The sequence below is a fragment of the Chenopodium album genome, chromosome 12, assembly GCF_948465745.1.
Source record: "Chenopodium album chromosome 12, dcCheAlbu1.1, whole genome shotgun sequence".
NCBI classification, from domain to species: domain Eukaryota; kingdom Viridiplantae; phylum Streptophyta; class Magnoliopsida; order Caryophyllales; family Amaranthaceae; genus Chenopodium; species Chenopodium album.
Window position 1 is genome coordinate 8,314,763 of NC_137845.1, and position 55,064 is coordinate 8,369,826.

A 55,064-nucleotide genomic window follows, 5' to 3' on the forward strand; every position below is an offset into this window, starting at 1 on the left:
AATCAATTAACACAATACCATTTTTTTTTTTTTTTATTTTTTTTTTTTTTGAGATTTTTACATAATTTTACTTTGGTCATTTCATAGATTGATAGCGATTTATATTTACAATAAAATTTTTTTTTAGCAAAATTAATTTAAATTGTTAAAATCAAGCAAAGAGAAAAGACCATTAGAGATGCCAAAAAAAATTCAATATAATCATAGGCATGTTAAGTGAAATTACTCCATATGATATCCTTTATTGGTTATGATATTATGGGTGGATGATATCCTCTATTGACTATATGATATCATTTATGATTGTGTCTATGATATTGTTTACTGGTTGGATGATATCCTCTATTAGCTACTTATATTGATAACATCCGGTCATGATATCATATAGCCAATAAATGATATCACATCCAGCCATGAGATCATATAGCCAATAGATGATATAATCCAGTTAATAGAGGATATCATCCACCCAATAGAGGATATCAAAAATCCTCTAGACTGACGAAACATTTCATCAATCTGGACTGACGCAATACCTTCTCTTTAAATTATCGCAACAATTCAATTTGATAGTCCTCAATCTCTTTGTTCTTAATTTAGCCTTGAAGCTCTTTTTATTAACCCCTTTGCATATTGTATTTCTTAACTGAACTAATAAATCAACGGTATGTTATTGACTTGCAGTATTTGGTACACCCCCCCCCCCCCCCCCCCACGTCTCTAAATAAGTTGGACATTGGACTTTTTCCATTATTACATAGTAATGTATTAGGCTTAACCATAATTTTTTACTACATAATAAATACACTTTTTATCATAAAATATGTAGTTACATATTAACATAACGTTTCATAATATAAATTTTAAAATAATTTTCATTAATAATTAATTATATAAACATAAAATCAAACTAGTGCATTGACAAGCGTGCAAAGTTGAGTGTGTCAGTTATTTTGACTCAGAGGGCATAATACTTTTTTCATTAAGTTTTAAGGTTTTTTTCGATTCTTATAATACGAGGGTGTTTGGAAATCATTGTCGCAATTGAAGATCAATAATAATTAAATTTCACATAATAATATTCTTAATTATTACAATAATAATTGTACCCTAATTACTTGATTCTAAGTACGTAAAAGTAGTAGTGGTTTATAGGTGGTTTCATCCTCAAAACCTAAAAATTCAAGATGACTCAAAATTGACCTAAGACCATCTCCAATGGTGAGACTCAAGTGAGTATTTTTAGGAGAGAGAGAGTATTTTTTGCAATGTATACCAATAAGTTGGTATCTAAACTTAGCAACTCCAAAAGAAAGTTGCTAAGTTTAGATACTCAATTTTGAATCTCATTTGACAAAAAATGTGAACCCTTGTCAATATTCTAATATATTTTGTAATTCATTTAAGCTTTACCTTTTTATTTTTGTTTTTTAATCTTACAATATTTGATATTAAAAAAAGAAATGGATTTAGTGGGTCATAAATTAAAAGTGATATTTGTATACTTTAGAGAGTTTCACCATTGAGAAATTAGACTTCACATGAGTTGGTAAATTGAGAAGTGGGTGTGATATCACCATTGGAGGTTAAAAACAACTCATTTTGTATTTCAATACTCAAACTAGAGTCTCATCATTGGAGATGGTCTAATATTACAAAACAACTAAGGGCTTGTTAAGGACTTGTCAGCTTCTTCACTACTTTTACTAGTTTATTTGGTTTTGTCTTTTCGTGTAGTCCTTTGTCAAAAAAAAAGGGCTTGTTCCGCAATAGATCTAAGCTGCACCCTTTTACACCTATTTTAGATGCAACACCACCCCACAAGCCAAATTTCAACGCGCCCCATTAAAAAAGGCCCAAACCAAAATGTGCCCACCTAAAAACTAAACATATTTTAAGAATACAGCCTACTCAACCATCACTTTCAACAGATATTATTTTTTAAATATAATTTTTTTAAAAAAACGTCACTCTTAAATTTAAATTTCTGAAATTTGTTTACTCCTCACTTTGATTTTCTCTCTCTAACAACCAAACACAATTCACTCTCTCTCTTCAAAAACAACCATGAATATTTGAGATGAGATGAAAAATCAAACGAATTCTCCCCAAAAAAGGCAACTTTATGTAAATTTCACTTAACTTTGTTGAATTTATATGATTATCACTTAATTTTGTTTGAATATTATTCGATACTCTGTTGTTCGAAATTTTTTATTGGAATTATCAAAAAAATTAGTGAAATCAAACAGATAACTTATGTTCACATTTTGAAATGCACATGTTCATATTTTGAATACTTATGTTCACTTTCTAAAATACATATGTTCATATTTTTTATGCATATGTTCACTTTTTTAAATGCTTATGTTCATATTTTGAATCCTTTTGTAAACTTTTCTGAAATGCTTATGTAAACTTTCTGAAATGCATATATTCACTTTCTAAATCCATATATTCATATATTTTTTTATGTATATGTTCACCTTCTGAAATGCTTAATTATGTTCGTACGCATTCAAAAATGAACCAATGCATATGTTCATATTTTGAATGCGTATGTTCATTTTCTAAAAAAATATATGTTCATATTTTTAATACTTATAATGCGTATGTTTCATAATCAATTTATTTTTTATTTCTTCAATTTAATTAAAGGCCGTAAATTCAATTCATATGAATACATGTTCACAAACCTAATCAAATTGATCAAAATTCATTACAAAATCACCACAAAAAATCGAAATTCATACATAGATCAAATTGATAGAAATTAAACTATATACAATTACAATTGAATAAAACCTAAAAAAAAAACCTAATCACAATCAACAAAACAAAACACTAACCTGGAATTAAAACTAATTCCATAGTAAGTAACAAAATCAATCGAAAAAGTGAAATAAAAGAGGAAAATAAAGAAAACAGAGGAGAGAGAAAATGAAGAACGGAAGAGGAAAATTAAAGGTGAATAAAATTTTGATGAAAATTATTATCGAAATTTTGGTTAAAATTATTATAGGAAAGAAAAGTGAAGAGAAAAGTAGTACAATCAACTTGTGTTCATCACCTATTACAAATTGGCAAATACCCAAAAATTGTATATCAATCACAAATTTAGAAAATATAACCAATTAAACCAAATTACAAATCAATAACATAAACTAACTTATATCAACAATCTTTTCAAGATTCCAATTAAATCCATCACGAATCAACGAAAATATAAAAAATGGAGAAGAGAGAAAATTTTAATGGAAGAAGATAATGTCAAACACAGTGGAGAGAGAAAATTTCAACCAAAATTAAGAATTAAGTAAAGAATTTGGAAAAAAAGAGAAAAATTTATGTGAAAATGAAGAAATAAGGAAAGAAATAAAATAGGAATAAGATTGAAGGAAGGAGATGAAGTAATATATACCAATACTCCAGTAGTACATAGTATATATGTGTTTGGTGTATAAAATGGGGTATTTGATGAGTGGTGCAACTACCTTAGATGCACGCACAAAGGTGCATCTAAGAATATGCCGTTTGTTTCGATTTACTGAAAGCAACTGAATTGAAATGATTGGGGCTTAACTAAACTGAACTGAACTGAACTGAACAGAGTTGAAATGAATTGTTTGTGAGAGAAGGAAATTAAGAACTGAACTGAAATGAATTGTTTGGAGTTAAACTGAACTGAAATTAAGCTAAACAAAACAAGCCCTAAATAATTCAACATCATTCTAAGTAAGGAGTGATTCAAATTCAATCCGAACACTTAATTTGCCTAAAACTACCAAAAAATACATCATAATACAATTTAAGATCGAAATACCCAATTAACCCAAACAAGAATAGACTTTACCGGATACGACATGAACCCGACTCGACCTGACTTAACTCTACCCGACGGCCGACCAAAACAATCGGTTCCCCCAAATCCCCAATTGCTCTAATACAAGTCCTACAAAAAGTCATTAGTTTCCGTGGGCTTATCCACAACACTACTAGCATCATCTCATCAAAAAGCCCACAACTTCAAAACCCTAATCACCGTCAAAACAAATAACCCCTAATTTTCTCTCTCATCCATTCTATCTCATCTCCACCCCCATTTCAATTTCTAGGGTTTCTGCCTTCTCCTCCAACAATCTGCAAAAATGGTGAACATCCCAAAAGTGAAGAAAACCTACTGCAAGAACAAGGAATGCAAGAAACACACAACCCACAAAGTTACCCAGTACAAGAAGGGCAAGGACAGCTTAGCAGCGCAAGGTAAGCGTCGTTACGATCGCAAGCAATCTGGTTATGGAGGTCAGACTAAGCCTGTTTTCCACAAGAAGGCTAAGACTACCAAGAAGATTGTTCTCAGGCTTCAATGTCAGACTTGTAAGCACATCTCTCAACACTCCATTAAGCGTTGCAAGCACTTTGAGATTGGTGGTGATAAGAAGGGCAAGGGTACTACCCTGTTTTAGATCTATCATTTTCTCTCTCCTCGCTTTTGTCTTGCGAAAGTTGGAGGTTTAATTTTAATGGGTTTTAGTTTTTTTTTTGGTAATTTTCGTTTTTTTGTTTGCAATTTTGTTGGAGATTTTGGTTTTGTATGGATTTATTTCGTGAAATCAATCAGTTTGAACTCTTTATAATTTATTGATTATTGCCTCTTTGATTGTTTTTGTTGTTATTATTATTATATTTTAGATGAAAAATCTCGATATTTGAGGTTGTTTTGTTAATTTGTTGATATAATTTGTGTGGAAAAATTCATTTAGAGCTGCTTAAAATGAAAAAGATGGGTTCTTTTAGATAGTTCAGTGATTGAAGAGAAAGAGTGTTTTGAATGTCAGGGTACAATCACCTTAAATGCTTATTGTGCTGCTAGAATTCGAGTATTCGCGGTGTTTGATCCTCGGTTGCTTGATCTTTGTAGTGGTATTGCATTATGCTGAATATTGCTTATTGAGTGTATGATACCAGAAATATACTTAGGCAAGGTCATTATGTAGTCATTGAATCTCGTAGGACTGAAAATGATGCCTTGTCTGTGTATCTGTACCGCCATTGCTGGATCATAGAATGTTTGATTCTGCTTGGTGTGTCATCACTTTCACTGATTCGTGAATGAGATGATAATGCAAATAGTGATTTTCGAAGGTTATGGAGTAATGTTGTATTGAGTGAAGGATTAGATGGTGAGCCATACTGGTTTGAGATATCACTAGGGATTTCAAAGCCGGTACACAAAATACACTGAGGCACACAAATTAATTGCCAATTAAATCAGAAATGAACTTTCATATCATTATATATTGTAAAATTACAAATAATTAGAAAATTTTGATTTTTTTGCATTTTTATAAAATGACACATTAAGTGGACTAATCTAGTAGCTACTCAATCCATTTTTCTTCAAGTTGTTGTTTAAGTTGTGCTCGTATCTGCCAAGTGTTCATCAATGTTAGACTAGAGACCAAGACTGAGGCTACATTCACAAAGGTTTAAAGTCTATTAGATGTGCTCGAACCGATTTGTTTTTTCTATCGGCTGCCAATCAGTCATTGTAATGAAGGGGGCATAGCTTGCTGTGCGGCACTTATTTCATGAGAAGATTGGTGGTGGTGATGGCTGCTGTGTTCTGTACTGTGATGATGCCTTGCTGATGGATTATGTTTCTTAAGGGTTGACTTTGCATGATGAGCAGTAGAATGGTGGCTATGGGGTGGCTTAGCCTGATGATGTGTTTGTTCTTGGTGATGATGAGATAAAGGAGTATTGTGATGCGTTCCATGATATTGATGAGCAGGATGGGCATGATTTCGGTTATCATGATGAGGTGCTGTGGTGTGGGGTCTATGGACTGTTGGCCTGTGATATGGTGTTGTGCGACGGTGAGTTGCTGGAGGGTGACGTCCATGGTATATCGTTTGATGGCGAGCTGGTGGTAGGTGGTGCCTATGATATATTATTCCATGGCGATGGTAGGTCATGCCCCGATGGTGGGTTGGTTGTTCATGGCTGCGGTTTCTTCTTCTCAAGTGATGAGGTAGCGTATGATGGTTCCTTAAGAATGGCCTCCTGTGATGATGCAGGGCTGGATGGCCGTGGCCATGATGTCTTCTATGATGATGGTGTCTGTGGTGGTGATGGAATATTGGCGGGGGATAGATAGGTGGGAAAAAGGGGTGTGGATGCCAGGGACCCCATTGGTGATGAAATTGCCGGTGGGGATGTTCTGCAGAATGGTGATGTTCGGAAGAGTGGTGCCTATGATGATTTGGCTCCAAATGATGATGTTCGGGCGAGTGGTGCCTATGATGGACCGGCTCCCAATGATGATGTTCGGGCGAGTGGTGCCTATGATGGACTGGCTCCCAATGATGGTGTCTGGGAGAGTGGTGCCTATGGATTGGCTCCCAGTGATGATGTCTTGGTGAGTGGTGCCTATGGATAGGCGGCCAATGATGTTCTCTCATATGGTGATGGCGATGGTGATGTGGTCGCAAGAAGAACTTGTGCGGTGGTCTATGCTTGTGTGGTCTAAACTTGTGAGGCAGCTTAGGTTTGTGCGGGTGTGGCCTGAACTTATGTGGCATCTTATGACATGGATGGCACGGTGGAAGAATTATCCTCGGTGGCAAATGATAAGGTGGTAAGATAGTCTTGTGATGTGGCATAAAATGTGGCAGTAGAAAGAGTTCATGTGATGGCGGTGGGGATAGAATTAGGTGGTGGTATGGTGGCGGTGACATGGGCACACCTTCAGGTGGTGGAGACATCGTTTGTGGAGGAGGTGGCGGTGGTGGCAGTGGGAGTGGTGGTGGATAGTAGTTATCATTAGTAGACATGGTCACCGACGGAAAGGTGAGAAACACAAAAGCAACGAGTAGCGAAACTAGGAGGGATGCCATTGATGACTGATGAGAGAGATGACTAATGAGAAGAGCGAGAAATGAGAAAAGGTTAACTTGTCTTGGGTAAGTGTTGTTGGATCTCAATCTGTAGAAATGTCCTTAACTTTTAATCATGATTAGGGCAAAATACACGGCCCTTTTTTGGGTCAGCAATCTTTGTTGAAGTTACCCTTCAAATTAGGGTATTGCCTGTGTAAATTACTCTACCTATCAACTGGATTATAGTACTTGGGTGAAATATTGTAGTAACTTTTTGTCACAAGCTTGAAATGATAGATGAATCCCACCAAATATGACGGCTACTTGTTCACGTTTAAGTTTTTTTTTTTTTTAACTTTTTCATTTGGTAATTGCCTCAAATTTTGATTAATAATATGGCTTAAAAGTTAGTGGTTGATTACCAATAACCAAATTATGTTCAAATATCTGCTAAATAAAACGGCATTTGCTCTCAAAAGTGATCTTGTTTTTGGATAGTATAATTTCCACTTATCTACAATAATTGGGGAGGATAAATTAGGTAAATCTTTGTCTAAAATGTTACCTAATTTGTAACAATTTATATCTCCAAAAATTAATTACTCCCTCCATTTCATAATGTTAGTCCCATATGGAATCAATCACATAAAATAAGAAAAGAAATATATTTGGAATCAATATTAAAGTACAACATAATTCATAATTAGTTTACCTTATTTAACTTTTTAAATTTTTTATTAGGAAAGCACAAGTTATAATTGCATAATTTAAAATAAAGATTTCCTTACTTAGAGTAATGTCACCAATCCACAACTTATTATTTAAAAAAAAAATCAAGTTATAAATGAAATATATTCAATATGGGTATATCTTTTTTAAACGCCCAAAATAGTATATGAGACTAGCATTATAAAACGGAGGGAGTAATTCGGAAATGATAGAATAACGCTTACGAGTCCCTTTGATCTGCTTCTCGATTGGTGCGTAGTTGTTTTTCCTACATCTCTTGTTAATCTACATATTTTTAATTATTTGTCTTTTTAAACTTGTAGTATAAGGATCCGTTTTATTTGTCAATTTGGCATAAGCTAGGTCATGCAAGTCCACATGTCATGTCAATGGACTTTGTAATTAAGCGAGTCGTGTCTAGAATAAGAAAAGGATAAAGGCCTTATTTGATAAATGGCTTTTGCTTGGTTTGTTTTTATTTTTTTTAATTTTTATTTATTTTTGTTGGCTTTTGGTTTTTAGTTTTTCATCTTGGTCAAACAACCAAAAAACGTATTTGGTAAATGGCTTTTTTGTTGGCTAAAAACTCAATTTTTCGCCAAAAACAAAAGATTAGTCTTACTAGCTTTTTGGTATTGGCTTTTGGATTTTTACCATGAAAGCTACTTTCTTATTATTACTTTTAATTAACTAATAATTGATAATTAATAATTAGTAATTAGTAATTAATATTTAACAATTAGTAATAAATAATTAGAAATTAGAAATTAGTAATTAGTACTTAGTAATTGATAATTAGCAATTAGTAATTAATATTTAATAATTGATGATGAATAATTAATAATTGATAATAAAATTAATAATGAATAATTAATATTAATTATTTATAATTAATAATTAGTAATTACTGATAAATAGTAATTAATAATTTATTATTAATAATGAGTAATTAGTAATTATATATTAATTATTATAACTAATTATATTTATTAATAATGATACTTAACTATTAATAACTAATAATAATTAATAAATAGTTATCAATAACTAATAGTTAATAATTAACAACTATTAATTCTTAATTAGTAAAAAATATTATTATTATTATTATTATTATTATTATTATTATTATTATTATTTGCAATGTATATTACAAAGTTAATAAAATATTTCAATGCCTTTATAAGTCATTTTATATAAAACAACCAACAACCAACCTCCAACTTTACCAAACATATTTATTAACAGCTAATAGTCAAACAACCAACATAAAAAGCCAATACGAACAGCTGGTCAGCTCAGCCAAGAGAAACAACCAGCTGCCAACAACTAATTGCCAAACAAGGCCAAAGTTGTGTTATATAAAGCTTGTTTTTAACAAAAGCCATATATAAGCCGACTCGTTGTATTCCTATAGCATTTTGCCAAAATTTGAAAATGATGTTCATATAAGATTCATGACATAGTAGTGTGTTGGACATATTGTGCTAAGTTTGTGGCAATTTGTCAAGTCATTTTCATGTTGTGTCTAATTGACTCTTTTGTTAGCAGAATAAATTATTAGGAAATGAGATAATAATACTTATAAGTCCCTTAAAACTTGTTCCGCAATTGTTTTTTAATCGTTTTCCCACATTTCTTGTTGGCCTACATACTTTAATTATTTTTGCACTTTCGAAATAAAAAGTTATACTTTATGGATCCTCAAGTTGGGCACGGGCTAGGGTCATGCTAGTCTATGCGTCATGTCAGTGAACCTTTTACTTACGCAAGTCATGCCTAGATGGTCCAAAGGAAGTTGCGTCGTGCATAGTTCATTGTGAACTTTTTAAAATAGGAGTCATGCACAAGTTGGCTCATCGTGCTCCGATTATACTTTTGCCAGTTTGAAAATGAGGGAGTTGAAGAGTATAGACTGGGAAACATCTTCACCAAAATTTGCAACGATTAATATTGTACACTAATTTTCTTCAACAGAAACTTACATAATCAATCAGATTTAAGGTGTGTTTTGTGTTCACCTTTTAAAAAAGTTTCAAGGCTAACTAGTATCGATCTAATAAACATAAGATAAAAATCATTAATAATCAAGTCTAAATATAATCTAAAAAGTTAAATGTTGTAGATTAACAGCTTAAAACTAACATTAACATTGCCTAAACAAATAAAATAACCCAAATTGCACAACGCAACCCAATATTTGTAGAAATTGATATATATACTCGGATGTACCGTACACTCAGGGTCATTTGCTCATTTAATCAACAAAGGAGCAAATAATATTTTTACTTATTTATTAATTGAATGAGCAAATGACTCCAAGTGTACGGTACACCCGGGTGTACATAATAGACTCTCCAATATTTTTGTAAGCGTAATTTAAAAAATTTTGAGCTTTAGCAAGAAAAATGAAGGGGGTTGTTATTTGTCGCTCCCATTTTACCGGGTAACGCTCCCCTTTTTTCTTGAAATTCCAATTTTACCCCTAATATATAAATACGGTTTTTCCTTCCCAACCAACATTTCTCACTTCTTTACTTCTCTCTCTAACTTTCTTACTCTCAAACTCTCTTACTCTCTAACTCTCTAAAACAATTTTTTTTAAAAAAAAAAAAATTCCAAAATTGTTCTTCAATTTTTAAAAAAACAACAATCATCATAAACACAAAAGAAAATGGGTGATTCGAGGCGGATTAGGCTGAGATTCGGAGGGAGGACCTTCGGCGGCGATGGTGGAGACGAGGTATTTGTTTTTTTTTTTTATTTTCGGATCCAGGAACTTCCGCCCAAAAATTCCGGAAGTTCCATGGAGGATCCGCCTGGAATTTCCGGATCCTCCATGGAACATCCGGAAATTCTGGGCGGAAGTGTGACATCCGCCCAGAATTTCCGGATGTTCCATGGAGGATCCGGAAATTCCAGGCGGATCCTCCATGGAACTTCCGGAATTTTTGGGCGGAAGTTCCTTTTTTTTTTTTTTTTTTTTTTGGCCCGTTAATAAAATTGATAATTTTTTTTTTTTTTTCAGATTTTGGTTTTTTTTTTTGTTTTATTGAAGTGTTATGGTGATTATTGTTGATATTATTATTATTGTTGTTGTTATTATTGTGCTTATTATATTTTAAAAAATATGATAATTTTTATTATTTTGTTGATATTAGGTTTTTATTATTAATGTTAAGGTTATTGTTGTTGTTGTTAATTTGTTTTTTTTTTTTTTTTTGGATTTTGTTATTTTGAAGTGTTATGGTTAGTATTATTATTATTGTTGTTATTATTATTGTTGATATTATTATTATTATTATTATTATTATTATTATTATTATTATTATTATTATTATTGTTATTATTGTTATTATTATTATTATTATTATCATTATTATTATTATTATTATAATTATTATTAGTGTTATTATTTTTAAAAATATGATTAGTATTATTATTAAACTAATTTGATATTAGGGTTTTCATGGTTATTGTTGTTGTTTATTTTTTTTTTTTGTTGTTGTTGTTGTTGTTGTTGTTATAATAATATTATTATTAGTGTTATTAGTAGTACTATTATTAATATTTTTAATTATGATTAGTATTATAGTTGTTGATATTAGTGTTATTATTATTGTTATTATGGTTATTGTTGTTGTTGTTGTTGTTAGTTATTGTTGTTGTTAAGGTTATATTTGTTGTTGTTAATTTGTATTTGTTGTTGTTTTTGTTGTTGTTATTATTATTGTGGTTATTATGGTTATTGTTATTACTAAAATCGGATTATTTTTTAATTTTATGTAGATCGAGGGTTCTGGTGCTCGACATGCAATATCACGACGTCTGAATGCGTCTGTTAGGAGACAGACATCTCGATCTTCACCGGTTCAGCCCGAGCAGCAGCAATACGGGTCTACTAGTGGTTGGTCGAGAGGCCAACAGTCTGGTAGTAGTCGGCCCTTGTACTCTGCAACTGGAGCACCCATATCTGACGAGGAAGACGAATGTTCGGGTAGTCATGCTGGTGACCGGGATGAAGAACAGGACCCTCAGGATTTCCATATGGTATATAGGGGTCAGTTTGGGAGATTTGTTGGTAGTGGGTCGAGTCAGCCTACTTCCAGCTCTGCAGAGGCATGGTTAGTGCAGGAACCGATGCCGGGTGGGCCTGAGGATGGGTAAGTTATCCCTAGTTTTGGCGGTCACGTGGCACGGTATATCTGGATGGAGCAGGAGCGTAGTGTTTTGCGCTGTTTGAGTAGGACAAAGTTATGTTCTGACTTGTGTACTTGGCGAGGCCGTCAATCTGTGGAGGCCATTGCGGAGATTGATGCTAGTTGGTTGTCTCACTTGCCCGGCCTGATGTTTAAGAGACTTGATTGGCCGTTGATTTCTGCTTTTGTTGAGAGGTGGCAGCCAGATACGAACACCTTTCACATGCCATTTGGGGAGATTACGATCTTGCTGCACGACGTGTACAACATACTTGGGTTACGGGTTGCAGGCAATATGGTGTCCACTACTCCTAGCACGGACGTGTTACGGGACGAGTGCTCGGTCACCATGGATATGACTCCAGATGATCTGTCTGAGGTTTGAGGCACAAAGACCATTTGGCAGGGTAGTGGGGTGTTGACTGATAAGATTTTTGAGTCGACATTGGCGGTCGACCGGGATTTTAGTGAGCAGCTTGATGCATACTTGTGGTTAGTGCTTGGAGGTACACTGTTTGTAGACAAGAGTGGTAACCGTACGCATCCTTCCTTCCTCCACGAGCTATGTCACACGGATGTCCCTATTAACGAGTATGCTTGGGGAACAGCTGCACTGGCCTACTTGTATCGGCAACTGGGCACGGCATCACGGAAAGGTGCTGATTCGATTGCTGGTTGTCTCACGCTTCTGCAAGCGTGGATTTACGAGTACTTTCCGTGCTTTCGGCCACAGCAGGGTACCTTGACCCGGGACCTTCAAATGCCTCGTGCGTCTGCTTGGGATGTAGGAGCGGGATGTCCTAGCAAGAACCTGGAGCGCCTGTTAGCTTTTCGTACTAGGATTGATGCGCTTACCGACCGTGAGGTGAACTGGCTACCGTACGGAGCTGATCCTGCATTACGAGTGCCCCCCACTTTATTCATTGGCTGCATCCAGTACCGTAACATCATTGAGCCGTACATGCCTGATAGAGTGGTCCGCCAGCTTGGTTTCGTGCAAGGCATTCCCCGCGAGATCATCAGGCCAGAGAAGGCCAAGAGGCCGACTAACTTGAAGATGTATCGGGTAGACTTCCCGACTGAGATGACAGCTGTGATGTGGAACAGGTTTGTCCCTGGGGTATCTCAGAGTGTTGTTTTAGGTGCCCTACCCAGGCTTAGTGCTGCAGCTCCTTCGGTTGCGCCCGGTTACATGCAGTGGCTGTACAGGTTTTCTCACCCGCGGGTATCTCCAGGTCCAGGAGTTACAAGCAACCTGCCTGAGCGGACTAACACTGATTACGTAAGTATTAATTCTTAATATTATATTAACAATGACTTCTATTAATTTTTGTGTTATAATATGTTATTGTTTTATTTGCAGTGGATGGGTCGGTCCATGGAGATTCACCAAAGAGCACTAGCTGAGTATCCTGAAATGTCGAGTGAGACTCGAACAATGACTGAGCAACTTGTATTTGATTGGAAGTCAAAAATGGGACTTTAGATTATTTTGATTAGATGTTCTGTTAGTGATGGTTTTAATTATGTTATGAACTTATTTGTATTTTATTTTTAAAAATGTAATGTATAAACTGGACACTTATTTTATTTTATATTTGATGTTTTGTTGCATATCATGTTTGTTGCATATCATGTTAGATTAAAAGCAAATACAAATGTTCAAAGTTAGTGAATGTACATTACAAACTACCTAACTAATGCATCCCACATGTCCCTTCTCAATTGATATGCTTGATCCCATCCGTTGACACTATCCTCGTGGTGTTCCGTCCACCAACCGGCGATCGGCGGGAGTGGTGAATCAGGTACAAGGTCAAGACGGATAAAATGTGATCCACCAACTGTAGCAATCACAAACTCTCTAATGTTGGCTCTCAACTCTGCAATTGGTGGTGTTACCAAAATGAAGAATCTGGTTCGTCCAAAATTTCACAAATTTCTCCTTATGACAAAGCCATGTTCGGACATCTCCATCCTGAAGTCATTTCGGCAATTGTAAATGTGTCGGATGTTTGGATGATCATCAGGAAATTGCTCGGCAATAGTGGACATGATGTTACGGGGAGCAACCTTGGACTTTGTCATGTCCCGCACAACCTGTTTTGCACCCGGACTCAATCCGCTCACTTTACGGTGTCCCTCTGGGTACACAATCATTGGGTGGTTATGTTTCCCGGTGTGATCATTTTTCGCAATGATCTTCCAACTTTCGGTGCTGACATCATAATATATCTTGATGTAGAATGGACAACCATTAGCTTTGGTTTTGGTGTCCTTCCGTATCGCGTTCTCCAAATCTCTCGGCTTGCTCCTTCGTGACCGATCACATCGCAAATACCGATACGACCGACCATAAATGGTTTTGTTATAAGACGATTTCACCAATATAAATCCCAATTTTATGGAAACACCATCAGCCCATGTAACAGCATCGTCAAATGTAGGAAAAAACGTATCGGTGACAAAATTCCCACTATAATTCACACGGTCACCGTCTTCCTCAGATTCCATATCCTATACAAATTAAACAAAACATGCTTTATGTCAAAATAATAATAATAAAAACAATAATAATAATAATAAAAATAAATAAATAATAATAATAATAACAATAACAATAATAATAATAATAATAATAATAATATTAATATTAATATTAATATTAATATTAAAATTATATTTCTACTAATTAATAATAACAAAATCAACAACAACAACAACAATAAAAATAACAGCAACAACAACAATAATAATATCAACAACAACAACAATAATATCAACATATTAATAATAATAATAATATTAATAATAATAATAATTAAACATATTACTAATAATCATATTAATACAACAAAATTACATTAATTATCAAATACTAAATCACAACAATAATCACAAGACATATGTTGATAAACGTACTTAACAATTTAAAAAAAAAAAAAAAAAAAATTTTGGGACATCCGCCTAAAATTTCCGGATGTCCCTAGGTACATCCGCCTGAAATTTCCGGATGTACCATGGAACATCCGGATTTTTTAGGCGGATCCCAACTTCCGCTTGAAATTTCCGGATGTTCCATGGTACATCCGGAAATTTTAGGCGGATGTACCTAGGACATCCGGAAATTTTAGGCGGATGTCCTACTTACCGAAAATTAAAAAAAAAAATACTTACAGAATGATCCGACGCATTCTCCGGCGTACGTATGTTCCACTCGCCGTCCATGACCCAAGACCCGTCGGAAAATTTAACGATTTTTGAAAATAGAAATTTTAGGTGTTCGTGGGGACCGATTTGGTTGCAAGGTCGTGGGGACCGATTTTGGGAAGCTCGGGACAACAATGTCGTGAAGTAAGGGTACCGTTTCATGTATGGTGTCCAAATGGGGAACAAGTTCATTTTTATAACCCATATTGCATAAAGGGCATAGTGGTAATTTCAAGAAAAAAAGGGAGCATTACCTGGTAAAATGGGAGCGACAAATAGCAGTTGAGAAAATGAAGGCGGGATAGTAATTGGGTGTACAATATTTCAACAAGTTTGGTGAACAAGTTTCCCGCTCTATGCTCGTAAACTCCCTCATTTCCCCCTTTTCATTTTTGAGAATACACAGATTGAAGAGAGAGAAAGTGAGATAGATTTTGAAGAGAGATGTTTGGGAGGATTAGATCGTCGCCGTCACCAGTGGAATTGTTGGAATTAGAGCGTCTTCCTTCCAAGCTTCTCAAACACGATTCTCTCTCCATCTATGGTATCAACCCTTTTTTCCTTACAAAATTGATTTAGGGTTTTTAATTTGATGCTTCAACTTTACACTCAATTTGATTGATTTCAATTTTGTTGAAATTTTAAAAAATTTAAATTGACCAATTCAACTGCTGAAATTTTGTAATTTGATTGATTAAGAGGTTTTTCATTGAGCTTTTTGATGCAGAATCGACGCTTGTGAAGCTCAAGCAAGGGTCTCAGCGTAATCTTAGTCCGACAACTCAAGATTCTATGGAGTTTGAATCAAATTCGATTGTTTCCGAGGATTCTTCCAAGGTTTCGGGGTTGTGCGGCGAGCAAGGACTATTAATTGCCTGTAATACTGATAGTTCTTGTATGGGTGTTTCTTCGAGTCCTAATCAGGAACACAAGATAGGCAGAGAAATCTCGATACATTGCCTGTTTTCCAAGTATGCTACTTCTCGAAAAAAAGAAGGGGCAGCTGGTGGTAATGGTGGTTCTTCAGGGAGTATCTCTACTTGTTCGAGTGATTCTGAATCGACAGGTTGCTCAAGGCTCTAAGCTCGCAGAAGTCTGTAATCTCCTATACTCGACAGTGCTGTTTGGGAAGGGTGTACAATGACTGTAACAATAATTAGGGTTATTGTAATGTTTAATGGTGTTGGTTAATCTGATAAATATTGCCATTGTATTGTCTGATTCAACGTTGGAATTCTGAGCAATCAAAAGTGATAAACTTCACAAATTGTTACAATTGTAATGTGTGATAGAGTAATGAATAGTCAGCAATTTTATTACAGCAGCAACTTGTATTTGATTAGAAAACTTGTGATTGTCTTTATAGATGTAATACACAAATCTTATACTGTAGAAAAAAAAAATACATTTGTAGCACATGGCAGAATGAATGTTTTAGCCAGTGCAAACAAGGCCTCAAAACTTTGCAGCGCTCTATCAGTACAATTGCAAAATTGGGTCAATAGATCATTCCCTCAGCCACGGTGCTTGAGCAGGGGTCCATTGGCATATTTCACCTTCTTTAAACCACAGACCTGCAATGCGAGTATAAAGTCAGATACAAATATTCAATTCTTCGGCATTACAATTCTCCAAACCACCACCAGCCCAAAAAGTAGGTTGATAGACATTGCTATCCTTTCAGAAAAATGTCTTGCTGCAGAAATTCATCAACAGTTGCAGCAGAGTTATGTTGCTTTTATAGCTTCCTCGTCAAGTGAGAGTTTCTTAGACTCCTAATGTCACACACTTACACAGAGTAGGAAACACACCTTCATATATGTCATGTTGATCTCATCACTAAAAGTTTTTGGAGGATAGATTAATAAAGGCAATTTCAAGAAATCACCAATTCATGTTAAATCCTTACTCAGCAAGCAACTGTTCTTAGCAAAATTACAGGTAGTTTCCTACTTTCCTGATCTCTATATTCGAATAATACCAAATTGACCTCCAGTACTTGAGTTTCTATTCACTAGACAGAAAGTCAGAAATGTACCATCTTAAAATTGCCGGACACAAACTTCATTGAACCAACTTGCAGATTGTTATGTAACACATTGGTAATAAACCATAAATCATTTAGAGGGCCACAAATGCATCAAAAAAATAGGCTATATACAATGTCACGTAGTTAGAATTTTAGACCCATTAACCAAACATGACAACCATTAAGTAATTCAGAGAGAAAGCCTCAAGATGAGTAAGATTGAAGCATAGAAGTTCTAACCTATTTCACGCTTTCCATTGTCAGGGCTATCACTTCCATGAACCACATTCCTGCAAGTATTAGGTAGAGTTAAGAGCAGTACATTGCATTTTCTAACAAAGCATCATGAATCTGTCACTATAACAATTTAAGTTAAAAGACCGACCTTCCAGTTTGAACAGCAAGATCTCCCCTAATAGTTCCAGGTTCAGCTTGAAGAGGATCTGTGGCCCCTATTAGCTTGCGTGATGATGCAACAACTCCAACACCCTCCCAAGCCTAGAATTCATCAAACATAGCCTCAAATTTCTACTTATATCCCAACTCCAATATTGCATGTAAGAAGACCATAAAGGTTAATAAATCTTACCATACACACAACGGGACCAGAAGTGATGTATTCGATCAGCTTCTGATAAAACGACTTTGAACTTAAATCCTTGTAGTGCTCCTGTGGATATTAAGGCAAATAAGAACCCACCAAAACTCAACAAAGACAATATAAAAACCCATTCTTTCAGTGATCTCTAGTCAACTTCTTTGCCACCCTAAGGGTCCATCTAATCAAGAGGCCTGTATCCCCGATTCCAGTTACTCTTATGCAGTAGGAATGGATATTAGCCTTATTAGGATGATATCTTGTTTTCTCACAGTAATTGAATATATATTTTCCAATCAGTAAAATTAAACTTACCCCTTTATTTCGTCACATTCTAACAATTGAGCTTGAGCTTCATACAACCCAACATAATTTAATTATATATAATCAATTAAAACAAAAGTGTGTTTATTTTACTAGAAGAAACCTTAATTATTCTCAAGCTCACAATAAGCAACCAATTCTCATAAATTAGACATATTCATAACAAAAACATCGAATTAACCAGGCACAGAACACCTAAAGTCCTAATCTAGCAAACAATATCCCCAATTTATCAAAAGAAGCAAGAAAATTCTTAAAATAGAATTGACAATATTATATAATTATACCTCAGCTAATTCTTGGGGGCATTGATACATCTTCAACCCAATCAACTTAAAACCCTTCTTCTCAAATCTTGAAATAATCTCTCCAACCTAAACAAAATTGAATTTCATCAATCACCCATTTCAGCAAATCTTCAACCCAATAAAACCCATAATTTTTCTATTAATTAAAACAAACAGATTAAAAAAAATCAATCAAAATTAAAACATACAAGGCCACGCTGAACCCCATCTGGTTTAATCATAATGTAGGTCTCCTCAACTTGATTCTGCAATAACACCAAGAAAAAAAAAGAGAGGTGAAATTCAAAATAATTTATCCAAAAAAAAGTTAAAAAGTGGAATTTAATGAAGAAAAACAGACCATTGAAGCAACTAAGTGAGGAAGAAAGATGCGAGGTTTGAAGGAATTCTTTCGGAGAGGAGAGAGAGTTGAAAGAGGGCATTTTGTGGAAAACAGATGGGATTGTGAGTGAAATGCAGCTAACTTTTGGTGGTTGTTGCGGCGGAAGAGGAGGTTTTGGTGGTGGGTGGGTAGGGAGGAGTTTGGTAGTGATGAAATGCAATTGCAAGGACTGCTTAATCCACTTATTGTTTCCATTTTCTCTCTCTTCCTTCAACCAAAAACTAACAATGGTGAAGATGATGAGAATTTTTTTGGGTTTTGTGTGAAATTGTGGGTTGTGTTAGGAGTTTAGGATATGGGTTTTGTTTGCTCTTTTGAAGTCACAAATTCACTCGCAAAACCCTTGTTTAATAACATTGAAAATGTGGTTAATAGTGTAACTTGATCATTGGAGAGAAGAAAATTAAACTTTAAGAAAACGGAGGGGTTGGAAAACTAGTGTTTAAATTATAATCTACCTAATAGGTGTAATGAATTGTAAAATATGATGAATTTGATCACACTAATTTTCTTTCTCATCAACTCCACCCAACCAAAAATTTAAAAAGATAGTAGATAAATTAAATAATATGAAGTATGAGTTGAAAGAAGTAAACTAGTAGTATATCAGGCTGTAGATGCCTTACTCTCGACCTAATTGGATACTACCTTTGTCGTCCTCCTTTGTTTGCTCCATTGGGGTGAATTACCTTTTTAGTTTTTGGTTGAAAAAGACTTGATGAGAAAGAAAAATGGTGGGTGTTAGTGAAGTGGTTGTGAGAGAAAGAGTGTATTTCTTTTTTCTATAACTAAAAGTAATATGGAGCAAACTTAAAAGGACATACTAAAAAGAAAAATGAGGCAAACATAAAGGTAAAGAGTGAGTACAATACAGAAAATCTATGAACCTTTCCATTTTTCTCAATTATTACATTACTTGAAAGAACATATTCAATTATTCACATTGTACGGAATATAATTTATACTTCGGTTTCTCTTCCATTTTAATGATTTTATGATTTTTATCTAGCATCAATGGATCATCCTGCAGGATGAATCATGTACAACCTGATTGTATGAAAAATTCAATATATGTTAACCCAAAAATTTATAGCCCAATAAAGATGCCCATTGTTGTTAAAAATGTTGAACATGTGTTCACTTTCAGATTGTATCGGCACATGTATCAGCAGTATCACCTGCTAAGGTTTACAGAAAACATCTTAAATTATGCCAATAGGCAACAGAGTGGCTAGAATAATACAAGAGATATCAAAATGAGCCGCTTTTCGGTTCTTCTCTTCCTTTTTTCTGTAATAACTCAATAAAGAATGTTTACACAACAACAGAAAGGCATTAACAAGAAGAAGTGAGTGAACAGAGGAGGATGAGACAGTAGCTATTTGTATGTTCTCCAAATTTGCATCTGTCTCTAGCCCGACAATCGTTATTAGCTATCGCCTACGAAATGTTCTTCTGAACCAGCCGTGTCTTTGTGTTTTTTCCTTCATATCCTTGGCTGTACAACCACCAGAAATCATAGTCATGATTAATCATACAAGTAGATATCAAATCTAAAGGCATAAAGTAGCTGATATTCTGGTACAGTAATAGACTCAAGGGTTACCTTGAAGTCTACCAGAACGATATAAAGCTTCTTCTGCTATGGGTCGCCATTCTTCAGCACACGAAAAGTTCATGCCCATGCCAACACTTAGCCCTCTTAATAGATGAACAGTTCGAAGAACAGAAAACAGTTCTTCAGGAAAAGCCTTCAGATACAATCAAACAAGAGAGCAGAACTTTTAGGGGATTTAATTTGTGAAAAAATAAGAAAGAAAAGAGAGATGCAACGTTTATGATAAGAAAAAAAAAAAAGGATTGAAAAACATTTTGGACAAACAATTTAAGCACCAAAATTTAGCACCTCAACAGAAATCTTTTTAATAGAGGATCCCTCAGAGAAAGGTTGCAGCATTGTTACTCCAGGAGGTAGCTTTGTGTCAAACATTGTCTGTGCTAACTTCAACATCTCCTCTTGTTCATTTTCGCATTTACTCAAAGTGTTTATACCAAGCTCCCTAGAAACAGTCAAGAAATATGTCAAGGATAAGAATCAGAGCATCAGATTGATATGGAAGTTTTTCTAACCTAATGTCCGTATATATGGTTTTTAGATTAATTTCAATGAGATAGATTTGTACTTCCTATTTTTGAGAAAAAATAAACCCACGAAGCTCAGAGAAATCAATTAAAAGAATTGTCAGTTTGTAACCACCTATAGCTTTCGATTGCTCTTATAGGATCATTATCAGCCATAGCAAGCACTAGATTTGCATATCCAAGCCTCAGATTCTCTGGGAGGTCTTTTACTTGCCCATAGTCTAGCAATGCAACCTAAATAGTAGCCAAGTTCGATTAACATACGAACAATTCAAAATTAGTCAACATAAAGAGTTCAATGCTTGTAACTTTATAGGCAATTAACCTCTCACTCACCTCAGATGCTTTACATATCAGAATATTTCCAGGATGAGGATCTGCATGGAAAAATCCACTCTTTATTATCATCTGCCCATATGCCACAGCCAAGCTTTTGAGGATATTCCTGCATGCAAAGATGTTTGCACAAACCCAATATAGATCAAACCATGCTAAGTTTTATCGTGCTAACAAAGCTAGAAGTAAAAATTTTGTTGCATTTTCAAAGAGCATGAAAGAATAGAGAGTAAATGAATGTAAAGCTAAATGGATGTATAAACACAAATACACAATCCATTAGCAGTCACAAAGTCACTAGGAAACGGGAAAAATGAGATTGCATACTTCTAAGTGAAAAGTGGGCTTACTGCTTTGCTGCAACCGCAACCCTACCACTAGGGTTGAGGCCTCTTTTGGCCATTTCATCACCAAGTCTCAAAATTGGGATCCCATCAATGTAGTCCATCACCAATACCCTCCTGATTAAAAATAATAATAATAATAATAATAAATATATAAAAAAATCTTAATAGAAATGCTTTAGCTCTACTGCATATAATTTATATTCATCAACATCAACCACACAATTAACCATTAATGTAGACATTATATTTCATTTAAAAGTAGAATTCGTCCACATACTTAAATTATAGGCATCATATTAAAATGTGCAACATTTAAGTATTTTGCACTCGTTTGTTATGATAAAATCAGTAAGAAGGCCAATTTCTCCCTTGTCAAAAAAAAAAAAAAAAAAAAAGAAAAAAAGAAAGAAAAAAAAGAATGCCAATTTCTTGTGAAGTACTCCCTTCGTCCCTTATTTTTTTGCCCCGTATGGCCAATTTCCTTTTTAGGCCGTTCCTTTAATTTTGCCCCGTTCTATTTTTGAACATATGGGACCATATGTTTACTCCCACAACCACCCCATTAACTCCACTACTTTTCTCTCTCGTCATTTTTTCCAACCAAAAAATAAAGTAACATTTCTCTATGGGGCAAAAAATAAGGGACGGAGGGAGTCGTAGGTCAGCCAATGCCTTTTGAAGGGGTATGGATACAGTTGCTCTGTCAATCCAAATCGAGGCACTTCACACATATGTTCTACCCCTAACCCTGCCACATGCTAGAGCCTAATAAGAGGCACTCAAGAATAGGCAAAACAAAAAGTAGTTCTTTGCATATGTTTTCTTTTTCCAGGACTGATAGGATATAGACAAATAAGGCTGTACAATCTACAGCTGTGAAAGAGAGCATATATATGGCTGTGAATGGTTCAATAGTGGATGAGATTTTACCCGCCCATCAAAATCACAACGAGCAGCTTACCTACTGACCAAGTCCTTCATGACTCGTGGTACCAGAACAGGACTCTTCTTGTTATTCTCAAACAGGAATTGCCTGATCTTATCCATCGCAGCAGCCTCTCTTGTAAAGTCAAATTCATTTGCAATCTTATGGAGGAAAAGAAATATATAAATTAAACTTTCCAGTTAGGATCAGGAGCAAACAGAAAAGTTCTTGAAGGTAGCACATGATCAACCCAGAAACCACTAAACATGATTGAGAATGAAGTCAATTGGGAAGTATATAAATTATCACAATAAATTACCTATAATAACCCGGAGTATTTGACAATAATCATGGGGAATTGAATCTAGAAGAGAACTTAGGAAAGGATTTATCATATCCTAAAATCATCAGAAATTGAATCTAGAGGAGAACTTTGGAAAGGATTTAGCATATCCTAAAAAAACAGCTAAAGATACATACATATGAATAAAGTTGTTAAACTAGTCCTGTAGCATCTCTCAATTTATTTCACTTTACCTAACTACATGGAAAGACATGCACACAGAAACCAAATTTTTAACCAACTGAACACATCTCTGTTAAGTTAAAAAATGAATTTGAAGTACTTCCTATGTTCCATAATAATAGCAATTAGCAACACTTGTTTTTTTTAGGAAGTTTCACCTTAATTGCTACATACTTTATATGGATAAGGAGTCTCTGTCTCCCCACATTCCATGGGCTTCTCTCTCTCTCTCTCTCAACCTCTCATCATATGGGCTCCTAAAATCTTGCATTTACTCACCATGTTGCAAATATGGAGCTAAAGAGGGATAATTTGTCCACTGACAACAGTCTGACATACAGGTTACTTGACTGTGCGCAGCATAAACTGATAAAACTCTTCAGATATGGATAAACCATAAAGCATACTTTCTCAAACAGTAATGCAGGAAATCCGTTCATTCTGACCCAATTAAGTTCAACCCTCAAACATGCAATTCATACTTATGAATCATTTTACGATATCGCATATTACACATGGAAAACATGAGATAGAGACTTGTGCACAACATAAACTAAGTGTTTTTTTTTTTTTTTTTTTTTTTGATAAAAGACCAATTTGATGGTATTAAAACAGCCATAAATTTCATAGCCATGTAAACACATGTTTTTGCAAAATAAATCTAATCATGAGTCATGTTGTAGCAGTCTAGCAGGGGCATGAATTACCACAAAAGCACTAATTCCAATGAATGCCTTCATTACAGTTTACTTATTCCCAGCTTTAGGCTTAAAGGATGACAATGAAGATAGGAGAGAAAATAACAAAAATAAAATTTCACCTGTTTCTCCATTTCCTTTGTCACAGAATAGAGATCAAATTTAATATCTGTCTTCTGCATGTATAAAGCAAAAGCTTGCAGATTACGAATATCAGTCATCATCAACTCTTGAACTCCAGGATGTTGGACCTAGAAGATTTTCGAGCATCAGATGCTAGTCACACTATTAAAGCTCCTAGAAAGTATCCAAGTAATCTACCTTAACAACCACATCGCTGGTGTTACCCTTCAACTTTGCACGGTGGACCTAAATTAAAAGAGAATACAAGAAATGCATAAGATTCAGCATGCATGTTCAAGTAAAATAATTTATCAATAAAAACAGCTTAGCTGAATCATAGACATATCTATTTGAGAGCAAGTCATGGTGCAGAAACCAGACCTATATACTATGTTGACAAGTTATGTCTATTGATACAGTGCTCTCAACAATCATAACAGCCAAAGTAGTCCACAGTAAGCAAAAAACACACTTATTCCCAACACAAGCCTTAAATATTTGCAAGCAGTATAGCCTGAAATTTTTTCACATACTAGTACTCACATTAATAAAGGTAAGATCACTAGGACTCTAGGAGACAATAAATACTATACTCAGGTTGAAGAGTAGACTGAAGTGGCATTCAAGCAGAATGACATTCATTCTTAATTTCTGGATAAAACATTACAAACGATCCTGAGTGTGATAAAATATCCCTTAGTTCCATAGGGTTTTCAGATTAATGACCCTGTAGACAAGTCTAAATCTTAATGGGGGAAAACTGAACCTTTAAAATTCTTAGTAATATGCAAACACAGAAGGACCTTATAGCAAATCTATCAGAGAAACATAGAATAACAAAATACATCTTGTCAAGAACATGTCCAACTTAAAAGTATCAACATAACAACGAGATAAGTCAAAGGAAAGACTTCAGAATCTGCAATGTAGAAGACATACCTGTGCAATGGAAGCAGAACCAAGAGGATTTTCATCAAATACATCAAACATTTCTCCAACGCTTTTTCCTAACACCTTCTCTAACACATGCTGAACAGTCTCATAAGGTGTGGGGGGAGCTTGATCACAAAGAGTCACCAGCCGTCGCACCCATGCAGCAGGGGCCAAATCCGGTTTCCCAACAATTTGAGCAATCTAATCAAACCCTCATCACCAAAAGCATTCAGAATATAAACTTTAGTCATTTATCAAATATACAGGCCAATATATTCCCTACACATCACAATAACCTCGATACGATATTGAACGAAATTTATCAACTATAGCAATAATGGGACACAATCCAGTACAGAATCCATTCTTTAAAGTAAACCATTTTAAATTATACAAATTTAGATGCAAGATTAAGATTTTACTTTAGTTACCAATGTCCATTGGAATTATAGATTAATAAAAATGCCAAGATGCCATTTCAATAGAGAAATAACTGATAATGTAAAAGATAGCAAATTTTCAACATAAAGTTTCAACCCATAGAAGACTTTACAATATTGAACACAACTATCAGCTCATAGCTCAACTATAGAAATGGTGGGACACAATCCAATAAATACAAACCATTCTTAAAAGCCATCCAACTAACCGCTTTAAATTACAATAATTTACATGCAAGATTATAATTTTACTCCAAAGGAACAAATGCCCATTGAAAAATATAGATTAATGAAGGGCACACCACTTTATTAGAAAACAAAAAGGCAACAAATATTCAACATAAATTATCAAAAACTTTTTCTAAGCTTGTCCATATATTAATGCAAATTTCAATGTTTATGGACATTCAATTAAACCCACCAAAAATCAAGAAAAAAACTGCATTAAAAAAAAATGAGAAACTTTAAATACCTTAAGAAAGAACCCACCAAGATCATAGCACATATTGTAAATCTTATCAGCAGCAATCTCATGTTGCCTTTCCCACATTTCCTCTTGCTTCTTTGCATCTTTCACAAAACTCACTTGAACTTGAAACACCTAAAAATTCACACCAAAATTCAATAAAAAACAACAAAATTGGAATTAAACCCATTTTAGACTACAACCCAGAACCATAATTATGCAAATAATCTTAAATTAAAACCAATTAAAAATTGGAAAAAACCCAAACCCACAAAATCGAAACAAAGCAACAAAAATATAGAAGACCAGAAATTAAACCTTATAACCAGTATAGATTTCAGCAGTACGAGCCCAGAATTGAAGAGAACGATGCCATGGTCTTAATTGAGCAGATAGTTTATCTCGAAATTCATCAAATTGTGGAGCAGGAAAAAGAGGCATTTTTTGCTCTTTCCTGAGTGTTCAAAGTGAATCTGAAACAATAGTATATTCAGTTTTTTAAATTTTTTTTTGGATGAACAGTTGCCGCACGTTTAAGTACTTAGTTTCAGTGTTGTGTACTTGCGTTGCTCTATTCTTAATGGTTCTGAATCTTCTGATACTGAAATAATGAATGAGGAATGAAGAGGATTAAGTGATCAACTAATGCCAGAAAAATGATGCTTAGAAAATTGTGGCTTAAAACAAGGTCATGTAAATTGCATTGCGGATGTTGCTTCCGGCTTCCGCAACTGTACTTTTTGTAAACTAAGTATGTGCTAACAACGCTCACCCGCATGGGCCCGTAAGGTTTAGAGAGAAAATTTGCATCTCACAATCAAGAAGTTAGATATGCATTGGGTGAGACTTCCTTTACCTTTTTCTTACTTTCAAAGTGTCGAGTTTGATAGGGCTCTATTCTTTACCAACCAAAAATGCAAATGTAGGGACCCATAATTTCATCAGATGAGGAAATATTTTTTTAGTAGAATTATGGGCTTAAAGCCTAATGTTGATGGTAAAGTGTCAAATTGGCCCATTAGTTGGTTTGGGTTGGATTTGGTGAATTCGAATTTGAGACATGTTTAAGGATAAGGTCAATTTGGGATTTTGGATTATGTTGGGTTATTTAAAGTCGAGTCAATTTTTGACACTTATCTAGAGTATCGGATCAATTTCAAAAAAAATATTTTTCTTTTATTTTTGGTATAATCTAATTTCTTACAATAGTTAGGAAAATAGTTGCATGTGCTCTTGAAGTTCTTGAATGCATGCAGCAGGATTAATTTATTATTACAAGATAATATTATCATTAACATGTATGTTTCATATACATTGAATGTTTAGTAGCAGTGTTTCTTCACAGTGTTAAATGGTCTATCTCTACTAAAATGTGTTCGTTCTATTGCAATATTACAATATGTTTGAACTAACATCGTCTAAACTCTAAACCTTAATCACAAATCCTTGATTAGTGAGAATTAACTTGGCTCCATTTCTTGGTTTTGGTTTACAACATCAGTGTATTTATGAGCCATTGCTGCATACCAATTTTTGATTTTTGCACATAATAATTTTCAAGCAAATTGCAAAAACATCCAAACAAAATAATGTATAATATTTTGGAATGGAAAAATTAAGTTGATGATGAGATATTTGTGGAATAGCAACATATATAAATGATGCTAAGAGAATAGGAGCAATGTTACACTGAAATTAAGTATATATCTTTATTGAATTAATTATGCTTGTTGTCAGTAGCCATAATGATCCACAGACAAAATAAAACCGGCAACATCATGGACATACATATTAATTGGTAACCCATCTGACATCATAAAAACCTAAATGCAGGTCTTTCAATTAAAACTAGTGTACAAATTATCAACGAGTCTAATAGGGTTTAGGAACCACGCACAAAAGTTGATGTAATGTTAGGGTTGGTAAGTAGTGCACATTGGAAGCAAATTAAAGATGTGGAGACTGATAAAATAATTTGGAGAAAGATAAAGGAGGCAAAATAATTTAAGAGTAAAGAAATGGACACAACATTTAACGTGGAAAGTAAAAAAAATCCACGGCGACGAGCACCAAATTAATCCACTATATGAAAAATAAGAGTGTACAAGAACTCTTCTTGAAAGGGTGATTAGTACAGTACAGGCAAACTCCCAACATAGAAACTCAAAAAGGAGTATTATATTACAAATAATAGGGAATAGTGGATTTATAGAGAAGGTAAATAGGTAGAAAATTATAAGGAGGTGAGATAAGTAGAAAGGCTTGTGTATAGGTATGGCTTCTTGTGTGTGTATCACGAATGAATGCCTATGACCTATATTTATAGTTGAAGATGGAGCATGGAAGAAAGGGCCGGAAGATACTAGAAAACGCCTTCATCATTCTTGTATCCATGATATTCTAGAAAATTCACGAACTATGTTTCTAGTTAATTCTAATAATGTCAAGAATTCTCTGGATCATTTTAGTGACTTGCATGATACAAGCTAGTTGAAGAATTTAAAGAAAAAGAAGCAATACCAACCATGTTTGTATCTAAAAACTTCTAAAACATGAACAAATACTCCATCAAATAGTGGGCCTAAAATTTGGGCCACACCCAACATGTGAAATGTTAGTTATTGTGGTAAAGAAGAACAACTACTAATCTACTATAGTCTTGCTTCTTACCACAATAACTAACATTGTACCAATAAACACGGTAAATAATTTTGTACACCATTGCCGGTAAATTGTTCTAGGAAAAATTACATATAGTATAAAAAAATATTAACAGTCAACTTCATTGCTTATCCTTAGTTTGTATATTAATTGCCCGTAAATGATATCAATAGTTTGATTATTGTTTGGGTGCACGTAATACACTAAAAGTTGCTATCTCAGTCTAACTTTTATATACGAGGAAAATTATTATTATTTAATTTGTGACTTATTAATGGAATCCTTCATCAAATAATTACTAGAATCAACGTCAACATAAGTTGTGACAATCAAATTAATTATTGTTATAAGTAGTATTAACCAATATGAGGAAATAACGTGTTAAGTTATAAGGATTTTTTCTTATCCATCAATTTTATTAGGGGCGATAAAAAACATTAAAATAAAGTCAAATTACATGCATGCCGACGTGCGCATTATATCATTTATAAATATGAATGTGATATCATATATGACGAGGTACAAGTACAACAAACTAATAACAAAAGAAATCAACAATGTAATATATACATTTAATTATCTTATCTACACATGTTTAACATTCTCTTATACATTTATCAACTACTCTCATGGATGAACAACTTAGTTGATTAAAGTTTTAAAAGGTGATATTCAAGACTTGAGACTAAATCTGGCCGTCTAATCATATGTCATTATGACCTTTTCTACTCAACTTCGTAATAACTACCTTTTCTAAACCTGATTAGTTTTAAAAAATTGTAACTTTATTTTGTCTATTTTGCTTTGCTAATATATTTTGTGTCGAAACAAATTCGTCAGATTGTCTTTTACAAGGTTTTGTTAGTATACTTGTGTTTTTCTCACTAGATCGAGCTGATAAGATGTACATGCCTCTAAAATTTAGGTTGCTCGTGTTAAATCGCTATGCGAAGCATGCATGTTATTATTATTTTTATTTTTAATTAAGGGTTTTCTTCTTTAGATACTCGTCGTGCTGGAATTCTTGGAGGAATCCTACATCACCTTTCATGGCTATATTCTCCATTATGCATGCATGGCTAGCTAGCTTAATTAATCTATATACTTCGTATTGTTTCGTATTGTTATTAGACTTTGACTTATATTCATAATATCATATATATGATCTAGTAATATTCTAGCTTATATTAGGTGTTGAACTATGTAAATGTTGCACTGAAATTATTAAAGACTTTGAAGTCCATATTTTGTTTTTTTTTCTTTGATGAGTAGTAAGATAAATCAAACCGTAGCACGTTACGACTAAAAAGCTTTATTTAATAATTACACGAAGTTGACGAAATTATATTATATTGAGTAGGTCTTATAGTGATCTTATATTGATTTGATCACTTGAAATTTATTGAAAGTAGTTGGGTTGAGGAGCTGAGCTTGCCATCCGTAATAAAAGTAATTTCTTGTATACTAGTGTTTATCCAGCTGTAAGCCTATTGTAAACTTTATCATATCGTTCATTTTTTAAAATATTCTTAAGAAAATAAGTTTGTACTCCATCATAATGTTCCGTCAAAATAACTTCATTAAATAAAAACAATTTCACTCTATAATTTAAATAAAACACTCGTCTTATTGAATTGATTGAAAAGGCAAACTTTGTTACAGTTGAAGAGCAATACAATACATCATGTCTACACAAACTTGTTACTTAAACATTAAAAATGGAACCTTGGCGAGGCAATTGTAGATCAGCACCTACTATAGCTCGATTGCTTGAGTTCGTTTTTGAACGCGATACACAAGAAGAGCACAAAAACTTGTATACAAAAATCACAATAGCATTTTTAGAAGGAATAAGCACATTGATGATGATATCTTTGTAAACTAGCAAAATAAGCAAAGTGCATAGACCCAAAGTAACGTAAGCCATCCAGGCTTTAACCGGCAAGGTAGTTGCACACAAACCCGCCATGAATGTCAAAAGAGTTGTGCAAAATGATGCTAGGACCAATGTTACACTGAAATCGAGTATCATCACTGAATTCTTCCTATTGTTTGTAGCCATGACCCAAAGGAGACAGCATAAAACCATCATTGATAAGCACATTGCTAATATGTCTAGTACCATAAAAAACTGAAACTCTATGCTTTCTATTAGAACGGGTGTCCCAATATTTTCGAGTAGCCCACCAGGAACGGTGAATGCTGTTGTGAATGTTATCGTTGTCAAAAGAGCCGCTATAATACCTATTGTGTTCACATAGGTTTTCATCTCTCTTGAAGGAATGCCCCATGTGCTAAGTACACCTATCATTTCTTTTTCATCCAGAATGCTCTTCTTAATCTGAACGATAAAGACATGAAATTCAATTAATTACAAAGTAAAAAATAATGGATAGGAACTGTACTCAATTAATACTGTCTCATTATATCGATCGTATAAACATTCTTATCTTTTTATAAATTGCAATTGTTTGACTAGCCAGTGGCGTATCCGAGATAGAATATAATTCACATATAGGGTGTGCACAATTATGTACTTAATAGACAATGATCCTAACATGTTTGCATAAACAATCAAATTAAAAAATATTGTAGTCAGCAAAAATAATGGTTGGGAAAAAAGGTTTCACAATGGATTCAAACTCTAGATTAGAGTGACAATTAAGAAAGCTTAAGGGAAACCTGGACAACCAGCTAGCTTAGCTACACTTAATTGTTTGCATGCAATGCCATAATGTTGCTATATACTTCGTATCTTATTTTAATGAACATGCTTGCATACCTTTAGTGTTAGCTGTATCCGCCCTTGTGACTAGCGTATTTACTAAGACTGTACACAAATTAACTACTCCTTTTCTCCCCTTTTTTTGTACCATGGCCCCCCTTTAACCTTCCTTATCTTTTTTTTAAATAATATATTAATAAAATTTGTAGACAAAGCTTATATACGAATAATTTAAAAATCAAACTGTTGCAATATTATTGAAAATGGATAATGTATGTCTGTATATAAGAAAAACAAGGAACATATATGTAAGGCAACACAACTTAAAAAAGGAAGCACTTACTTTGGAAGGAAGACTGGGTAATTCTGCTATTAGATCGTTGGGAGTTTTACCAGCTTTATTATGTATTTCTAGAAGTTTCGACACCCATTCAACCTTCACCTTAGACGACTTACGTTCTTCTTTCCAAAACTCAAGGAAAAACAGTACGAGGTCGAACCGGTTATCTATGATTGCCAGATGCAATGGTGTGTTTCCATTCGAGTCCTTTGATTCTAACAGATCTCTTAATTCCTTATCTTGAAAAAGGCGAGCAAAATAGTATTCTGATGGATGTTTTACAATCAGGTGCCCGTATGTTTGGCAATTCTCGTCACCGGATTTTGCTGCTTCCGGAGAAGCTTTACATAACACTGCAGCTGCGGAATAGTTACCAGCTTTTATTGCTCTTAGTAAGGGTGTGAGACCATTCTTGTCGAGCGAATAGGCCGCTTGGACATTAGCATCCACCATCGCCTTAATGTCTTCTCGCTTAAATTGCTCTATGCCTTAAACAAAATAATGACATCAAACTTCTTCTGTTACAAATTAGATGACACATTTTGACTTTTGACACTATTTACAAACTCTTTTTTTAGCTAGGCTTTGTGATTTATAGATAGAAATATTGTCATGTCATGTTAGGTCTTGTTAGATTCATCTTAATGTATATTTTCAAAATATTAACTTTTAATAATTTTACTATAATTGATAATTGGAGATACTTATAAATGAATTCTTGTATAGACAAATATAATAAAATAAATGTATCATGAAGGAAGTATGAAATAACTAAGCTTACAATAAGAACCCATGTAAATTTGAATGTAAAAGAATAACGTACTACTCTTTTCTTGTTTGACTCATTTAATTTACTGGATGTCAGTGCAAGATATCAAATTTATTTTTTCTAAAATTGAAATTAAGTAACTATTTATATCGTGAAAATATTAGAAGTAACTAATGAATAATGAGACGAACATTATGAAATGAATCAAGTACTGTATGTAGTTACCTATTGGACGGCAAGCGAATAGATGAAGAGGCGTCTCTTTATTTTTATTAACCACACTAACCGATTTTTGATCATATGTTAACAATAATTTCACCAAATTAATGTTATTATTCGATTTGAGGGCCTCATGGAGAGCCGTATTACCATCCTCATTCTGCACCAACCATGGCGAGTCGAAACGAACTCCCTCAACGCTAGCGTCGTTTTCAAGTTTAAGAATACACTGATTGCACTTCTCTAGCAACAATGGCAAAAGATTTGATCGCCACAATGTTGAGAAAACATAGTCGGGGTTACCATCATTATCATTATGTCGCGCATTATCTTGATCTCCTGAAGCAACATAGATTGTGGTATCAGGATGATTTCGCACAAGGATATGAATCGGAGTGTCTCCTTTACTGTCTGTTTGACGAATAAGTGATGGAAAGCTTTCAAGTGCTTCTTCGACGAAATTCACAAAGTCGTCTAGCATTACACGGCTTTCCTTCTTAATCAACATTATTCTGTGAAGGATGTTTTTTCCTTTTGAATCTTGTGAGAGTAAGAAATCCATTCCTAATTTGCTCATTCTTTCCCTTAGAATGATTACGTTTGCTTTGTCTGTTGCTTCAATTTCTTCCCTCGTCAATATTCGTTTTCTCAGCATCTGCATCATTAATTACTTAAGTTTAGGTGCTCTACGTTCACTTCACCTTAAATAAATAATATTAAGTAAAGATGATTTCAGTTAAATAAAAAAAATTTCAATTCAGCACAACAAATTAAAAATAAAGTGAAGTGAACAAGACCTTATTATAATTTTCTATATATATGCTGAATACTACCTCCGTTTTTATTTGGTTGACATGTTTTGACTTTAGCACTATTCACATATTTCCCTTTGACCGTGTTTTGTGCTTTATACGTAATGAAAAATATAGTCGTGTGAGATCTTGTTAGATTCATCACATTATATACTTTCAAATATCAACTTTTCATAATTTTTATTTATCGATAATTAAAGATATTAATGATTGAATAAGTGTATTGGCAAACGTGACTAAAAAAACGTGTCAACTAAAAAGAAACGGAGGAAGTATTTTACAATGGTTATTTGAAATATAAATATCATAACTAGAACAAATATGTTCAAATATTATTCTGTGTATATCACTCTACTATTAGAAAGTGCTAGTTGCTACTATCCACCAACATTGCAAGAATTATTTACTCCATTTGTTCCAAAATAAATATATCGGTTGACTTTTTATATTATTCACATATACACTTTGAGCATTATTTTTTACTAAATTAATGTATAAAATATAGCATAAATAAAAAATGTGCAAATTAGACTGATGCCTTGCTTTATTTTGGAACAGGAGGAGTAACAATAATGAATATTTCATACCTGAAGCACATCTTGTTGTTGTATAGCAGAAGCCGCTGAGATACCTTCCATATTATTGATATTGAGTTTCGCCGAGGATTCAAGTAAAAATCGCACCATATTTATGTCCATATTCTTCGCAGCAACATGTAATGGTGTATTTCCATGGTGATCCTGATGATTTCTCAAGGCATAAATCTCCTTACGATTAAGCAAATTTAATGTTTCATGGTAGTTTGGGATTTTATTGATCAAAAGGTGTAAGATGGACTTGCCGGTATTATCACACACCTCCGCAGATTGCGGGCAATTATCAAGTATTAACTTTGTAAACTTTAGATTATAAGGTGTGATGAGGGTTGCTACTCTATGAAGAGGAGTCAATCCTTTTGCATCAGGAAAACAAGTAACGTTACTCGCTTTCTCAACTAGAAGTTTTATCATAACTGACATATCTTCTTGCGGTGCTGATCGGATTGTTAGAGCTGCTCCTCCTTCGTGTAGTGGTTGTTGCACTCTAGCCATTATCGATTCACTCACAGCTAGATAAACGCAAATGTACACAACACAAATTAGCTTCAAAAAAGTTTCAAAATAAGAGCTTCTTAATAATTTTTAGATATTTTGTTTACTTCCTCCGTGTTTAAATTGTTAGTAGATTATCTCAACCAAAAGCTTAAACTGGTGGTTGAGTCCTAGGAATATGTTTTATACTCTATCACGCCCCTTCACACGAGAGACCGTTGGGCTTAAAGTGTGGATGCAACATGAGCCCTGCTCATACTCTCTATGAAATATTCCACTTGAAAGTGGGAGTGGATGAAATTTAAACCCGTGACCTGATACCACATTAGCTTAAGCTCATGTTTTATACTCTATCATAAATAAATGAAACTTGTCATGCTTACACAAAATTTTGAAAATGATATACATAAACAATCGCCTATTCAATCAATAACAAATAAACAAAGGGAGAATATATAAGTAACTTACTATAATTAACATGTTGTTTGATTGCAAGATGAAGTGGTGCTTCCTTTGACTTGTTGACGATACAAGCTAAAGAAGGATCTTTCTCCAACAAAAATTTACCAATATTAACATTCTCATGGATAATAGCAACATGAAGAGGAGTATTTCCTCTAAAGTTTTGGACTTTCCAAGGCTTCTGACCTACATACCCTTCAATCCTCTCTTCTATATAATCATAAAGTAAGCTCATTATCAATAAATTACCTACCTCAGCAGCAATATGAAGAGGGTTGTTTTCTTTGGAATTCCCACTAATTATTTCACTTATTGTAAATTTTTCTAGACATGCTTCTATGAAATCATGTTGTTCGTGTCGAATTGCTATGTGAATGATGTTATTTTTTTCGTAGGTTTTCCTAAGGAAATACTCATTACTCTTGCCTTCTCCAAGGAACTCTACATCACCATTCGCGGCTGCCAAGTAGAGCTCCTTCTCCATTTCTACTGCCTCTGAAGAAGTTTCCATGGTTTCTTATTTTTTTTTTTTTCGAACTTGTCGTAATTTTGGGGTGTTTTTTAGGTTGATCTATTGGTTTATTGATTAAGGTAATTTATAGGCTCCAATCTTGCAGGAGTAAATAATTTAATGTAACAAATTAAATTAATTAAAGACTCAACGTTTACGTACATGTTATTGATAACAAATTTACAACAACCGATTAATTAGACTATAAGCAACCCAAGCTAAATTATGTAGTATTAGACTTATTACTAATAGTTGCAATCTGGCAATTGTAGTGTAGTATTGTTAATTAAATGATTAATTGACGAGGTAAATTAAATAGGATTATTTTATTAGTAAGTTGTTTGTTGTTTATTTAGAATTAAAAGCAGATGTTATTGCTAAAAGGACAAAAAAAAAAAAAAAAAAAAAAATTAGATAATGAAGTGTAACTTGTCAGCCCCCAAAGTCACTACTTGTAAGTTGTATTTTACTTGTGTTATGTGTCTAGAAAGCTTTTATATTGTAGAAGATTTAACTTAACAACTTTGTCAATAATAAAAAAAATGTAAATACTCATCTACGAAATACTTCCTTCATCTTTAAAAGTTTCATCTCATTCTTTTTCAATAAATAAAATAAAAAAATAAAAATAAAAAGTTTATCTCATTCATTTGGCAGAATATATTTCTCAAAAAAGAGTCAAACCATGAATAGTTTTAAGAAACGAAAGAAGTACTTCCTATTCATTTGGCAGAATATATTTCTCAAAAAAGAGTCAAACCATGAATAGTTTTAAGAAATGAAAGAAGTACTCTATTCATTTGGCAGAATATATTTCTCAAAAAAGAGTCAAACCATGAATAGTTTTAAGAAACGAAAGAAGTGCTTCCTACTTTTACGAGACTCTTTAACTTCTATATATTACTTAGAAAAATACAATCATGCAAAAACTTGTTAGATTAAATTATATATTAAAAAAAATATATATATCAACTTTTTTTCCTAATAAAATTATTTACTATAGAAAAAGTTATAGGTTGAGTACATATATTGACAAGCATGATATTCAAACCTTACAAGCAAGTATTTAAAAAGGATTCCTCAAATCAAAATATGACGAAAGGCAAAAGGGTCAGCATGATGTGATACACACCTTCACATACAAGTAAAATAGATTAAACCAACATCTCTCCTCAATACCTATCCAGTTTCTATATTATTTAAGCACACATGATCCAAATAAATCTCACTTGATAAAAATTGGTAATTTAGTAATCACTTAGTCAACTTCATCTTCTTAACAAAAATTATTGCGGGAGTATTGATATTTAATCATATAGAGCTTTGAGCCAATGCGGATCGGACCTCGTGAGCCCTAGATAAAGTCTGGGTAAGTCTTTTTTATTATGGTAAAAGTCAGAGATACTAGATCATGCGATGGAAATGCGGAAGTAGTAGTATAAATGGATGTTAGTCAAGATGAACAATATAAGAGGGGGGTGAATTGTATTTAAGTTCCTAGTGACTATTTTTGCGGAATTATAAAACAATGCATCACACAGATTTTACGAGGAAACCTTCCAGGGCCCAAGTGGAAGTAAAATCTCGACCCTATCTTAGGGATTTCAACCACAAACAACTTCACTATAATAGGGCAAACACCAAGTTACAACCTACTATAATTAGACCTTTACTCACAAGTTCCAGAATGAACTTGCTACACAGTAGGACCCTATCCTACCCAATCTAAGCACCACACTTAGATTCACTCGTACTCCCAAAGTACATAAACTCTCAGCTTCACACTAGAAGCTTACACAAACTGTATGTAAATATTAAACACACAAACACCCAAATAACCCAACCAATACAAATGATGAAATCTAGTATATGATAGACAAGCTATGCACGAAATCCGAAACTAATATGACAAGGTTTGAAGCTTGGTAAACTTACTCAATTAAAGCTCTGTGATTTCTCCACGCATAAACTCACAAAAACCTAAAACAATTCAATCTCTACTATTTATACAAGTACAACTTGTATAGCAAGTAGGTTTTCTAAAAGATAAAGAAGTTAACTTGCCTTATCTTAAAAACACGGTTTAAATAAATCTTCTTTGGAGAAAATCTTTTCCGGAAAAATAAGATAGAAAGAGAAATCTTAAAAAGAATAAAATCTTTTTAAAACTGATTATAAAAAACAAATTTTAAATAAAGTCTTTTCATAAAATCTATCTTTTTATCTTTTCCAACTTTATCTTTATTTACCAAGCAACTTGTCACGCTTCTAATAAATTTCGTGCATAACCTACTTAACATATTTAACAATAATCTAGAAGATAAAATCTTAACTAAATAATATTGCTGCGCCATATTCTGCATAAGTAGGTTACTTGGGCTTCACGCAGACTAAGTTCCTAAAGGAACTCACTGTCTTCACTCGCAGTCCAGGCTGACACCTCAGCATGCTGTCTTCAAGTTCCTATTAGGGAACTTAGTTCTTGTTAGAGAACTTTTCTTCTTCTTGATTTAACTTTCTCTTTAAAGACTTCTTTATGTCTTCTTAGCTCAAGTTACTTCTTCTATCACCAATATCAATTTCACCTAAACTAATCAAATACTTAAAAACCTTTATTAGTTGAGTTTGCTTTAGTTTAAGTTCATCATCATCAAAACCTTTAAGTTTCAACAATGGAGCCGCATGATAAGATTAAGGAAATTGACTATAGTATACAACGTCATAATAAATTATTGAGTATTAAGTAATACTCCCTCTGTCTCATAATATAGTTTTTATTGTGTTTTTGTCACAATATTTAAAAAATGGGGGGAGATGTGGAAAAAATTCATTAAAAAAAGAAAAAAGCTGGACAAAAGTTAAACAAAAAAATAAAATAAGTGGATAATTTAAGGGGAAAAAAAGTGAAAAGTACAGTAGACAAAAGTTAGAGAGAGAAAGTAAAAAAAAATTACAATGCAAGTGGATAATTTAAGGGTAAATTAGAAAGTTCAATGAATAAAGTTAAAAAAATGAGGATAAAATGATCTTTAAATACTATCCAAAAATAGAAATATTAAAAGCGTCAATTAGTGTCTTTTAATACAAAACAAGTATGTTCTTCTGTAATTTTCCAATATTCTTTAATTTCCCTTTGATCTCTCATCGATCTCTATTATAATTTCAACAATTAATATGTTTGTTATTCGTAAATCATAGAGCAAATTACACAAGAAGACATAAATGAAATGGTGAGTACAAATTATGAAGCAGCCAAATCAAAAGATCAAGATGGTCTCACCCCCTTACTAAGAGCATTTAAAGCTGGTAACTACAAAGTAGCCGCAATGCTATGCTATGCATCTCCAAAAGCAGCAGAAATCGGCGACTCGAACAATGACCAGACATACGGGCACTTGCTTGTAAAAGATCAACCAGAAAAATACTTCTCCCGCTTATTTCAAGATAAGGAGTTAAGAGGTCTGTTAGAATTGAAGGACAAAAACGGAAACACACCGTTGCATCTGGTAATCATAGAAGAGCGTTTTGACCTTGTAAGAGTTTTTCTTAACTTTCGGAAAGATGAACGTAAGTCATCGAAGGACGAAAATCAATGGCTATTGAATCTTTTAGAAATATCAAACGTAGTTGGTGTAACCCCCAGCGACCTAATTGGAGAACTACCTAATCTTCCTAACGATGTAAGTACTACTAATTTAATTACCTTATAATTGATAATTAATATCCAGTACGTACATATATATGTACTTCCTCCGTTCATTTTTAGTTGTAACAATTTGATAAAAAAAACTCACAATTTTAGGCAAATTGTATGTTGCAGCTAAAAGGGAACAGATGAAGTGAAAAATTACGTCATATTCAAAAGTCATGAACTCTAACTAATGTTTTATTTTTCTTACCTTTATTCTTCAGATTGAAAAATTCATTATGGATGATACTAGAATGATGGGTATACGTAGCGCGTGGGGCATTCCAAAGAAGCAGTTGAATAGCTACATGAACTCGATGAACGTCATCGCTGCTCTTTTGACAACAATAACATTCACAGCAGCATTTCAAGTTCCGGGTGGACTAGTCCAAGATAAAGGAACTCCTCAAATGATAGGAGACATAGCATTTCAAGTGTTTATGATTGCGGATGTACTAGCAATGTGCCTATCAATGATGGTCTTATTCTGTCTCCTTTGGATCATGGCTACTAACAATAAGCGCAATTCAGTTATGATACAAGACTTCAGTGTATCGTTACTCATCGTAGCATTCTTTGCAACTCTTTTGGCTTTCATGACGGGAGTTTATGCAACAACATACAACGTCAAACGTTGGATTGCTATCGCGACTTTGATAATATGCTCTTTGCTGTTGGTGCTAGTACAAAGATGCATCGTCCTCAAGCTGTTCATTTTAATTAGCAAAGCAATACTTATATTTGATAGGATGGTTTTATACCCAGCTACAAAACCATTCGTTGAACGTGTTAAATCTAATGTATCATCGTTCAGAGGCCGCAAAGTTCCGGACATAGAGAGTAGCAGCAAATGATTTGATTGATTGTTTGTTTGTTAGTTTTTACGTTACTATAATTTTTTTTTTTTTTTTTTTTTTTTTTTTTTTTTTTTTTTGTAGTTAATCCTATTTCTTTATCACATTTTCTTTTCTTTTAATTGTAACGGGTAGAGGAAAGATGTATGGTATTTTAAGGTCTAGAGAAAAATAGGGAAAGATTTATAGAGAAAATTTCATATGATGAGGTGCGAGGTAGAAAGCATCACTGTCTAAAATTAAAAAAAATGTTGCAATTAATTTATAACTGTTTAAAAAGTTGAGATTAAAAGAGAATTGATAAAGTATCATATCTTTTAACTAAATTATTAAGGCAAAATTGTCAACACAAAAAAAAAAAAAAAAAAAAAAAAAAAAAAAAAAAAAAACTACTATTAAAGTCAATTTGTGATCTAGCACTTTTTTTTTTTTTTTTTTTATAAATATTTTAGTCAAATTAAATAATAAAAAAGTTAACGTCGGAAAATGGTCAAATGACCATCCTCACAACCCAAACATGATATAAGGACCTTTTGTGCCATCTTTTTTATAAAAGGGCCTTTGTTACAAAAAGGTCTACTTAAAAGGACCTTCTTCACAAATTTTCCGATTTTAAAATAATCCTAACTTATACACGTATCTTCCATAAAGCATTGACTTGACAAATCTTAGCTTAACAGTATTCCAGATGATGTTTTGGACCTTAGCTCGATCAATTTCAATTTTTGTAAAAAGAGAAGGGATTTATTATCCAATCATCTTGCTAGACTAATTAGTGTCTTTTAATACAAAACAAGTATGTTCTTCTGTACACTTTATTCTCTAAATATTAAAAGCGTCAATATTTTTTATTTAATAAAAACAACAAGTCACTCCCTATTTTAAACAAAACACGTCTTATTGATTGATTGAAAAAAAAGTAATGGCCGGTTACAATTGAGGAGTACGTAGTACAATACATGTCTGTATAAACCTATTATCTAAACAATATTGGGGGAACCTTGAGGAGGGATCTGTTTAGAACTAACTATAGGACTAGGTTTTTTTTAGTATTTTTTGTAATTTAGGAAACTTACGTGAAAATCTCAAAAACTTCCGTTCACAGATTACAGTTGCATTTTTAGATAAATAAAGAACAACCATAAGCAATGAGCATAGAGCCAAAGCAACGTAAGCCATCCAAGCTTTAACTTGTAAGGTAGTAGCACATACACCCGCCATGAATGTCAAAAGAGTTGTGAATAGTGCTGTCAAATTTCAAACCGAAACCGTTTAACTGTCCGAAACCGACCGACCCAAATGAGAACCGAACCGATTAAAAACCGAATTTTTTGGAACCGAAAATCGACCCGAACCGTATTTTAGTAAACCCGAAACCGAATCGACCCGAGTAATGGTAAACTGTTTAAGAACCGAACCCGTTAACAAACCGAACCGAATATAAACCGAACTGAAAGAAAACCGAACCGAAAGAGAACCGAACCGTATCTAAACCGAAACCGGTTCCAACCCGAAACCGTTTAAACTGACATAAAAACCGTTTACACCGAACCGTTAGCAAACTGCTACCCGTTTGCACCGAACCATTTAAAAACCGAACTGATTGTAAACCGAACTGGTTATAAACCGAACCGTCTATGAACCAAACCGCTTATAAATCGAACCGTTTACAAACTTATTTATTTTTTTTTATTTTGAATAGTACAAACTTTTTTATATAATTAAATGGATTGAATATTAGAAATCTTAGAATATATTTAGCATATATTCCAAATTTATCAATTTTTCTAAAGAGCCACACACAATATTCCAAACTTATCATTAAATCTGCAGACTACCGGATTCTCTAGAACAGTCAAAGATGGAAATTTTGGAACTTGGACAGGACAAATTCAAGTGTCTCAAACTGTTAGACATGGATTCAATGGAAAAAAAGCTTTTCATTAAATCAATAGGAAGATTCTAACTCCATAGGCCATTGAATATCACAGTTAATTGCATATCCTGAATAGTTTGAAAAATCATAAAGGTTAGGATCCCTTAGAGTCAATTCAAAGGCTTGCTATATTTTTCTCAATTGTTTTGAATGAACTTCAAATGTAAGAGGAGAGCTACCTTCAAAATACCAAGGTTTTATACTTCCAACTTCTAAATTCATCAAGTTTTCATCTACATGAAACACAGTAACAATGTACTCAAATTTACCCCAAGCAAATAATACAATCACAAAGTGCATTGACCAACAGCAACAGCAGAACAGCAGCAACAGCAGAGACAAGCAGCAAGTCAGCAGAACAGTCAGTAGACACAGCAGAGACAGCAGCAACAGCAGAACAGCAGCAGCAGAACAGCAGAGACAAGCAGAACAGCAGCAGCAGAACAACAGAACAGTCAGTAGACACAGCAGAGACATCAGCAACAGCAGAACAGCAGCAGCAGAACAGCAGAGACAAGCAGAACAGCAGAACAGCAGCAGCAGAACAGCAGAGACACAGTAGCAGGGCCAGCAGCAGACATGGCAGAACAACAGACAAGCAGAACAGCAGCAGCAAAACAGCAGAACAGCAGACAAGCAGAACAGCAGAACAGCAGACAAGCAGAACAGCAGCAGCATAACAGAATAGCAGCAGACATGGCAGAATTCACCCCAAAGCATCGCCTAGGCTTGAGGAAAAAGAAAAGCTATATGTGAGCAGAATTCAGGAGGCAGGCAGGAGGAAAATAAGCTATTTAAAAAAAAAAAAAAAGATTAAAGAACGTCAATACCTTCCGAATTAGATGCAAAACTTTCATCTATCACTTCTTTACCAATTTCAAGGACGTCTTCTTCAATATCACAATCATAACCACGTAACCAATTTTGTGTGGTAACCAACGCCTCAACATTCTTAGGCAAAAGCGCACTCCTATACTTGTTTAAAATACGACCACCCATGCTAAAAGAAGACTCAGAGGCTACCGATGTTATAGGAATGGTCAAAACATCCCTAGCCATAGCAGCTAATATAGGGTACACCCTAACTTGAGATTCCCAATACTTGAGAACATCATAATTCTCCCCTTCAATATATGGGACACGAGTAGTAGTCAAATAATTATCAATCTCCATCGATGGTCGGTTTAATGGGCCATCATCATCATCATCATCAATATTCTAGAAAAGTTCAAACAAAATGCTTTTATTAAATAATAAAATTAAAACATACAATTATTATTATGTAATTTTTTTAAAAATTAATTACCTTGAATATGTCATCATCGTCACCATTTGATTTATCGGTCACAATTGGGATGGAGGGGGGAACAAATGTACTTGAGTTAAAACCGGAAGACATAGATGAATAAAAGTTATACAACTCCAAAAGAGCATCTTTAATCACCTTTGCCTTTTCATCACATGCCTCCTCAACATAAAGCACTTTCAACATCTTTCTCACTCTAATAAGCTTACAACGAGGATCAAGAACGACAGCAATTGAAAGGATCAAACTATAATCATCCCAATAGCTCTCAAACTTTTCAAGCATCAGTTTTGCCATGGGTGCAAGTTTAGGGTCTATATGAGCTTTAGTTATCGTGTGCTCAATTTTCAAGACACTAGCAAAATACAAATTTGCAGTAGGATATTCTGAACCAGAAAATAACACAGTGATTTCATAAAATGGCTTTAGGAAATTACATATTTTTGCAATTGTATCCCATTCATCATCCGAAAGTTTGAATTCATAACCCATAAACTTATCGATAACCACTTTCAAGGCTTCCTTTGCTTCTAAAGCTTTTCGGAGCATCGTATAGGTGGCATTCCAACGAGTCACAACATCAAGACGTAACTTACCATTAAACACACAATTAGCCTCAAAAAGAGCATGCTCAAATTGAGTAAGCCTAGAGTCCGAAGAATCAATATATTTACAAACTTCACGCAATTTTTGAACACTACTGTCGACTTCTTTCAAACCTCTTTGAACAATAATGTTCAACACATGAGCTGAACATCGAATATGAAAAAATTTACCATTACAAGGAAGAGGAGAAGTCAACATTAAATCTTTCTTCAAAAGATCAACCATAAGATCCATGGATCGAGCATTATCAACAGTAATTGCAAAAGCTTTACCCTGAAGCTTCCACTCCCCAATAAGTTTAAACACAAATTTTTCTATCTCAACACCAGTATGAGGAGGACCACAATACCTAAAATTCAGAATTTTAGACCTTAGACACCAATTTTTGTCAACATAATGTGCAGTTAAAGTGAGATAACCTCGATTAGTGCATGCTGTCCACAAGTCACAAGTGAAGCTAACTCTACCTTCAATTCCAGAAAATTTTTGCAACAACAAGGACTTAAACTTATCATGCTCAACAATACAATATTTCAAAATAGTGTTTCTACACACATGCTTCACATTAGGGTTCAAATTCGTAAAAACTTCCCTAAGGCCATGATGCTCCACAATACTTAAAGGATAGGAATGCAAAATTATAGCTTTAGCAAGCAATTGTAAATGACGAGTTTGATTAAACAAAGGCTGAACACCACTTTCTTTATGTCCAGGATGATGTGGATGTTTTTTCATGCATGAGGTAGTATGAGCTTTACAAGTGGAGGTACCAGCCGTACCTGGTGCTTTATATTCATTACCGCAAACATTGCATCGGGCATATCTTATTAGAGCAACACCAACCAACTTATCAAAAAAGGTGTAATGCCTCCACACATCTGATGTTCGTTGACGCTTACTACCACTAGTGTTAGTGACTTGTTGTTGAGAAGAATCTTGATTCTGAACAGTGTCTTGAGAATCTATAGTGTGCTCATCATAATTTCCAAACTCTTGCTCCATTACTAAAAAAATAGAAACAAAACCATGGGTGGGTCAGTATGTTACATACTGGTATTAATATACACATTCATCAATTTTAAAAAAAAGAAATTCAGATTTCTATATTCAAGTGATTAATCATTCGAACCTGAATCTGAAACTGAAAGAAACAAATCATATCATCAACATTCTTTGACATAGTACAAGTTTGACACTGGTTATAGGTAGAGGCTACTGCAACAGATGTTTTATTCAGTTCATTATTAAGATTATGTAACCCACTGGACAAAAAAAAGGCGGTTTGTCTATGTCTGTATGTTACATACTTGGTCCTGGAAAATAAGACAATGCAAAAGAGCTCATGGAGTCTTGTATAGTAATGGTCTAAGTTATTTAGAATAAATTCATTTCAAGTCCGTGAAAGATACTTTATCAAGTCTTAGTAGTTAGATGTCCTATCATTCAGGGAAGGATTTTGATGACAGTGTTTCCAATGGTTACAGGAAGCTCAATTGTAAAAAACTTTATAAAGACAACTGCAGATGCAATAGAGCATTCGAATGAGCAAACTTACCCTTTTGATTGCAGTAAAGTTATTACCAAAAACACAGAGAGAATACAAGAAAGCAAGGTGAATAAGTAGTATCATTTCTCAAAATTTATAGGAAATTTATATGCTGAAAATGAAATAACAATTTCTTGATAAAACCTTTTTTTTGATGCAGAGACTTCAGACAATACCATATTAAAGTGTTAACTTACTAGTCCAATACACTGACCCACCCATGGACAATGATGATCAAATTATCAAAGTAAATAATCACTGTATTCTACCTTATTTTCTTATTTTACAAAGTAATTAATGTCCTAGTGCTCATTATATATCAAATTATCAATATATTCTTCAGAATTCTATGCCAACGACAACAAATTCAACAATTAAACAAATAGCAGCAAATAAAATCACACTAACACTAATTTGCATAATTAATAGTTATAAAAAGCAGAGTATGTGAATACCTTGATACTTTACACCTGGTACAAGTAAACGATGGTAATCAGCAAACAAACGTCCAGCTTTCACCTGTAATTAAGAAAAAGAAAGGGTATTATAAAGCATATTACTCATTTCAAATTCTAAGAGGCCAAACATGACATGGGAAGACTAGATGAATTACAAAAGCAAGAGCCATAGGAGTTTCATCCAGGCAAAGTCAATACGTAAATAAATTATTGCTGCTATATTACCAATAGACATATAAAAGAGGCCAGACGCAAAGACAAAACAGCACATGTCACTAAATGCTCCGAAATGATAGGGCAAGGGACTTCTGATAATTCATTCAGAGTGAAAGCAAATTAGACCACTTGTGACTTGTCAAAAGAAAAATAGGTGAGACAGAAATTTGTTTTGATGTGAATTACAGTTTAATCTGAAAAAACAGACAGAAGCTCGAATTCAGAAGAAAATCTTATAAAAATTTCAATCAGCATCACATGGACTAATTTGTTTGAAATTGAACTTCACGACATCCCGAACAATGACCTAATAGGCTAATAAGGGTCCAAAGTTGGCGAAATTCGATAATGTTACACATAAGCAACCCTGCCTCACCAGTGGAAGAAAGGAAAACAACCTTGATACTTATATCAAATTGTTAACAATAATCCAGACAAAACAAGATTCAATTTTTGTATTCAGATATATAATTGAGTTATAATTATACAAGAAAAAACAATTTAAACTATATACAGTAACAAATTAAAAAAAACAACGCCAATTCATACCTGAATTTGGAGCAATTAGGGCAGCAAACACCAATGACTCCGTGAATGAGAGGCGCCGTGAGGATGAGAAGGAGAGGCGCCGTGAGAGGCGCCGTGAGGATGACGGAGAGGCGCTTAGCCGTGAGAAGAAGAGGCGCCGTGAGGACTGAGGATGAGTGGTAAGGTGAGAGTGGTAAAGTGAGAGTGAGAGTGAAAGGGTTTCAAAAGGGTGAGAGTGGTTTCATGTAAATCTAACCATTGATTTTTTTAATCTATGGTTCAGATTGGTGATCCATGTGTGTTGTGGGAGAAAGAATCTAACCATTGATTTTTTTAATCTATGGTTGAGAATGGTGATCCATGTGTGTTGTGGGAGAAAGAATCTAACCATTGATTTTTTAATCTACGGTTGAGAGTGGTGATCCGTGTGTGTTTGTGTGTTGTACATTCATCTACAAAAATATTATTCCTTCAATTCTTTAGTATTTTTTTGCCCCATTTGATCGGGATCAGTGTCCAAGACACGTATTAAAATATCTACTAGTATATCTTTATTTTCATACACGTAAAAATTATAAAAACGTTATATTAATAAAATGTATAAATAGATTAATTTAAAAAGATCACTAATGAGCTACTTCGTATAACTTTGTAGTTTGTACTAATACATACGAATAACGATGATACGAATATTTATCTATGAGATATTGAGATGGTTAGATACCACGTGTTAATAATGTGTAGTACATATGATCGATTGAACTGATCAATATGACCTTGTTAATTAGTCATTAGTGTCTTCTTTCATTATACAAATCAAATCACTTTGTAATATCTTCATAATTTCATGAAAATATATAATGATAAACGAGTCATAATTATCAGTCTTGTTGACTAATCAAGTATTGAATTACCAAATTGTAAATTTCCATTTCACAAGAAGTCAATAACTCATCAAGTCATGATTATGATTGTATGCGTAGTATATAAATGATTAAATAAGAAGCATATAATAACCTAATTGTATAACAATAATACATTAATACACTAACTCTTATAATCTACTTCGTAATAAACTAGTAAAATCAGTATGACTAAACTTGAAACAGAACATAATATGTATTTATAAAATAAATGAGAATTTCTTTATAATATGTTGCCTAAATATGAAATGATTCGCGACTTGCCGACTTTATTTAAAACTTGTGAACGCAAAAGGTTAGCAAGTACTATCAAATTTCAAACCAAAGCCATTTAACTGCCCGAATCCAAACAACTCGATAAACAATTTATTTTTTGAAACCGAAAACCGACCCGAACCGTAATTTAGTAAACTTGAAATGGAACCGATATGAATAACGTTAAAGTGGTTAAACCATCGAAGAACCGAACCAATTATAAATTGAACCAAAAAAGAACCGAACCAGTAAAAAACCGAACCGAAAAAGATCCGAACCAGTTATAAACCGAACCAAAAAAGAACCGAACTGTTTCTAACCCGAAACCGTTTCCAACCCGAAACTGTTTGAACCGGGATAAAAACCGTTTACACCGCACCGTTAACAAACCGCAACCCGCCTGCACCGAACCGTTTACTACCCGGACTGTTTACAACCCGAACCGAATTAAAACCGCTTAAGAATAAACCGAAACCGAATCGAACCGATAACTATTTAAACCGAACCAAAACCGACCCGCGAGACAATTAAACCGATTCTAAACCGACCCGATTAATTACCGAACCGATTTCAAACCGAACCAAAACCGAACTGTCAAACCGTTTTGACAGTGCTAGTTGTGAAGAATGATGCCAGGACTAATGTTACGCTGAAATCAAGTATCATCACTGAATTCTTCCGGTTATTTGTAGCCATGATCCAAAGGAGACAACATAAAATCATCATCGATAAGCACATTGCAAATACATCTAATATCATAAAAGCCTGAAACATTATATTGTCTATCAGAACCGGTGTCCCGATATCTTGAAGGAATCCACCGGGAATCGTGAATGCTGTTGTGAATGTTATTGTCGTTAAAAGAGCCGCTATAATACCTATTGTGTTCACATAGGTTTTCATCTCTCTTGAGGGAATACCCCATTTGCTAAGAACACCTATCATTTTTTTGTCTTCTAGAATCCTCTTCTCAATCTGAATGATAAAAGGGGTAAGTAAATACTTGTATATTGTTCAAAGTAGTTGTAATACAATTAAAAAAAAAAAATTGTTCAGTATATCCTTGAGGTTTTGAAAAATCCACCGCGTACCCTTGAAAACTTTCAAATGAAAGTTGCATGAAGACATTAAGATGGCTAGGAATGGGAGTACTTACATCGTGTGGAAGATTAGGTGATTCTGCCAGTAGATCATTAGGAGATTTGCCAGCATGGTTTGGATCTTCTAGAATTTTAACTATTCATTGATCTTCACCTTTTTGTGGCTTACATTTATCTTTCCAAAAGCGAAGAAAGTCTTTTATTAGGTCAAAACGATTTTTCATAATTGCCAGATGCAATGGTGTGTTTCCGTGGTTGTCCTTGGATGTCAATAGCGTTCTTAATTCCACATCTTCAAAAAGACGGGAGAAATAGTAAACCGATGGGTGTTTTACAAGCAAGTGCCCATAAGTCTGGCAATTCTTGTCGCCAATTTCCGCTGCTTTTGGAGAAGCTTTGCATAGCACTGTGGCTGCAGCATGGTAACCGGCTTTAGCCGCTCTTAGCAAGGGTGTGAGACCATCTTTGTCTTGCAAAAAGGGCACTCCCACCTCTGTGGCCACCATGATTTCCTTTATCTCTTGTCGCTTAAATTGCTCTATGCCTTGATTCATAATAAGGTGAATCTAATAAGCAACAAGTTAAAACACACACACATATATATATAATTTGATCTCATGAAACAGCTTGGTTTAGGAGAAAATTTGTATGTAAATTAGATATGAGAGTGTAAAATAAAAATTAGATTTTGTTACAGCAACGTGAGATAGGAAAAGAGTTTGTCAAATACTGCGTTTTTTGTGTGGTCGGAATTACTTTTTCAAGGGTTACTCGTTTGGTCACAATTCACTTATTCCGGGGTTACTTGGTCAGTTAGTGCATTTTCTGTGTGGCTGGACACAATGTGTATTAGTCGATTGACACACACCAAAACACTTAACGTGTATACCAAGACTGATTGAGTAACCCCTGACTAAGTAAGCGCTGAACAAGTAATCCCTGTCACACGGTGTGCCCAGCTACATATAAAAATTTGTGTAGTTAAAAGTGGGATGAAATAATTTAAATACAAGTGAATCTTTAGAAGACGTCAAATATTGAAAAGTGAGTCGAACATCATATATAACAGGGGTATAAAATACAAGTACTTGGTATTGTACAAAATAAACGTACTACCTCCGTTAACTTTTAGTTGCAACTTTGGGGTATTATTTGTGAGATAGAAAATATTCCAAAGTTGCAACTAAAAGTTAAAGGAAGTAGTATATCAAATCGAAAAAGAATGATATGTGCTTAAAGAAACTTACCTGGACGGCTAGCGAATAAATGAAAAGGTGTCTCTTTGTTGTTGTTGACCACATTAACCGATTTCTTGTCGTACATCAACAAAAGCTTCACCAAATCGATGTTATCCTTATTTGATTTGAGGGCTTCATGGAGAGCTGTATTACCTTCCACATTCTGCACCAACCATGGTGAATCCAAACCCGAAGTTTTCTTCCAAATCGCCTCGCTTTTACAGATACATTGATTACATTTCTCTAGTAACAATGACAGAAGATTCGATTTCCATAGCGATGAAGTGACAACATATTCATCACCAATATAAATTTTAGTATCAGGATGATTTCGCACAAGGACATGAATGAGAGTGTCCCCTCTACTATCCTTTTGACTAATGAGTGATGGTTCCCATTCAAGAGCTTGTTCAACGAAACTCACAAACTCGTGTATTTTTACATAACTTTCCTTCTTAATGAGCATTATTCTGTGAAGGATATTTTTTCCCTTTGAATCTTGTGAGAGTAGAAAATCTTTTTTCAAATTGATCATTCTTTTTCTTAGAAAGCCTATGTCTACTCTGTCTGCTGCATCAATTTCATCCTTGGTCAATCTTCGTTTTGTTAGCATCTGCATCAATATATTAAGTCATTAGACTATATTAATTCGCCTTATTTAAAGTTTTAGTTACTGATTCGATCAGAAAAAAAAAATGTTTTAAGTTAAATTAGATTAGAAAAATAAATTTTGATCAGATGAATTATAAAAATACAAGGATGATACATCAAAGAATGAACTACTCCCCCGTCCCATAATATAGTTCCCATTTTCTTATTTTAGAGAATCAAAATTTTGTTCTTGTTTCTATTTTTGGATAGGATGTAAAGATCATTATACTTTTTATTGTAATTCATAATTTATCGTTAAATTTTGCACATGTTTTGTACTTATTTCCACTTTCTCTCTCTAACTTTTGTCTATCATTATACTTTTCACTTTTATTAATGTTATTTATCCCCTTTTCTCTGCTATTTCTTAACAAAACACAAACAAGAACTATATTATAGAAAGGAGGAAGTACGGAGTATAACGAGATCAGAATGGTAAAGTATTATTATATTGTACACAGTAATTTCAACTTGAAAGCTGAATATTTCATACCTGAAGCACATCCAGTTGATGTATCACAAATGCTGCTGAGGTACCCTCAATATTATTGACATTGAGTTTCGGTGAAGATTCGAGTAAAAATCGCACCATATTTATGTCCTTATTCTTAGCAGCAATATGTAATGGTGTATTTCCTTGGTGGTCCTGATGATTCCTCAAGGCATACATTTCTCTACGAAAAAACAAAGGTGCGATATCTTGGTAGTTTGTTATTTTATCTATCAAAATGTGTAAGATCGACTTGCCTGAAGCATCACACACCTCCGCGGATTGTCCACAATTGTCAAGTATGAAATTGGTTAACTCTACATTATGAGGACTACTGAGAGATGCTACTTGATGAAGAGGAGTCAAACCTTTTGCATCAGGCCAACATGTAACAAAACTTGCTTTTTGAACAACAAGTTTTATGACTTCTATCATATCATATATATCTTCTTGGTGTGCTGAGTTGATCGGTTTTCGTACTCTAGCCATTATTGATTTACTCTCAGCTACAAATAAACACAAGTACAATCAACTACACGATGCAACTTAGAAATACTTCAATGATTAATATAGTGTCAAATTAAAGTAACAATGCTCTATACATTTGGATTTTTTTAAGAAAATTACTACCTCCGTTTTTTTTAGTTGACACCGTTTGACTTTTACATTATTCACACACTACACTTTGTCTTGCTTTTGTGACTTATGGATTCGATAAAATATAGTAATGTGAGATTTTGTTTGAATCTTCCCGATATATATTTTATTAATATCTACTTTTTATAATTTTACAACGTTGATAATTAGAGATATTAAGCGTTAAAAACATGCGTTGGCAAGCGTGAGTAATATAAAGGCTTCAACTAAAAAAACGGAGGTAGTATTTTGGTACTCCCTCCATCCCTAAATTACATTCATACTTCTAGCATTTATTCCTCACATAAAAGAGAGAAGTAGGAATGTAATTTAGGGACGGAGGGAGTAGATTTTAAGGGATTAACTGTCCTAATTCTTTTGTAAAAAATAATCTCCGCATTTATTTGAGTCATTAAAGGTTTCAGATGTGGGCCTAATTCTAACCATGTACTCCGTATGTTAAGTTTCTGATGAATGACATACTTAAGCCGTATTTAGTGTACCTAATTTTTACTTATTTTAGCTCATATTAGAAAAATATGTTCAGATCTAATCACATCAGTAAAAATAAATTCTGTCATACACACTCTCTCTCTCTCTCTATATATATATATATATGGTCAAATTTTGGTTAAATAAGACAATCAAATTAAATCATCACATCATACCAAATCAAATCAAATCGGAGAAGCTAAAATAAAATAAACTAAACAAGCCTTTAATTGTTTATCCCATAGATAAAACCAAATTCTGATGAGAACCAAAGTCTAGCTATAATAATGAGAGTTATTAAGATCTATTTGCACCCTTAGATTATCATAATCGAATGACTTTTATGCTTTCTGTATTAATAACAGGCATTAATTGCATAGTACATTAGCATAAACTAACCAGGGTAACCCTACCTTTGCTCTCTATTCATATATATTCAAGTACTTGCTTGTTTTTGTAGATGTTATATGACTCTTTATTAATAAATATTTTTCAATATACGGAATATATTTTAGGATCTAAAAAAATAAAAAAAACAAAAAAAACGGAAATGGGATAGAGAAAAAGCAAACTCACAATAATTAACAAGTTGCTTGATTGCAAGATGAAGTGGTGCTTCCTTTGAGTTGTTGACAATTTGAGCCAAATAAGAATCCTTCTCCAATAAAAATTTTGCAACTTTAACATTATAATGGATAAGTGCAACATGAAGAGGAGTGTTGCCCATAATATTTTTAACTCTCCATAAGTAAATATCACCTAAGTGACCAAAGAGTAATTCTACTATACTAAAATTTCCGACCTCGGCTGCGACATGAAGAGGAGTGTTTTCTTTGGAATTTTTATTAGAAAATAGTTCATCATTTTTTTCAAATTTAATAAGACATGCTTTGACAAAATCATGTTGTTCATGTCTAATAGCTATGTGAATGATATTATTTTTTTTCGTAGGTTTTACTATGTAAATACTCGTTGCTCTTGTCTCCTACAAGAACCTCTACCTTACCTTCCGCGGCCGCGATATTGAGCTCGTTCTCCATTTCTTTTGTTGGCACCTTTGAAAAAACTGAAGTTTTTTTTTTTTTTTTTTTTTTTTTTTTTTTTTTTTTTTTTTTGTAAGTTTTTCGTTGCTATTTTGGGCCATCGATGAAGTCTATTTAAAGAGTCGATCCAATCTATCTGGAGTAAGTTAATTGTTATTGTAAATGGTGTATTAAATTATAATGACTCAAATTTCACGTACGTTATTAATGATATTCAGATCCATGGATTAAATTATTTAGTAAGACGAGCTAAATCATGCATGTTACTATAATTGTAGTTGATCTAGTAATTTGTGTCAAAAAAAATAAAAAAAAGTTGATCTAGTAATAGAAGTGTAGTACTACTGTTGATTAAATAAAAAGTTGACTCGGTAATATTAAATTGATGTGTATCTTACTATCTTGTTAATAAATGTTTGTTGATCTGATAATTAAAGTCAGTGGTTGTTGCTAAGGGAAGTGTTAATGGAGTGTAACTTGTCATCTTCAAAGTTGTTACTTGTCTTTTACTTGTGTGAGTTGTGTCTAGCGAGGTAATATATCCAAAGTACACTCTATAGAAGTGTTAATTTAGGTTAAATAAATAAAATCGATAAATAGATCTAATATATTGTATATCTATTTGTTTTCTAATGAGAAGGTTTGACTTTTGTATATTCACTTTTAGTTTTGGCTATTTGCATTCCTCAATTTACACATTACATGAAAAACATAGTCACGTAAATCTTATATATATATATATAAATATAACGTATTATTGTGTATGTAAAATTAGACGAGTTTAATTCGTTTAAAAATGCATAAATATTTGAAGCTGAAAAAATTTCAAATCAATTGCAAGTCATTGTATGTAATCAAGTTTGCTTGGCAGAGTTGGTGAATAACTCACCTTGTATAGTTGTATATGACTTTAAAGTTACAAGTTTGAGGTACACTAATAACATTTAACTGAGAGTAGGGGGATTCCGTTACCTCCTATGCTCTCGATCAAGTGTTAGACTTGTGGAAAGCAGGATTTGCTTAACCTGTAAAAGGAGCTTTATGTATTAATACAAGTATTATGTTGAAATTATTATAGCAACAACATGATGAAAGCAAAAAGGGTCAGCATGATGTAAGTCCATGTGACACAGAACTTGATTGTTCACACCCTCCCCCATGATGAATAAGTAATTAAACCATCACCTCCCCCCATACTTACAATTTCTCTATAAATTACCACATGGTCTGCAATAGACCCGGAAAACGGGTCGTTTAAGTTGGGTACTGTTTGGGTCAATTCGGATCGGGTTAATTTTGGATCAATTAATATTCGGGTTGGGTTGGACAATTCGGGTTTTGGGTCAGTTTCAGGTCAATGGTAATTTGGGTCGGGTCGGGTATCGGGTCAATTCGGGTCGGGTCATTCTTCAATTCTAATTATCGGGTCAAGTTCAAGTCGGGTCAAATTCAGGTTGAGTTGAGTTTGAGCCGAGGCAATCGGGTCAGGTCAATCTTCTTCTATATCGATGTAGAAATTTGACCAATAATATATTATAACTATCAATAAGTATAAAGTATAACAATTGAATATTAATATTATATTCATTAGACAATTTCAACAGTACTATATACACAAGACTATATTGTTTCATATGTATGATGATCACTATCATTGAATTTGTCAAAATTCAAATTAGATAAAGTGAATAGTGGAAAAAAATTCAATGTAACACTTAAAATAAAAAGCTAAGAGTAATAGGAATAATAATAACGATAACAATAACTAGTCTTGTTAATAAAATGGAACTCTTTATGAATTATGAGTACTAAATTACACGCACATTTCAATAGTATTACCCATACAATACTATACTGTTTAATTTAGGTTAATTTTGATATGTTTTTATTTGGGTAAAATAATTAAGCCTAA

The 55,064-nt window shown here is 33.6% G+C and overlaps 6 protein-coding genes and 1 pseudogene across 6 annotated transcripts; 3 read left to right on the forward strand and 4 right to left on the reverse strand.

The window, feature by feature from the left end:
* The first annotated feature begins 4,057 nt into the window (after window positions 1-4,057).
* Window positions 4,058-4,641, forward strand: LOC145571873 (large ribosomal subunit protein eL42 pseudogene; annotated as a pseudogene).
* Window positions 4,642-15,389: 10,748 nt separating this feature from the next.
* Window positions 15,390-16,295, forward strand: LOC145571875 (uncharacterized). The gene is made up of 2 exons (XM_081630908.1): window positions 15,390-15,563; window positions 15,747-16,295. The coding sequence occupies exons 1-2, from the start codon at window positions 15,464-15,466 to the stop codon at window positions 16,100-16,102; spliced, it is 456 nt and encodes a 151-aa protein (XP_081487034.1). The 5' UTR covers window positions 15,390-15,463; the 3' UTR covers window positions 16,103-16,295.
* A 27-nt stretch (window positions 16,296-16,322) lies between these two features.
* LOC145571874 (nucleoside diphosphate kinase 2, chloroplastic-like) lies at window positions 16,323-19,013 on the reverse strand. Its single transcript, XM_081630907.1, has 7 exons — window positions 18,619-19,013; window positions 18,467-18,523; window positions 18,258-18,344; window positions 17,638-17,718; window positions 17,434-17,546; window positions 17,289-17,338; window positions 16,323-16,593 (listed from the first exon to the last, which is right to left on the reverse strand). The coding sequence occupies exons 1-7, from the start codon at window positions 18,853-18,855 to the stop codon at window positions 16,526-16,528; spliced, it is 693 nt and encodes a 230-aa protein (XP_081487033.1). The 5' UTR covers window positions 18,856-19,013; the 3' UTR covers window positions 16,323-16,525.
* Window positions 19,014-19,746: 733 nt separating this feature from the next.
* LOC145570241 (uncharacterized) lies at window positions 19,747-26,373 on the reverse strand. Its single transcript, XM_081629274.1, has 12 exons — window positions 25,915-26,373; window positions 25,603-25,731; window positions 24,697-24,891; window positions 23,956-24,003; window positions 23,757-23,885; window positions 22,447-22,571; window positions 21,489-21,599; window positions 21,139-21,247; window positions 20,918-21,036; window positions 20,567-20,720; window positions 20,267-20,411; window positions 19,747-20,158 (listed from the first exon to the last, which is right to left on the reverse strand). Exons 1-12 carry the CDS (start codon window positions 26,035-26,037, stop codon window positions 20,094-20,096), a joined length of 1,452 nt encoding a protein of 483 aa, XP_081485400.1. The 5' UTR covers window positions 26,038-26,373; the 3' UTR covers window positions 19,747-20,093.
* Window positions 26,374-29,962: 3,589 nt separating this feature from the next.
* LOC145570780 (uncharacterized) lies at window positions 29,963-34,141 on the reverse strand. The gene is made up of 4 exons (XM_081629920.1): window positions 33,710-34,141; window positions 32,317-32,965; window positions 31,326-31,810; window positions 29,963-30,598 (listed from the first exon to the last, which is right to left on the reverse strand). The coding sequence occupies exons 1-4, from the start codon at window positions 34,139-34,141 to the stop codon at window positions 29,963-29,965; spliced, it is 2,202 nt and encodes a 733-aa protein (XP_081486046.1).
* Window positions 34,142-34,549: 408 nt separating this feature from the next.
* LOC145570781 (uncharacterized) lies at window positions 34,550-35,186 on the reverse strand. Its single transcript, XM_081629921.1, has 2 exons — window positions 34,682-35,186; window positions 34,550-34,563 (listed from the first exon to the last, which is right to left on the reverse strand). The coding sequence occupies exons 1-2, from the start codon at window positions 35,184-35,186 to the stop codon at window positions 34,550-34,552; spliced, it is 519 nt and encodes a 172-aa protein (XP_081486047.1).
* Window positions 35,187-38,413: 3,227 nt separating this feature from the next.
* On the forward strand, window positions 38,414-39,728 carry LOC145570782 (protein ACCELERATED CELL DEATH 6-like). The gene is made up of 2 exons (XM_081629922.1): window positions 38,414-38,866; window positions 39,099-39,728. The coding sequence occupies exons 1-2, from the start codon at window positions 38,414-38,416 to the stop codon at window positions 39,726-39,728; spliced, it is 1,083 nt and encodes a 360-aa protein (XP_081486048.1).
* Window positions 39,729-55,064: the final 15,336 nt, after the last annotated feature.

What these genes read in the sequence shown, in the direction of transcription:
- LOC145571874 (XM_081630907.1), bottom strand. Translation starts at nt 18,855, where the DNA reads ATGGAAACAATAAGTGGATTAAGCAGTCCTTGCAATTGCATTTCATCA. An exon ending in CTTGCTGTTCAAACTGGAAG is followed by an intron (nt 17,339 to 17,433) that starts GTCGGTCTTTTA and finishes TAATACTTGCAG; the next exon opens with GAATGTGGTTCATGGAAGTG. An exon ending in CAATGGAAAGCGTGAAATAG is followed by an intron (nt 16,594 to 17,288) that starts GTTAGAACTTCT and finishes CTCGCATTGCAG; the next exon opens with GTCTGTGGTTTAAAGAAGGT.
- LOC145570241 (XM_081629274.1), bottom strand. Translation starts at nt 26,037, where the DNA reads ATGCCTCTTTTTCCTGCTCCACAATTTGATGAATTTCGAGATAAACTA. An exon ending in AAATCTATACTGGTTATAAG is followed by an intron (nt 25,732 to 25,914) that starts GTTTAATTTCTG and finishes GTGAATTTTTAG; the next exon opens with GTGTTTCAAGTTCAAGTGAG. An exon ending in TGATATGTAAAGCATCTGAG is followed by an intron (nt 21,037 to 21,138) that starts GTGAGTGAGAGG and finishes GCTACTATTTAG; the next exon opens with GTTGCATTGCTAGACTATGG.
- LOC145571875 (XM_081630908.1), top strand. Translation starts at nt 15,464, where the DNA reads ATGTTTGGGAGGATTAGATCGTCGCCGTCACCAGTGGAATTGTTGGAA. An exon ending in CGATTCTCTCTCCATCTATG is followed by an intron (nt 15,564 to 15,746) that starts GTATCAACCCTT and finishes TTTTTGATGCAG; the next exon opens with AATCGACGCTTGTGAAGCTC.
- LOC145570781 (XM_081629921.1), bottom strand. Translation starts at nt 35,186, where the DNA reads ATGGAAACTTCTTCAGAGGCAGTAGAAATGGAGAAGGAGCTCTACTTG.
- LOC145570782 (XM_081629922.1), top strand. Translation starts at nt 38,414, where the DNA reads ATGGTGAGTACAAATTATGAAGCAGCCAAATCAAAAGATCAAGATGGT. An exon ending in TACCTAATCTTCCTAACGAT is followed by an intron (nt 38,867 to 39,098) that starts GTAAGTACTACT and finishes TTTATTCTTCAG; the next exon opens with ATTGAAAAATTCATTATGGA.
- LOC145570780 (XM_081629920.1), bottom strand. Translation starts at nt 34,141, where the DNA reads ATGTCAGTTATGATAAAACTTCTAGTTGAGAAAGCGAGTAACGTTACT. An exon ending in AACAACAAGATGTGCTTCAG is followed by an intron (nt 32,966 to 33,709) that starts GTATGAAATATT and finishes TTAATGATGCAG; the next exon opens with ATGCTGAGAAAACGAATATT. An exon ending in TACCCAGTCTTCCTTCCAAA is followed by an intron (nt 30,599 to 31,325) that starts GTAAGTGCTTCC and finishes TTTATCGTTCAG; the next exon opens with ATTAAGAAGAGCATTCTGGA.